Raw genomic sequence first — 72,089 nt, 5'->3', positions numbered from 1 at the left:
GTAGCAAATTATGAAACTACAAATCACAGAATGTAGATAAATGCAAAAGAGGTGCAATAAGCAGAATGAAAGTACCATACAAAGAGTTGAATGCTGTTTTTGGCGTGGGAATGAGGAGGGAGTTGGGGACCAATTTCATCAATATCCCTTTAGTTTAAAGAATGGAGCAGCAATGTGTGAGATTGAAATGGACCGTTTCATCCACAAGTGAACAAGATGTCAAGGAAAACCTTAACATCCTTAAATGGACTTGGAGGCATTTTGCAAGGCTGAAAAGCAGTAGGCTTAATTCACACCTCATCATTCCAAAATTATTGAGAGGCATTGTCTGTATATACGTCTTCACCCACAGGTGTTTCTATGGCGACATGAACTGATTCTTTGGCCTTTGTACTGTTCAAAAGATTTTTTAGAGGACCCAATATGGCGCGCTAGCAGACAGGTCTCCCTTTCAATATTTTTTATTTTTTGGCAACTCTTTTAATATTTTTGTTGTTAGCACATAGCCACATAGGTCAAGTTCTTTTCATCTAATGTCAGTCTCATATCTCCAAAGTAGTAGAAGAGCGCTCAATGGTAGAATCCAACTAGGCAGTCAATGCACTGGTCCATTGGTCCAGACTCCATACCCAAGCCATTCACACCCAACCAAGAGTTAATGAAACTCCATACATTGCCATGTACAATGTTAAAAACCGAAGAGTTGCCTGGGTTTAAACTTATACTTCTCTTTACTTTTTACATTCAGGAGCAGATTAAACACTTTCTTGGGTGTTCTTTGTTTCTCACGTTCTTAGATGAGAATGTGAAATGAGAATTTCACAAATAAGAAGGGGCCATTTGATTTTGCCTCTCATAACCTCTTATAAGAGGTGGACCACTGATTTTGGATTTTTTGTTTGTTTGTTTTTTTTTTTTTTTGTCTCTTATAAAAGAGGCATTCTACTATAAATTTATTATAAGAGACTACAATTCTATAAATCTTATAACTTGAAAAATGACTCAAACAGCCCCACCTATATACCCCTCACACATTTATGATTTAACCTGCACACAAGAGAGAACTCCGGCATAAACCTATAGGTTAGAGAGCTCAGCCAACGCGCGAGCTATCTTATCGTTCTAATCTTCATCAACGTATTTGTTTCTTGCCAATTTTCACACCGCAACGGTTCATCTATCAAAGTCTTTTTTTACCAAACCTGGTGTAAGGTCTTCTTCTTATGTTATCTTAGGTGAGAATCCATATTTGGTTTTTCTCTTTCTTGGGTGAGGATCTTTATCTGATTCTCTTTCTTGGGTGAAAGTCAGCTCCTCTGATTTTCTTTCTTTGCTGAGTTTTTTTTTCTTAGTTTCTCTTTCTTCGAGCTCTTGTTGATTGTTGTTCTTTTTTCTAATCCATTACTATGGGAGAGAAAAAAAAGCTTCGCATCTTTAAGTTCTCTGAATGATTATCTACCTCCGTCTGAGTTTTATAATAATCCTAAGACGGTCGCTCTAAAGCCCCTTCAACCGGATATTTTGGAGGAATGGAAATTTGCGATCATAGGTAAGATATTCCTATCAGACTAGATTGATGACTGGGATATAGCAGGGGAACTGGAGTGAAACTAGAGACTTAATAACAATTTTGAACTCACCTTTATGGCGAGAGGGGTGGTTAGAGTGGATTTTACTTAGCAAGAGGACATGCTCTTCACGCTGGAGAATGGCCCTTGGGACATTTATGACTCGCTTATATCATTCACCGGATGGGTGATAATTAAGTGCTCAAAAAGTGTATTTTAACCCTTGATTATACCACTTATTTAGCCATCTTAGTGGACTAACAGTGCTTGTAAGTCATGTTTTATGATTCTACAGGTGAAAAAGAGAGTTTTGTAGAATATTAGAGAAAAAGGGGCAAAATGGAGCAATTCAGAGCATTAAGGACCATATGGGAAGCCCGTGGATAATCATGGAGAAGGCCAAGGATTTGAAGCCATGAAAGATGCAACTTGGACCTGTTTTAAAACTTATTTGGAAGCCCATGGCAAAAATATTCGTTGCTTGGACCAAAGCCCACAAAAGAGGAAAGAAGGATGGAGCAAAAAAAGGGAAAACTGACTCTTGCGTCTGGGATGCAAGGAATTGCACTAGCCCGTGCATCCAGACACATGAAACCGACACTGTAGCCTACCTCTTTTACAATTTTGGAAACGAAGTTGGAATCAGAAAGAGGTTGATTTGTAATAGGAAACAAGCCACGGTTTGGGATGTTTATAGAACTCAATGTAACCCTTATAAATAGAGGACCTAAGTGCATCATGAAACTCGCCAATTCACTTATATTCTTGTCTCCAAAACTTGAGGCAAAGAGAGATTAATAATAAAAGATTCATTTTTAACTAGTCGAGTCTTGATAGATTAATCTTTCTAGTCTTATGTTCTTCGACTCTTCTTCTTCTCGTTCTTCGTGTTCTTCCTTCTTCATGGAAGGCTAATATTTTTCTTCAAGGGAAGTGATGAAGCCAGTGCTTAGGGTTTGGCGATTCTTTTGGTTCATGGTGTTCTCCAATCAGGTGAGTTCTTTATGTTTGTTTAGTTATTAGTTCCATTGCCTAGACCAGGGGATGAAAGTATAGATTAGAGTTTTTATGCAATTGAATATCATGCTAGTTTAGGGTTTATCTATTTCAATTGAATATTTGCTAGTGACATGCTTTTATTTATTGCAATTGAATATAATGTTAGAATAAAGTTTTATTTATTGTAATTGAATATTATACTACTATTCTTTACTTTTCTTCTAGTTGTGTAGTGTTCTAGAGTAAGGGAAGTATTCCTTGTGTTTGTCTTAGATGGTGGTTCATTGAATAGCTACCCAAGCTCACATAAAAGGAAAGAAGATATTAATAACACATACATATGAATAACATATAAGTAGAAATAATTGTTTAACGATGTTTCACCCAAAAAGGCATAAACACTTACTTGATTGCCTAATTGTAGTTTATTTAGAGAACAACGAACATGAAGCAAATGAATCTCTCTCTCTCTCTCTCTCTCCCACATATTCTCTCCCTATTTCCAATTCTTAGTTTTAGTATTAGTTTTAGTTAGTTAGTAATCTACAATATCTATAAAATAGTTTTTAAACCCTCGACACCCCTTTCCACTCTCATCCTTCATAAGTGATACAAGTCAGTAGCGGATTGATACCCTACTCATCCTTTACTTTAGAGGGATATTAGGTTTTGATCTTGTGTGGTTTTGACCAACGACACCCATCATCCATATCTCATCCCATATACCATTCTCTACCATAAAACCACGCTTGTCAAATGGCGCCGCATCCGTTCCAATTTCATTAATCATGTGTTCTCTTTAAAGATTGAAACTTTGAATCTTGAAGCATATTTTAGCAACATCATCCATATTTTGTGAAAGAAAGAAACAGTGAAGGACATCCAGAAGAAGATATTCACCCATCTAGATTAGTCGAATCTTCATTCTTTTTTATTTTTCATAGATATATAGTTTATTTGCATCTTAGTTAGTTTCATTGCATCATAGTTAGTATAATTGCATAGTAGTTTTAATTATTTCATTTAGGACCATTTTTAACAATTGAAGTTGCAAGCCAAAACAGTCAAAATCAAACTTTTTTGTTTCTCGCCTGAATCTTGACAAACGGACAATACGTCTGTGGGATCGGATAATAGTAAAATTGCTAGTTTTACTAATGAATAAAGCGATGAAACTCTAAACGCAAGTAAAACTAAAACTGAACTATACTCGTGATTATCAAATATTTCTACTATCGATACTATTGAAGTAGAGTTGGAATAGAAGATTCGTTCCACTCTTAGTTCTTTAGCATTCAAGTTTCCTACGACTATCAATCCTACCAAAGTCAATAAGAGTTTTACGAATTATATTACAAAATGCTACGGAATACTAAAGTTTGAATCTAGAATAAGAATTAGGGGGGAATTGAATCCACCTTGAATCCAACTTAAAAAACTAGCATAGATTGTTGTAATCCAATTCTTACGTTCTTATGGTAAGAATTGGTCGTTCTAATCCCTAATTATACATGACATCTCTACCAATTTATAACTAGCATGTGAGGACGTCCACCCATTCTCATGGCGAATCAATGACCTTCTAGAGTGGAATTGACTCTTACAACGATTCTATACTACATAATCAAGTTTTCATAAAACCCCTCTAATGGAGGTTTAGCCCTATTTCATCAAACTATCATTTCCATATGAAATTGAATAAGACATAATATAAAGATTCTAACTTTATTAAATTCAACTAAACAATAATTGAAATCTAAATTAACAACTAAAAAATCATTAATGACTAAGAATTGAAATTAGATCTAAGCAATTTTAAATAACAAAATCGAAATTATCAAGAACTAACTATTTAATTTATCTAATGAATGATAAACAATGATTCAATACTAAAATTAAAACAAGAATAACAACTAATTAATTAACTGAAAAACTAGATCTAGAACTAAGCTTTAATGGCTACTCTAATGGCTACTTTTCTATCCTAACCTAATTTTCTTAAGAGCTAAGTCTTGTGTATGGAAATGGAGGAGACCAGATCCATATTTTTGTGCATGGGCTGAGGGTCCATGTTTTGGGCTGGAAAATCGAGCCCAAAGCCCAATTTCTTCAGTCCATAGGGCCCTTTTCAGCTGGCTTTGACTTCAATAGGCTTTTCATCCACTTCTGCTCCTCTGATTGGGTCATGGTTTAGACCATTGGAAAGCTTTTTATGATCCGGTTGTTTTGAAATAAGGTACGTCAAATTCCAAGGCCTGAGTTCAAAGATACGATCTTCGGAAGTTCTGCTGACTTTTGTGTGCTGTTTCTTCCCGTCTTGGCCTTTAATCCCAGAACTTCTTAGCAACCAACCCTTACTCCTTTATATCGCCAAAGTGGCACATTTCTGCACATAATTGACTTCAATACCTGAAATACATAAAAGCACGTAATTAGCATTACCTTTTATTTATTACTTGCATAATTGGTCTAAAAGTATTATTGTTAAGGGGTTAAAACTACAGTTTTGGGCTCTTATCAAACCACCCCCAAACAGTATTTTGCTTGTCCTCAAGCAAATATGAGAAATTAGTATAAGTGACCAAAAATGGAGTCCTAACTAATCTCATTTCGCCGAGTGCGATTGCATTGACCATATGCAACAAGGCATTAAACTACTAAGAATTCCCTAGTGGACGAGTTGTAGCCTCGTGAGAGTTTTCCAGTGAAGGTACTCACAAACTTTATCTAAACTACAATGATTCAGAAATAAAACTATTGTTTCCTTATCTATGTCTCAATTATCTATACATCTCACTAGCAATGAATACAGAATAATCAAGTCGAAACCTAAGCTAATATATGCATAATAATCAATCATCTACGAATAAACATATATACAATGAGTAATACTATGAGATGTACCAGCAGGTCCGTTTATGAAAACTCGGAATAGCGTCCTTAAGTAGGTCCTCACATAAATGTCAAGACAAAAACCACTCTGAATTTTTCCGCTCAAGTTTATTTACTCCAAAGATGCAAACGTGGGCACACTTTACCTTACAATCTCAATGACACACAAGGAAGTTCGAGTCGATCAAAACACATCCGCTATTTACTATCACACTAACCTATTCCTAATTGAGTTAGAGGTCTTTATTAGGTGTTGCGGGGATTAAGAGATGGTTTAAGAAGGAAAGAAATGGATATTCAAAGAGGATAAGTCTGAGATAATAGAGGTTTCATATTATGCAACTAGAGAAACCCTTGTTCTTTACTTTTGCTTCTACACTTTGTTTCCATCCTTAGCCATATTTTTTTTTCTTTTTCTTTGGCTTTTGACTCCTTGATTCTATTTTTGGAGTTCTAACTCTTTATTTTATTTTATTATTATTATTATTATTATTATTATTATTATTATTTATTTTATTTTATTTTATTTGGATGGAAACTTACTTTTCTCATCTGAAGCGACTAACGAATTCTTGATTTCAAAGGTTTTTCTCTTTTCTATTCTTCATCTCTATTCTCAGACTTATTCAAAGAATTGGGTAGGTTAATTTTTTTAATTTATTTTGTTTTGTAACAGGTAAAGGATTTGTGGTTTATGAAAGGCTCAAGAAAGGCTCAGAGGGGCGACTAGCGGAAAATAATTCATAAGTTTGAATTTCTGGCTATATCGATCCAAAGAGGGCCTAAATTCTCGCTTAGGATATGGTATAGTAATCAAGAAAGTGGACGTGTGATTTCTCTATCCGGATTTTACTTCTCCCTTATGTCATTTCTCAAATGTTCACTCATATAAGGCTTTAGGCTATATTCTCACTGGATTTGTAGAATAAGTACTCTAGCCTAGATTTCAGAAACTTACTGCCAACAATCATAGATACTCATGTAACATATTTATAGATAGATGCAAGGATTATTACCTACATATTAGCCTAAGTTTCTAAAAACTATTCTAATGCAAAAGCTACGTGATACTTCTAGATTATTGAGAGCATAGAGAAAGAAAACAATACCAATATTCCTAAATGTATAACATACATTTTATTTATATTTTTAAAAAATTTGAATTTTTTTTAACTAGAAAACAAGTGCATATTATACATATCTATATCCTAGCAACGTGTTTCTATGCCACCCCCCCAAATAAGAAGCATGCTTTGTCTTCAAAGTATTTAAATAAATAGGGTAGAGAAATATCATTGAAATGCGTGAAATTCTGGAACATCTGCAAAATAAGGTTAAACATACTAATATAGAAAAGAAAAACTGACACAACTCTATAAGAGTTCCACCCATTATGGGGTTAATGAGAAACAAATTGCTTGGGACATAAGCAGACACTAACTGAAAAAATAAAAACTAACCTTAACTCCCGTTTAAGCATTTCCCTCATTTCCCTCTCCAAAGAGAGAAGGTTCCTTCACATCCTGCCATGCCATGATAACTTGCCATGCCCGCCACCGTGTGTCGTCAACTTATGCTAATCTGTCTAGTGTTACTATGTCTGATGGGGTGTAAGGAGCAACCAAATGAGGTTGCACCTGCCATTCCGGCCAAGTCATTACTCGAAATGACCGAACCACCCAATTGGTGGGTCTCATGACTTCAACCCTTTTCCAATCCGTGAACTGGGTACAGAATTCAGGTAGACAACTGAGTATGATGCGACAAACCAAAACAGGCATAAGAAGATACTTATGTCGCATGCTTTGGGCTTTCTTAAGACTAGCCACTAATACTCGGGGAATGTCATACCGTCGACGTCCCTCAGCTAAAGCAAGAAAAATGTCACCAGCGGTACTATTTGTAGAGCTAAACTGCCAATCCCCTAAAATATTCATCAGGATGAATAACATAGTGGTGCCTACATTTAGGGACAGGCTACCAAGGGCTATGTTGTAACGCTCTTGGTCTATTATACGAAATACCCCTCCCCCATAATACTCATGGAAATATGTATAGTCATAGAGGTATGCATTATCGGTCATATATCCCCACGTGTGAATAGGATCAGGTATTGGTATTCCCGAAACTAATGCTACCACATACTTATTGAATTCTAGTGGTGTGTCATCAACCGTGATGGAGAATTCTTCACCTAAGCTTACTAATTTTTTTTACAATAATGTTAAGTTCTATTGTAACCAGGATGGAGAATTCTTATTCTCCATCCTGGTTACAATAGAACTTAACATTATTGTAAAAAAATTTAGTAAGCTTAGGTGAATACGAGTCGTCTTCACTTACCAGAAGATGCCTCCATCCGAACTGCATGATCCTTTCGCGGAACCAATGTCCATAAGTCTCGCTCCCTAACAAGTGTTCGAAAGACTGCTCCGGTATTACTATAGGAGAAGTCATCACAAAACTACTCTTTAGAACAGTTGCAATGATCCTGGAGCAACCCACAAAAATTTGGAATTTTTCTTGCCCACGGGGTTCTGGGCGCGGGGTGCGCTCAACCTATGCCTGGGTAGGGCGCGGGGTATGCCTTGGTGATTTTCGAGTTCCAGGCACTTGGGCGCAGGGCACGCTCACTTTTTGCCTAGGATGGGCGCGGGTCGCGCTCAGGATGAAAACTGGAATTCCAGTGTTGTGGGTCGCAGGTCGGCTCTGGGCTTGGTAGGCGGGTTGCGCTCGATGAAATTCGGATGATGATTGCCTGCCTGCAGCAGGTGGCTTCCATCAGCAAAAGCTCGAGCTGCTTAGTTGCTAAAATAGAGAAGAAAAATGGGAAACATCGGAGTGAAAGGTGAGAGATGAATGTTAGGTGTAGTGTGGGTTGTGAGTGTAGAATGAATGAAGTTTTTATAGGTTTTAAGTTGCTAAAACGAATTGGGAAGTTGCCAAAAAGCTTTAAGGCAATTATCGGAAACAAAAAAAATTTCCAAAACCAAAAACGGAAGCAACTCATATTCTTGATTCTAAAACAACCCTAATATCTTTTAGATTGAATTTAGAATAGTAACTTTGAAATTCTTTTAGATTTCATCCTACCACAACATCTAATCATAGGCATGCCCATATTGGCAACATCCCCAACAATCATCGCAAAATTATCTAATAAATTTTGGATTATATAAAAATCATGCTAGACTAAATAATACAACCCTCCAAACAATTCGGGAAGGTGGGATTAACAATAAAATAAACGCACAATTTGAAAAGAACCAAATTAAATTCAAATACAATTAACTACCGAATTTAAAATTTAACTACTGAATTCAAAAACTTAACATCCGAACTAATAAAAACAATAAAAAACAACATCAACACAACAAACAACAAGAAATCTAGCTACGAGATGAGGAAGGGATAAAATAGGAATTTGAGTGATCAAGAATGGAAAAACCAAACACCCCACCCACAAACAAATATTTGAAAACAGGTTTTTAAAAATTTGTTTTAAAACATGGGTCTTTTAAAGTCAGATTCCCGTAGACTTAATGTGGGGTCATTTTACGTCAGATTCCCCTAGACGGTGCACACCCCCAAACAAACAAGAAACTGGGGTGGCATAAAATAGATGATTACTGGTCAACTATAAACTAGTAGTCGAAAGAGTTTGGGGTCTAGCCATAAAAACATGATACTAAATGCACCCTCAAACAAAATGAAGTTGTATAATTGGAAGCAATCATGTAGAAGAATAAAAGAAAACTTATGCAACCCATCAAATAACATATGCAAACCATCATGTTGTAACTGTGTTAAAAAGTTTGAATGACCCAAAAGATGAATTAGCAATACTTTAGGTGAGAAAGGAATGAAGTCTGGATCCTGATGTCTTTCATGAGGTTCAGATGCGGAAAAATAAGACAAACTAGGTTTCTCACTACACTCAATCAAAGGTTGGCTGTCAACTACAGGAATGGTGTACTCATAGGATTGTGTGCTAGGCAAACACTCTTCACTGTGAGGGTTGAAAAATTTATAGAGGGTCTCTGAGGCAATAGGCTCAAGTGCAAATTCGAGGTTCCTCTGAAATGGTGGGTGAATGGATAGCTTAGTTGTGGTAGATGGTTGAATTTTAGGAGGTGGTAACTCAGGTGGTTGGTGTTTGGTTGGTGGTTCATCAGTTGGTGGATCCTCACATGCTCTTAAGAACTCTTCATCTGTCTTGGTTGAATCCACAAGGTCGTGGTTCGTGGCTTTATCTTTAAGAAAGTCATCTATTCCTTCCATTGTTATTTCCCCAACTACCAAACTAAATTGAGATTCACATTGCTCTAAAGATGTAACTTCCTCTTTTTCTTGCGCATTAACTTGTTCATGCCTTAGATTAGAATTGTTAATCTCTATTTTCTCACCCTCTTCCTCTAAAACATTATAAGTATCCTCAATGGCATCATTTGAATATGTCGAGAAATCATCCAGCCGAGTGCGGTTAGCAAACTGAAAGGCCTAGACATGCTCAACAGGAGGGTCCATATTAAGAGAATGTCAATAGTTATCAAATTCTTTCTCCGTCACATCTTTATAAATATCTTCTAATGTGTCATCCTTATAGTCATCTTCAGATGGATCAATGGGAGGTTCCTCGGTGGCATCTCTCAATTTTGAGTGGTCATCCAACACATATCTTAAAGAGTTGTCTTCAAGAATTTCCTCATCCAGGTGGGGTGTGGAGTCAACATAATGGTTAATGGGAGGGTCATGGGAAGGTAATGATTCATGAAATTCAGGGTAGGTCTTAACTAGGTCGAATGGTGTGGTTATGGGAATAGGTTGTTCTAGTTGTGTGTCAATCTCTGGCAAGGTTGAAAGTTCTTTGTTAGGTGAGGAGATCATGAAAATCATCTGGGCTATGTTCTGAAGCATAGTTAGGTTCTGAAGCATAGTTTGAGAAATTTGGTCTGGGAAGGGTGGCGAACTAGATGGGTGGGTGATTTCTGGCATGGTGGAAGGGTCTGACTGGTATGGTATGTGATAGTCATAGTTATTGGTGTTGGAGTGACTCTGGTTGATCTCGTACTGTGATGGGTTAGGTTGAGGCTGAATAAATATGGGACATGAATGGGTGGTGTGGTCGATATGAACAAATTGTGCACGGAAAAGTGTTTGGTTCGTTGTACACACTCATCACGGAACTAGAAGTAGACGACACTGGTTAACTCCCTGTAGAGACTAGAGAGACAGAACAAAGAATGACGACATAAGCCAAACACCAAAAATAATACTTTTAGTATATATAGTGTACTTTGCAACGAAACACAATGTGTGGTGTGGTACATTCTAACACACAAGCAAGCAAGCAAGCCTCACCTGACCAGACTAACTGTTGTTTTGCTGACTGTGTATTTTGAGTCACTGATTTAGAATGAGTAGATCTCCTTCCCCCTGTTTCTAGTGCTGAAACTGTTAAAATGAACCAACTACTGTAAGGGACTAGAAATGTATATTTGATCGAGAGGTTGTATCAAGCAGTTGAAGAAGACCTTATCTTTAGAGATTAAATCCCGCCATTCATTCAGTTGGGGTAGAGGGATTTTTCCCAACCTTGAGGTTGAGCAGTTTCCCTGATGAAGAAGAAAAGAACTCGACCTCTTATTTGCATTTGATTACATTGCTAATTGTTTGTTTGCATTTGATTACAAAAAGCCCCTGCAACTCAAAGTAATAACAATCCCAGGGATTTATGTCTGAATTTGGGGAAGCACTTTGAAATTTCGGTGAAATTTCTGTGAAACTTCTGTGAAATTTCGGGTTTGAACCACTTTGAAATTTTGATGCCACGTCACCGGTGATTAGGTGTGCACTTCAACGGTGACACATGAGCATTTGGTCAAACACATATATATCCAGCACGCCACATAAGCATGTGAAGTAACGGAATGGTAACATTGGCCCAAACTGATACAAAAAATAAAGGTCATGGCCCAATTTGCTAAAAAAAAAAGTTTTTGGCCCAAATTGATAAAACCAGCAAAGTTCATGGTACTAAACGGTCATTTTTTGTGAAAACTTGCCTACTTTTTGTCACCATTGTGGCTTGATAGGGCATGAACATAAATTGTGCAAATGGCTGGAAGCACAACTTTCGCATCTAAAAGGAAGGGGAATTGATAAAGGAAAGAAGTTTGTCCTTGACCTCTCGAATACTATGCGAGTGCCATCCCTTCATGGACATAACTCTAGGCAAAGGATGAAGTTTATGATGAATCACACAGCTCCGATGAACATGGATCGGAATAAACCCTCTCTACAGGGTGATGATGTGGCTACTGATAGGTGGAGGCCCTCCAGTGTACGGGTTAGTAATAGGCATAGTTTGGCTATTCCTAGGGATGTAACTACACAAGAAGTGAAGGACTCTCCACTGACGAAAAGACGGCCCCTGCATATACTGACAATATGAGGGATTCCTTGTATGTAAAGACAAAGGCTACAAAGCTAGAGAATGTCAAAGTCGAGGATGTTAAGGTTGTCCTTTAGAAAAGGCCTATCTTGGATTCTATGATAATTGACCTCCCTCTGACAGCAGAAGCAACGGTTTTTTAGGAGCAGTGGCACAGTTTTCATTACCAATCACTGACAAGCCCAAACCCTCAACTAACCTATTTTCTTTAGGCTAGGCACATGAGGAAAATATGGCCTCAAGCATATCCAACCAATCTATTTATCCACATCCCACTACCACGTAATAATGCCTCAACCCCACCAAGAGAAACCCATCCCCATATTTCAAATAACAACCCACTCGACATATCTCAACTCAAACCTTCAGATATGGACCTTAACCAAGTGAATCATGTTCTTGTTATACCCAGTTCTATATCGATCTCTAACCAAGCCTTGATAAAAAATTTAACCCCAAGCAAAACTCACCCACCACCACATATTCTCCCACCTGTCCTGAAACATTTTAAGGCTTGTCCTAATAATGTTGATCCCTATAATGTACTATTTCCATCTTGCTCTTTTAAAGAAGATAGGAATTTGGAGCAGGATTTTCTGCCTCCTAACCTCCTCCCTATTGATGATTCACATGTTGGACTTGCTCTGTTACCCATTCCACAACCCTCAAACAACATCAATAATAATTTTGTTGTCTCTTCTATGCCTTTGACCTAGGTTGATGATCTTTCACATGGTCAACTTCTTACCAATGCACATACATGTTAGTCTACTCTACCTATTCCTAATGATCCACAACCACAACAACAAGACTCATCCTTCTCATCTTCTCCCTATTTTTATATCATCTTGGGGGAGAAGAGAAAAGAACCAACTCAAAGTGGAGAGGAGAGTCATACTGATACTGATATGGGAAAACGTATGAAAAAAGAAGTTGATGCACTCTGCTGCCCAAAGCCATTGGCTCCTATTCACCCAAGGAATGTAGATGCTTCGCATGTTGCGACGACAATGTCGTCGTCTCAACAAGGATGTTCAGTATGCTAAACAAACAAGAGTGAGGAAAATGAGGTCTGGTGCCATTGACCTGGTCTCTGACATAGTACAAATGTAGGATACAGATATGCAAGAGGGCGAGAGTGATGGCAGCATCAGCAAACCCTTCCACATGGTGGTGGAGAACATCTCCTCTGAATCCGATGATCTATATGACACAGAAAAAGGGACTTCACCTTTTATAATGGAAGATGGGGAACTATCAAAGACTAACTACACTGGCTTACAAGGTGGTTTCGTCATGCATGTTGATGACTGGATGTGGGCGGATTTTGGAATACAGGACCTTGAGGTGACACGCCAGGCAAAGATCATTGATATAGATTCCAACAGTGTGGGCAATCTACTGGGAATGAACAATGAGGATGAAGAGGACTTCAGGTCAGTTGGTGATATTCCTTCATGGGAAGACTTGGCTAATGACCTTAGTAGCATTCTTTCACCACCAGAGAACATCTTGCAGATCCTGCAGGAGATTGACAATGATCCTATCTTCAGCATGAATATTGAGGAATTGAACCAAATCTAGCACCAGCTGGGGATGAACCATATATGACTCTCTCTCCTTCTTTTGGTCATACTCCTCCTATACTACCTCTAAGTATGATGCAGCAGACTAGTGACAATGTAGGCCTTGAGAAAGAGAGTAGTAGCTTGACAATTACTGAGAAAGTGGATGTGAATGGCACTACTGAGAAATTGATCGATGGCACTCATAACCCAACACAAAATGTTGTTACTTCAAATGGGTTCGCGGCCTTTGTCCCTTCACAGAAGCCTTTGGTACAATGATTATATCATGGAATTGTAGGAGGATGAGCTCTAAGGATATTGTTAATAACCTTAGGAGCATTGTTAAACAATTTAATCCTGATGTGTTGTTTTTAGCTGAAACTAAGTTGTTTTTCAATGAGATTATGTATGTACAGAAGTCTCTTAAGTTCTCTAAGGTGTTTGTTGTTGATCCGATAGGGAGTAGTGGTGGTTTAGCTGTTCTATATAAGGATAATATTGCTTTTCAAGTTGTGGATGGCTATAAACATGCTATCTCGGGTACTTTTGTGAATTATCTTACCAATGTATCTTGGCATGTATCCTTCATCTATGGGGACCCTGTGTGTCACACCCCAAATTTCCAGACAATATTTAAAACAATGATATTCAATCATTTTGAAACCCGGGGTGAAACAAAACCTAATATCCTGTTATCAAACATAATATAAAAAAACTGAAATCAAAAGAAAACTAAAAGGAACAACTCTTCATCATATTATTAAACTACAAAGAAACTAACCAACTCTATTACATCTGTCTTAAAACAAAATCGTACAATTCAGAAAAACTTAAACCGTAAGACTCCAAGAGCAACTCCAAATCACGTGTCCTCATCCACTGCACTCCACCATCTATGTTTCCAAGAACACACCCATATTGCAAAACAAAGCAAACATGGGTCAGCAAATTGAATTTGCTGGTATGAGTAAGACTAAATATAAAATAACAATACGTTCATATCTTTCGAATAAAGAAATATACTATTCAATCATTTCAACTTAGAAAACAAGTTAGTTCCGTATTTTCAAAACGGCATGTAGTTTCTTCCCAAGTAAAATTTCAACCCCCAATATACATTTCCAAGAAATCTCAGATAACAGTATTCATCATTCTCACTTTCCAAAATAACTCACAATATAATTTCCACTTACATTCATTTTATTACATATACATATGATAACTTATTTAAATATGAGTTTGATACACATTACCTTTAAGCCAGTGATAAACGTAAAAAGAATATAATTTTACTAATGAATAAAGCGATGAAACTCTAAACGTAAGTAAAACTAAACGATAGTTTACGTGCCAAATTTATCAAAGATTCTACTCTCAATCCTATGAGATATAATGGAGTAGGAAGTTCGTTCCACTCCTAGTCCTTTCGCATGCTGTGTTTTCTAGTCTAATTACTCTACTTAAGGTCTAATGAGAGATTTACGAAGTGGCAACTAGACTACGATGCAACTACCCACAAGATGCAACTAGTCGATTATCAAAATAACTATGGTTATGCTACGTTGATTCGATGATAAGGAGTTAGAGGGGGATTGATTCCACCTTAACTCCACTTAATCTATTCGATTTAATCGTCGAAATCCGACTTGAGCGCTTGCGAGAACAATTGGTTCTTCCTAATCCCTAATTACACATGACATTTCTACCAATTCATAATTAGCATGTGAACGATTAAACCCATTCTCATGGTGAACTAATCGTTTCTAGAGTGGAAAGGAAATTACGACGACTCTACGATAATCGGAATCAAGCTTTCATCAAGGCTTCTCAACCCCCTCTAATGGAGGTTTAGCCGAGAATCATTACGCAATCATTTCCGATTAAATTAAAACTAAACATGATATAAAGAATTGAAATTTACTAATCTAAATTAAACAATAATTAAAATCGAATTAATAACTAAGAATTGAATACCAAGTAATAAATCAAATCAAATCTAACACAATGTAAATAACAAGAATAGAAATTGACAAAATAACTATTTTATTTATCTAATCAATCAAGAACAATGATTCAAAGACTTAATCTAAAACAAGAATTGAAAATGGAACTAAAACTTAATTAATCTACTAAAAACTAGATCTAGAATTATCTATATTGTTTTAGGTCTAACTAGCTACCATTAACAAAGAGCTAAGCTTTGTTTTTTATACTTTCAGATCCAAAAATCGTGCATGGGCTTGGAGCCATGTTTTGGGCCAGAGAATCAGGCCCAAAACCCAATTCTTTCAGTCCAAAAAGGCCTCTTCAGCTACAGTTGGCTTCAACAGACTTTTCGTCCACTTTTGCTCCTCTGATTGGGTCAAGACTTGGACCATTGGAAAGCTCTTTCCGAGCCGGTCGTTTTGACATAAGGTAGGCCCCATTCTGAGGTCTGAGTCTAAAGATACGGCCTTTGGAAGTTCTGCTGACTTGTGTGTTGTTTATGCCCGTGTCGACTTTTCAGCTTTTGACCGGGCTTTAGGAAGGCTTTGTCTTATTGAATCTTGGCCTTTAATCACGGAACTACTTAGTAACCGACCTTTGCTCCTTTATCTCGCTAAAGTGGCATATTTCTGCACATAATGGACTTTGAAACCTGAAATGTATAGAAACCGTGTCGGTGTTAACTCTTAATTATTACTCACATAATTGGTCTAAAAAAGTATGATTACTGGGGGTTAAAACTACAGTTTTGGGCTCTTATCAAACCACCCCAAACAGCATTTTGCTTGTCCTCAAGCAAAGATGAGAAATTAGAATAAGTGACCAAAATGGAGTTCGATCTACTCTCGTTTATTTGAGTGCGATTGCATTGACCATATGCGACAAGGCGCTTAAACCACTAGGAATTCCCTAGTGGACGAGTTATAGCCTTGTGAGAGTTTTCCAGTGAAGGTACTCACAAACTTCATCTATACTACAACGACTAAGAAATAAAACTATTATCTCCGTATTCATGCTCTAAATTAACTATACCTCTCACTAGCAATGCATATAGAGTAATCAAGTCGAAACCTAAGCTAAGATATGCATAATAATCAATCATCTACAATAAACATATATACAATGAGTAATACTATGAAATGCCTAGCAGGTTCGTTTCTGAAACTCGGAATAGCGTCCTTAAGTAGGTTCTCACAATAATAGTCAAGATACAACACTCTGATTTTTCCGCTCAAGTTTCATTTACTCCGGTGTGCGGTGGGCACACTTTACCTTACAATCTCAATGACAACAAGGAAGCCGGAGTCGATCAAACACATCTGCCACTTACTATCACAGTAACCTATTCCTAATTGAGCTAGAGGTCTTTATTAGGTGTTGCGGGGATTAGGAGATGGTTTAAGAATGAAGGAAATGGATATTCAAAAAGGATAAGTCTGAGATAATAGAGTCTTCAGATTATGTAACTAGAGAAAACCTTGTTATTTACCTTTGCTTCTACACTTTGTTTCCATCCTTAGCCATATTTTTTTTTCCTTTTTCTTTGGCTTTTGACTCCTTTTATTCTATTTTTGGAGTTTTTATTTTATTTCTATTTTTATTTTTCTTTTCTTTGGATGGAAACTTCTTTTCTTTATTTTCTGAAGCCATTAACTAACTTTGTTTACACAAGTTTTTCTTTTCTTCTTTCTTCCTCATTCTATTTTCAGACTTATCTAAATTGGGTAGGTTGAATTTTTTATTTTGTTTTGTTTTGTAATAGGGTAAAGGATTTGTGGTTTATGAAAGGCTAAAGAAAGGCTCAGAGGGGCGACTAGCGGAAAATAATTCATAGGTTTGAATTTCTGGCTATATCGATCCAAAGAGGGCCTAAATTCTCGCTTAGGATATGGCATAGTGATCAAGCAAGATGACGTGTGATTTCTCTATCCGGATTTTACTTCTCCCTTGTGTCATTTCTCAAATGTTTTGCTCATATAAGGCTTTAGGCTATATTCTCACAGGATTTGTAGAATAAGTACTCTAACCTAGGTTTCAGAAACTTACTGCTAACAATCATCGATACTCATGTAATATATTTATAGATAGATGCAAAGATTATTACCTATATATTAACCTAAGTTTTTAAAAATTATTCTAATGCAAAATCTACTTGAGACTTCTAGATTATTATGAGTATAGAGAAGGAAAACAATACCAATATTCCTAAGTGTATAGCATAAACTTATTTATTTATATTTTTGAATTTTTAACTAGAAAACAAATGCATATTATCTCTATCTATATCCTAACAGATGCCTTAATTACACGTGTTTCTATGCCCCCCCCCCCCCCCAAACAAGAAACATGCTTTGTCCTCAAAACATTTTAAATAAAGAGGGTAGGAAAAATACCATTGAATCGCGTGAAATTTAGGAACATCTGCAAAACAAGGTTAGAACGTACTAATATAGGAAATAAAAACTGACTCAACTCTATACGAGTTCTACCCATTATGGGGTTAACAAGAATGAAATTGCTTGGGACATAAGCAGACACTAACTAGAATTAAAACTTACCTTATCTCCCGCTTTACTCATCATCTTCCTCATCCTCTTCTTCTATAAAAAAGTGAGGTTCCTTCACGTCCTGCCATGCCATGCCATGATAATTTGCCAGGCTTCCCGCCATTTATCATCTATTATTGCTAACCTATTAAGAGCCACTTGGTCTGACGAGGTGTAGGGTGCAACCTGATGAGGTTGTATCCTCCACCCTCTGCCAAGTCATTACGAAAGGATGGAATAATACTATTGGTGGGTTAAATGCGATTAATGTCGACCGTAATCCAATTCGTGAAGCGTGTACAAAAAGCGGGGAAAGAAACATAGCATAATATGGGAAACTAGAACGGGGCATAAGAAGGAACTTATGCCTCATGCTATGGGATCGAGCTAAACTAGACATCAAGGTTCGGGAAGGTCATGACACATCGCCCCGTGGCTAAAGCAAAGGAAAACGCTGCAAGTGGCATCATTCACGTAAGAAAACGCCATTCCCTAAAATATTTAGGATGATCCAAAACATAACAGTTCCTATGTTCATGGACCGGGCTACCAAAAGCGGCGTTATAGTCCCCTTGGTCCTCGATCACGGAAAATGCCCGCCCATAACGACTCATGCAAAAACTTCGTAAGTGTAGACATACATATTATCTACCCAATAACACCATGGGTCTTGTATTTCAGTGGCATAGCAAGTCCAAGAACAAATGCTAGCAAGAACACGGTAATTTTCATTGGTTCATTATCAATGTTGATGGAGAACACTTGTTCTCCATCCGGTCTTTCAAAGAAAATGCAGTTATCGTAAAAATAAGATGCTAGTGTTGGAGAATAAAGTGCATCAGGTCTTACCATAAGCGGCTCCCAACCAGCGTATGATGATGATCGCCTACAAAACCAAGCACCATAAGTAGTGCTTTGGAACAAATCTTTGAAAGACTGTTCGGTATCAATGTTGGAGATGTCATCTCAAAATTACGCTCTGGAATAGCTGCGAATGATCCGAAACTACCAGAAAAACTGGAATTTTTCAGGTCCACGGAAGTCGTAGGCGCCGAAAGTCGCTCTCTTAGAAGCCTGAAAGTCGCGCTGAAGAATTGGAATTCCAGTGTTTGAGCGTGGGTCGCGCTCACCTTGGGTGCGAGTGCGCTCTGACAAAAAAATTGAAAAAATTGCAGAGTCGCGAAGGCCTCTGTAGAAGGCCGAGCGCTTCGAATTTCTTGAAACTTCGGAAAATGAGACGAAACGTGGGATTCGTGGGAGTGAATGGTGAGTTATGGAGGTTAGGTGTATTGTGAGCTGTGAGTGTAGAATGTATGAAGTTTATATAGGTTTTAAGTTGCTAAAACGGATCGGGAAGTTGCCAAAAGGTTTTCTGACGGTTCAGGAAATACCAAAATTTCCAAACCGAAAACGGAAACAACTCATTTTCTTGATTCTAAAATAAACCTAGTATCTTTTAGGTTGAATTAATGATAGAATCTACCTATTTAATCGATATTTCATCCTACCATGATACTTATTCATAGATATGCCTAAACGGCCATATTTTCACCTTGACTCGAATAAATTCTAAGGCGAGGGTCATATAAAAATCATCTTTGGAATAGATAAAACCACCCCAAACAATTTGGGAAGGTGGGATCAATATTAAACAACCACGCATAATGAAAATACCCACATTATATTAAAATTTTCATTCGAAGTACATTTCACTACAAAATTCAAATTACGGAAATAAAACTTACATGAAAATAAATGACAATAATGAAACTACAAATAAAAATAGAGCATCAAACTATACTATCCCTAATCACTCCTATACTGGTAGCGGAGGGCACACGCTCAGGAGATGGCTCTTGAGCTCTCGATGGGCCAGCACCATTCGTCCTTCGGCGACGACGCTCGTGCCTCGATGGTGTGTCCTCAGAAGGAGAGTCCCCGTGAGGTGGGAATCATGCGAGCATGTCGGTCCGGAACTGGCGCTGAGCTTCTAGCTCGGCCCTCATCTGTTCCCACCTCTCATCCTCTCTCTGTGTACGGATCTCGAAGTTATGATGCATCGTTGTCTGTCGAGTCCGGAGGTCTTCGCAGATAGTGTTGAGCGAACGCATGCCACGATGAATCACAGCCATGCGTTCTGCATCTGACCAGCACCTCTCCAAGGCATCCGCATCAAAACACGTCAAGTCCTCCTCATCCTCCGAAGCATTCTCATTTCCCCCATCCTCCTCAGCATTCTCGTTTCCCCCATCATACTCCTCGTCCTCTACCCGATCCTCAGGCAACCTCCAAACTCGTTGGACACACTCCTTATAGTTGCGAGGGTTTCGGTGTAGGGTGATGTATGTCCTATCAGATGCCTGAGCTGCTCTCAACTTCAGCATGATCTTGGTTATCAACACAGGGAGAGGTGCAACAGACTTCCCTACTCCCCTAATCATGCTAAGTAAAAACTCCAAGATCTGTAACCGGTACTTACGCTCCGGAGTATCCATAAGATGTGGAGGTAGTTCAGGCCGATGTCGTTGACCTTCTCCTTCCCCAGGATGTTCCGACCAATCCACTGAGCTGCAGCCAGCTGGTTGGTCCTAAGGGATGCCTGGCGAACACAATGTGATCTCGCGATTGTAGTTCCCTTCAGCAATCCGCGTTCATCAATGGCTCTACCCCATTATATTGGGACTCCTGCAGCGTGACATCGGATGGATTCTAGGCGGAATGCCTAGAATCTCGATTAACAACCCCGTCGTCACTTCCTTCCTCCTCTTGCCGCCACCACAACAAAAACCTAGTCCCTTCCAACTCCCTCAGATTGTAGAACCGGCCGGACTAAGTCCTCGTGGTAATAGGCTTCAGTCGAGTACCACAAGCTATTCCAATCTCTACTGATCATTTCGTCACCGTAAAACGGCGCGAAGTGGTCGCCAGTAAAAGCTTGCTCCGGCAAAATTTGAAATTTGTTGAGCCATTTTAGTGTTTGGAATGTAGTGGGGGTTTAAATGGGATGTGGTGGTGGAATTTGTATCGACCGACTGAAGCAAACAGTGGTGGTGGCGCGACGGTGGCGCGACAGCACCAAAATTTTTAATTTAATTTGATTTTCTGGTTTTTTTTGTTGATGTAAATCAGTGTAGGGTGTGGGGCGGTGCGGTTGGAGTCGATTTGGGTTGGGTCTTGATTGTGGGCGTGGGTAAATTTAGTTTTCTTTTTAATTTTATTTTGTTTTAGGTTTTTAGAGCTTTGGTGGCGTTAATGGTGGTTTGGAGAAGATGAACGCGACTGTTGAAGGTAAGGGCGCGGGTGCGCTGTCGATCGGCGCGGGTTGGGCGCGGGTTGGGCCCAAGCCCAATTCGAAATTTGTGAATTTTTCGATTTTTTTTTCGCGAAACTTCAAATCAAAATTGCCGCTTCGTTACCGGTCCGATTTTTGCGAATGAGATATGAAAATGATCAGGAGAGAATTTCCAATCTAATGATCCATAAAACACTCTATTCCGACCGTGGATGACATATAAGATAGTGGAAAATGCCTCGAAGTGCGTGCATGACGTACGTTATGCGAATGACTGAACTCTAAATTCATAGATTATGTCAACCCGAATCGGAATACAATTAAACGGCCTAAGCAATTCTAATGGGACATAAAACATTTTAGGACGAAAAGACGAACACCCCACCCCCAAACAAATTTTTTACAACGAAGCTTAGAAAATTTGTTTTTAGTAGTGGGTCTTTTAAAGTCAGATTCCTGAGACTTCCTAGTTTACTATGTTTATTATTTAATATTTTTTACTTTTCTAAGGAAAAACAATGAGCAAGAAAGACATAATTCACCCCGTAGAGAAACATGACTAAAAAATCTGAGAAAAACATGCAAGAGTGGAAAACGTGAATTATGTTAAACGTGGACTTAGGATCCGGTACTTACAGCCACACACTCCGTAGGGAGGGCCCGGTTACCTTAATGGTGCACTCACCAATATATGGAAATGAAAGGAAATGCACCAAACACAAAAGTTGAGTCGTTTATAGTCAGATACTCGAGACTTTATCTAAACATATGTATAAACATGCAGTTTATCATATATCAACAACCGAAATAGTTGTGGATCATTCCATAAATAAATATCACAGAAAACATATCCAAACACAATCAAGCACCAAGATTTCCTATGACGCAACCTAATAAAATGAAAGCGAAGTCGGATAACCCTATTACTTAACCTAGCATGCACCTTCTTTTTCATTTTTGAACGAGAGGGTGTCCTAGTGAATAAGTGTGTAAGAGTGAATGGTTGTGGAGAATATGGTGGATATGGGTAAGTTGTAGAAGGAAAGCATGGAAAAAATGAGGATGTGGGTTTAGCACAAAACTTCATTCATAGTGTAGGTAGGGGACTGTCTCGGTCTGAAAATGAAGGTGTCAAACGCTTTTTGTCTTACAAGTATTTGTTTACTAGGTGGATTTTAAAACTTATGAAGCTACTGAAGAAACAAAAGGATCGAGTGCAAACTCGAGATTCCTTTGAAAGGGTGGAAGGAGGAAGTCGAGGTGGATGTTGTGGAAAGTAGTTCTTGATAGGGTGAATTATCACCGCTCTAAGAAACTCATCGAATTGCTCATCTAGATTGGTCATATCCTCGTTACTATGATAGTCCTCTACATCTTTGAGAAAGTCATTTATCTCATCCTCATCCGTAATATGTGTATCGACTAGTGTAGGGATGAAAATGTCGAGTCCGAACTTCCAAAGGAAAGAAATTTGGGCATATGATTATCGGGAACGCGTGTTGTTGAAATAATCTCGAGCAAAGCTCTCGATCATGCTAACCTCTCAATCCATAAGGCGAATCGGGTAAGCGTGTCTTTGTTTTTAAAACATTGACTTCAAACAAACAAGATGGCCAAAAGACATGGACATTGAACCATCGCGCAATTAATGGCGCATTGGCGGTTGCTAGGAAAGGGCGCCCTAAGATGATCGGACAGAGTCGTTAATCGACTTTACGTGTCGAGGATGACAAAATCAGCCGGATAGTAAAAATCCTGAATTTTTACCGAGAACATTTCGACGACACCCTTAGGATACTTAATAGACCGATCGCTAATTGCAACGCGTCATTTTAGTGGGTTGCATCTCGCCTCTAGACCTATTTGTCTATACAAATAAAATGAGAGTAAGTTAACGCTTAGCCCCCAAGTCCAATAACGGCGGTCGTCAGATAAGAATCTCCTAAGGTGCATTATCAGACAAGAGGGGCGACCGGGGTCCTTGTACTTAACAATTCTATTATGTTCGGATAAAGTTGGGAATTGTTACGTTAAAAAGGCGTCTTTTGGTATATTGGTCTTACGCCTAGTAGTACACAATTCCTTAAGAAACTTAGCATGGTGTGGTAGCTTTTAATAGCCGAGGAAGGGAAGGTTTTAGTTAGATTCTTGAAAACGCCCCTAATCTCCTTATAATTAGTATCCCTAGTTAACACGGCTAATTTTTGTGGAAATGGTGGTTTCTGTTTATATTTAGTGATGGTATCACCTGGATGTTTAACCGTGGCTTCCTGTTTCTTAGGTTGTGTTGTAACGGGTACCTCTATAGTGGTAGGCTCTTCAGTTTCTATTTCAGTATCTAGTAAAATAGCGGTGTAGGGCTTAATCGGGTGGGGTAACTATAGGCGTAGTTACTTTGTTATCAACCACTCTGCCAGAACGGAGAGTGGTGATGGCCTTTAGCTCACCTACATTTTCATATTCATTACTAGTATTATCGGTTACCTCAAGGGCTGTATTTGTTGTTTTAGGATTAGGTATTTTGTAACTTGGAAACACACCTTTGGGTTGGGCTTTATCTTGAGCCAACTGTTGGGTTAAATTATTAACGGATTGTAGAAGCTGTTGGTTAGATTGAGCCATGGTTTGGAAAAGTTTTTGGCTCACTTGTATGAAGGTGTCAAGACGATCTGGTTGTGTGGGTGTAGTAGTCACGGGTGGTGTGACTGGAACTATTTCGCGTGAATTATTTATGGGTGGATTTTGATAGTTATTATTTACCGGAACGATACCTCTATTAGCATTATAATTATTATAAATTCCTTGACTTTGTGCTTGACCTTGTCGAGGTTGCACTTGGTTGTTATAATTATTAAAATTACCCTGACCCTGTCCTTGTCGTGGTGGAGCTTGGTTAAAACTTTGTGTTGGCCTAACATATTGATTATTGTACCCTGGAGGTGTGACGTGTTGGTTATTTCTCCAACCGAAGTTGGGATTTTGTCTCCAAGGGCCGTTAGGTTCACTATTAATGGAACAAGCTTGTTCATAGGCTATAGGACAGTGGGAGTCGGGATGCTCAGGGCTCTAACAGAAACTACATGGATTTGAATTTACGTTCATGACGGGGATAGGCTTTTGTTAAACAGAAATGACCTCTACCTTTTTAGTGAGTGATTCGATTAGAGTTTTAAGCTCGAGATCGTGTTTAATTTCAAACATACCGGCGGCCTTAACTGTATTAGAAGAACTAGCGGAGCGGTGGATATCATCACTACCCCCGGTTGTTATTTAAGCTTAGTTTGATCCTCTAAAAAATTTATAAGCCTCGAGGCTCCTTTGCTTAAGAAACTACCCCCATTCATTATGTCTAGGACTTCTTTATGGTGGTGTAGAAGTCCTTTGAAAAGGCAATTTAACTAACGTGTCTTTCGCTAAATTATGATGTGGACACTCTATAAGGAGATCGGTGAAACGATTCCAAGCCTCGAAAATGTTTCATGAGGATTTTGTCGAAAAGAAATGAATCTTGGAAAGCATCTCATCCGTCTTTAGGGGTGGGTAAAAATGTTCCATAAATAGTGAACAAGTTTAGCCCACGAGTCCACGAGAATTAGGCGTTTGGGCGGTTAACCAAGATGCCTTTATCGGCTAAGGTGAAAGGGAATACCCGAGTTTAATTTGTTCCGCACCAACCATAGGATGGTGGAATGTTGTTAGGACTTGTTCAATCCTACGCGTGTAGCCGATAAGGTTTTCATGGTCTAATCCATGAAAAACGGGTAACAAATTAAAATATTTGGGGATTCAGAAAAATCCCCATCTGGTCCGCTAGAACGATGCAAGATTTGGGGCTATCGCTCAAGGCTTTGTAGAAGTCAGAGAGAGGAGTCTCTTCTTCGTCGGGCATTGTGTCAGGTGATGTGTGTGAAATAGTAGCTAGAGGTGTAGTGGGTGGTATACTATATAGGCTTGTTTGTTGACGTTGTTGTGTAATTACGTTCGGTGTTTTTGTTCGGCCAGACCTTAATCTCATACAAGGCTAAAACCAAACTTAGCTAAACACATCAACATTCCAAACAATTCGATATACTAGTATAAACCTCTAACGAGGAGATGCGAGGTGTGGAAGAAAGGAATACCCGACAAGCGTCCTTGTTTTCGCTTTATGAATAGCGTCTTGTTTACGCGTGTTGAGGTGTATATAACAAGTTAGAACAACGAAAAACTTGAAAAATCAAAGTTGAATCAAAGCGTAGAATTTCGGAAAAATTAGCAAAGCGTGCAAAGCTCTCATAGAAGGCGTGGTCGCTCCGTGTAATTTTCAAATTACAGTGTTTTAGGGGTCGGTCGCTCCACATGGGGGTCGCGCTTCAAGATGTATAGAGGCTAGGTATAGGCTCTTACGAGCGATGCTTCGGTGTAATTTCTCGCTGAAATTTTCAACGATGAAACAGAAAACCACAGTATGAATCAAACACGGGTGGGTGGGTGAAATGGGACTTTAAGAAAAGTACTTACACTATGAAAACAATGCGAAAGTGCAACTAAGATGGCAGCGGCGCCATTTGATAAACGTAAAAAGAATATAATTTTACTAATGAATAAAGCGATGAAACTCTAAATGTAAGTAAAACTAAACGATAGTTTACGTGCCAAATTTATCAAAGATTCTACTCTCAATCCTATGATATATAATTGAGTAGGAAGTTCGTTCCACTCCTAGTCCTTTCGCATGCTATGTTTTCTAGTCTAATTACTCTACTTAAGGTCTAATGAGAGATTTACGAAGTGGCAACTAGACTACGATGCAACTACCCACAAGATGCAACTAGTCGATTATCAAAATAACTATGGTTATGCTACGTTGATTCGATGATAAGGAGTTAGAGGGGGATTGATTCCACCTTAACTCCACTTAATCCTATTACGACGAATCGTCGAAATTCGACTTGAACTGCTTCGCAGAACAATTGGTTCTTCCTAATCCCTAATTACACATGGCATTTCTACCAATTCATAACTAGCATGTGAACGATTAAACCCATTCTCATGGTGAACTAATCGTTTCTAGAGTGGAAAGGAAATTACGACGACTCTATGATAATTGGAATCAAGCTTTCATCAAGGCTTCTCAACCCCCTCTAATGGAGGTTTAGCCGAGAATCATTACGCAATTATTTCCGATTAAATTAAAACTAAACATGATATAAAGAATTGAAATTTACTAATCTAAATTAAACAATAATTAAAATCGAATTAATAACTAAGAATTGAATACCAAGTAATAAATGAAATCAAATCTAACACAATGTAAATGACAAGAATAGAAATTGACAAAATAACTATTTTATTTATCTAATCAATCAAGAACAATGATTCAAAGACTTAATCTAAAACAAGAATTGAAAATGGAACTAAAACTTAATTAATATACTGAAAACTAGATCTAGAATTATCTATATTGTTTTAGGTCTAACTAGCTACCATTAACAAAGAGCTAAGCTTTGGTTTTTATACTTTCAGATCCAAAAATCGTGCATGGGCTTGGAGCCATGTTTTGGGCCAGAGAATCAGGGCCAAAACCCAATTCTTTCAGTCCAAAAAGGCCTCTTCAGCTGCAGTTGGCTTCAACAGACTTTTCGTCCACTTTTTCTCCTCTGATTAGGTCAAGGCTTGGACCATTGGAAAGCTCTTTCCGAGCTGGTCGTTTTGACATAAGGTAGGCCCCATTCCGAGGTCTTAGTCCAAAGATACGGCCTTCGGAAGTTCTGCTGACTTGTGTGTTATTTCTGCCCATGTCGACTTTTCAGCTTTTGACCGGACTTTAGGAAGGCTTTGTCTTCTTGAATCTTGGCCTTTAATCACGGAACTACTTAGTAACCGACCTTTGCTCCTTTATCTCACTAAAGTGGCACATTTCTGCACATAATGGACTTTGAAACCTGAAATGCATAAAAACACGTAATCAGTGTTAACTCTTAATTATTACTCACATAATTGGTCTAAAAGTATGACTGTTACAGGGTTAAAACTACAGTTTTGGGCTCTTATCAACCAGCACGTCATCTTAGGGTAGGACAACGTCTTTGCATAAAATGTTAATAAGTCCTACCCTCCTGCTACCCTCATGCAAAACAAAGTTAGATTTTCTAAACGTAATCATTTATAGTATACATCTATTTCACTCTCACTGCAACCATCATGGGTATATATTATCTGGCATAATATATTGCCAATATTAACATTCAATTCACACCACCATATCCATTATATCATAATATATCACCAAGATTAACTAACATTCATATCACACCACCATATCCATCATATCATAATATATCACCAATATTAACTAACATTCATATTATACCACCATATCCATCATATCACGGTAACCATATTCACATTCCTTCGTAAGAAATTATATGCATCATATCATAATATATCACCAATCATATCCAACAACTCGCTTATACTTAAAGCCAATACTTTACTTAAAAACCACTTGCCTACTTATGAGAACGAGGAAAAATATCACAACTAGGGAGTACATTCATCCCTCATGAGTATCAACTCACACAAACCACGTATACATTTCCTTGTAAGAAATCATGTACATCATAATACATAAATATTCATATGCAATAACTCAATCACACGTAAAAATCAATATTTTACTTTAATATCACTCGTCTAGTTATGAGAACGAGAAAAAAGTCATAACCAGGGAGTACATTCATCCCTCATGAGTATCAACTCACACAAACCACATAAACATTTCTCATAAGAAATCATATACATCATATGCAATAACTCCATTACACGTAAAATCAATATTTTACTATGCTTATTAATTAGCTCGTTGACTCATTTATTAAAAGACACAGCCCAACCTTTAGTTCCTACTCCACAATTTGCACTTCACACATTTGTCAAATCACACATATTCGTGTGCCTCACTCACACCGAGTACCACTACAAGACATATGTCCCAAGCGGGGATATCACCTCCAGGAAACATATTTTCATCTTGTAAACTCGTAACTTGTGAGTCACAGCCATCTTTGGGCTTTCCATACACATACACAAAGCCTCTTTTGGGCATAACAAAATATCAGGTCATTCATGACACATTTAATGAATACCTTGGGTCATTCCCGCCACATTCAAGGAATACCCATCATAATACTAATAGGTCATTCATGACACATTCAATGAATACCTTGGGTCATTCCCACCACATTCAAGGAATACCCATTATAATACTAACAGGTAATTCATTGCACATTCAATGAATACCTTAGGTCATTCCTGCCACATTCAAGGAATTCAGACCTTCATTCCCGTACACTCAAGGCCGGAATACAGCCCACCCACAAGGCGAATGTCTTAGTTCTTCTCTAAGGCGGCTTTTCACATGACATCATTAGTCATAAGCATTTCTTTTCATCAAAGAGGCGTGGAGAGATCTAAAGATGTGGGCGACACATTAAATTTTCACCGGACACTTTTACACCGGATTTTAACACTCAAGAGTTCTCATTTATTATAATATTTTCATTACAAAACAAACATCGTCTCAAACAATAATTCATTACTAAAGATTCCAAACACAATAACTAATCAACTCACCTCATTATCAATTATATCAATCATAGATATCAAAAGATTCAATAAGGAATAACGCATTAGTTAAATGTCTCGTGAATACATTTTAAACAGCCACAATCACGTACACAATATATATATTAGTTATTAGTTATTATGATAACTATATATATGTAGTGACTGCATTGTACATAAGGCTGCCTACGTATCCAATCCTTAAGATTAGAATCAAGCCTTACATAGCTCTTAACCAATAAATATCAACATCATTGTGTGTACCTTTAAGGAAAACAACAATTTATATTATATAGAATTACATATAATAAGTTTCAAATACTCTCACAATCATATACGTAAAGTTTCATACCCAGAGATACACTATGAACTTTAAATCCAAAAACTCACAAATGGATATTTTTCTACTTTTGATTCTCAAAAAAATTATGAACCATGTCGGTTCCAAATAAAACCACAGTCTAAAAGTAGGCTACAAACACTATATAAAATACCTAAGAAGAGTTTAAAAGAATCTTAGTTCATTACTAGACATATTTTCCAAAACAAGTTCATGCGTATATAGATAACACGGTAGGTTTTATAGCCGACTTGTCAAAGCAATAACTTTTTCTACAATCATCCAAAAGACATGTAATTTAATTATTCAATCAACAGTAGTACATATGGTCCATTATATAAGTGGCTTATTTTGCTCTGTAGCATTAATCCAACAATAGCACTATTTGCACACTTATTGTATTACCCCATACGGAACTTGGTCCCTGCTTAACTAAAATAAGAAACTGGCCTAACTTCAAAAAAAATTTACTTGATCAAGAACCGGCCCAATAACTTAATAGAGTCTCAGACTATACAAACTAAACCTGTTCAAAGAAAGGCCGGTACATTTGTCCTATCAACTAAGTAAAAGGGATCCAAATAAAAAAACATAATCGGCCCATACCACGTACTAACCCAGATAAAACTAAAACTAACCAAAACAAAGGCCTAAGCCCAAAAGTTATCTAAAGCCCACTTGTAACAAATCAAACCAGCCCAAGCTTTATAACACTCAAACCGGCCCAAGCCCAATCTCAACAATAGATCCAACATAGCAATACAAGGATGAGAGCACCAGATCGTGCTCTCGGTCATCCCCCCACAAAGACCAAAGACCAAAGACACACCCAAAGACATTTCGGTTTCCGACCACCACCAACTCCTATCTTTGTCCACCCTCATCCCAGCGGTTTTAATCCTTGTTAAAAACCCTATAACATTAACAAAAGCAAAAACTTAATTCATTAAATCAATAATCCTTCATCAAAACTAGATCTGGATCTCTCCGCCATTAACAACCCATTCAAGCTTCAACACCCCCACTCTACCGTACCCAAACACACACTACACCATATCCCATTCAAACAACAACCGACCGACATAAACCAACAGTTCAATCAATACACAAAACAATTCAATATCAAAATTACTAATCAATTAATGACAGTTTATACAGTAAAACCCAATCAAAGTTAAACAGAAATCAACAACATATAGATGAAGCACAAATCTAGTTTGATCTCATAAATCTATACTTTGAAATCCTTATGAGTTCATTATTTGATTTCTATAGATGCGAAACAACTATTCTTCGTATATTCGTATATATGATAATTTTTCTTTATTTAAACAGTAAAAACTAAAGATAAATTATCGATAATACATATATTTACCAAAAATCTCAAAGGTAATCCATACAGTTTAAATCACGTTTCAATCTGTATATAAAAATATCTACTCACCTCTGTTGTGTTTACGAGCGACGTGAATGAATATAAACTTGAGAACAAAAAACGTCACGCAACAATCGTCAAAAAACAATCATAATAATCTTCGCCATTCTCTCCTTTTTCCACTATGTGTAAAACTTTCACTCTCTCTCTCCCTATTTAAAACTCTCCGTGTAAACTCCTGTGTAAAACATTTTTTTTATTTTATTTTATCTATTCTTATTATTCTTATTCTTATTCTTATTTATTGTACTAGGAAAAAAAAAACGGGGTGTTATACTGTGTCTCATAAATGGAAGCCTGTTTGGGACTACATCAGGGCATATAAGAATGTTTTCTCGGTCCCTTGGATTATTCTTGGGGATTTCAATATTGTTGCCTGTTCTGCAGAAAAGGAGGGTGGCAACCCTGTCTTTATAAGACACATGGAGGATTTTGTTCATTTTATAAATGATCTAAACATGACTTACCTGGGTTTCTCTGGACCATCCTTCACATGGTCGAATAACAGATTGGGTGATGCCAACATCCAAGAAAGATTGGATCGAGTCATTGCTAACTCTGAATGGCTAGATATCTTTCCTTTGGCCTACGTCTCTCATATTGCCACTCCTTGCTCTGATCATGTTGCTCTTGCCGTCTATTTGTCTGGTGTTGTTGATAATGGTCCAAAGCCGTTAAGATTTCATGACATGAAGTGCAAGGGTAGTTCATGCAAAGTGGTTATTAAGGAATGCTGGAGTAACTCATCTCGTGGCTCCCCCTCTTTTATCTTTAACTCCAAACTCAAACTTCTTTGGGCGTCCTTGAGAATTTGGAATAAGGAAGTCTTTGGCAATATTTTTACACAAATAAAAAAACTCAGAGGCTTTGCTAACTTCTCTTCTCTCTGACCAAGCAAATGTTTCAAACCTTTTGAGTATCAAGGATACTAGAGACAAAATTATCGATCTATATCAGAAGGAGAACTTATATTGGAAGCAGATTTCTCATTCTGCCTATGTCCTAGATGTGGATAATAATACAAAGTTCTTCCATTCTTTTGCTAATTTCAGAAGGAGAAGAAATTGTATAGACACTATTGAGTCTAAAGATGGCAATTGGTTAACCTCTTGATCACAAATTGCAAAGGAATTCCTCTCCGCTTTTGAGGAAGTCTTTAGGCCTGGCCATAATCCTGAATCCAACCTCCCTGAACTCCATCCTCAACCTCCCTGAACTCCATCCTCAACCTCTTTGAGCCATGCATTTCTTAGATTGAAAATGTGTCTCTCACCAGATGTCCTTCTATTATAGAAATACGGAAGGTCATCAAGTACACATGGGAGGATATAAAACACCAGGACCTGATGGTTTCCCAACTCTTTTCTACCAAAAATATTGGCGAGTGGTGGGTAGAGATCTTGTTAACATTGTCCAGTTTTTCTTCACTGAGGGTTACTTTCGCAAGTACCTAAACCAAACTTTTATCACTCTCATCCCAAAGATTGATAACCATTCTTTAACTGCACACTACATACCTATAAGTTTGTGTAATGTGTCGTATAAGGTTATCTCTAAGATTCTGGCATATAGGTTAAGAGGACTGCTACACAAGTTCATCTCACCCAACCAAGGTGCTTTTTTGCCTAAGAGGTCCATTGGTGACAATATTGGAGTGGTTCATGAGACCATTCATAAAATCAAGACAACAAAAAGAAACAAGCTCAGTCTTTTTGCTTTGAAGATGGATATATCGAACGCTTATAATCGAGTAGAATGGGAATCTATTCTTGCTATCATGAATAAGCTTGGATTCTCATCAAGACGGGTGAATATGGTTCGTTTCTGCATCTCCACTGTGAAGTATAATTTGTTGTTGAATGGGTCCCCTCTCAAAACTATCACACCCCTCAGGGGACTCTGACAAGGGGACCCTTTGTCCTCTTATCTCTTCATCATGCTCTCTAAAGCCTTGTCAAGACTGCATTTCCAAGCACAAGCTGTGCAAGAGATTTATGGTATTAGAATTTCCAGAAGAGCTCCTAGTATACCACATATGTTGTATGTCGATGATCTGATTGTTTTTGGGAAAACATCGACAACCGAAGTGGAACATATTAACAAGATCATGCGAATTTATTGTGATGTTATTGGCCAACTAGTGAATCGGGATAAATCTTCTATTCTTTTCAATGAGGGGACTTCTCAGGAGGTCCAAGTTAATGTCAGAAGCTTGTTTGATGTCACTACTATGACAGGGAAAGACACATATCTAGGTTCACCGATCATTTTCTCAAGGTCAAAAGCTCGAGACTTTTGTTTCTTTTTGGACAGAGTATGAAGTGTAGTCTCTAACTGGCAAGGAAATCTTCTCTCTCAAGCATGAAGAAATACTATCATTAAAGCAGTTGCTCAAGAAAAGCCTATATATACTATGTCTGCTTTTCACATCCCCATCTCCATGACTACTAAAATGGATAATGCATGCAGAGACTTCTGGTGGCAAAATTTGAATGGTAATGCTATACATATATGCAGGTGGGCGAAGCTCTGTGTTTCTAAGGTAGGAGGCGGATTGGGGAGTGTTGACAGAAAAATCTCTTTGGAGTGATCTTATGGAGGCAAAGTATCAAAAAATTATTACTCTGAATAATTTTGTGGATAAAAGCACTGATGCTTCTCATATCTGTTAGGGTCTGATGAAAGTGAAGAAGTATGTAGAGCAAGGGGCTCTTTGGAGTATTGGTGATGGTGCTTTAGTTAAGTTTTGGACTAATCAATGGGTGACAGTTATCGATAAACTAAGGATTCTTCTGGATTTGGTTACGCCATTACCTCAAGTGGTGGATCTTGATCTTACTGTTGCTGAATTTATTAATCCTGATGGCTCTTGGGATTGTGGGAGATTATCCTCTATGGTTCCTAGTCTTGTTCTTGAAACTATCAAGAGTGTAAGGGCTAGACCATCTATCTCCGATAAGCTTCTGTGGAATCCGACCCCTAATGGTTTCTTCTCTGTTAAGTCTGCCTATGATTTTATCGCCTCTACCCAAGGCTCCCATGGTCAAAGCTCTAACTTCCACCAATTAAAAGATATATGGGGAATCTGGATAATTCCGACTCAGGTAAAATTGTTTCCCTGGAAATTTGCAAATAACCTGCTGCCAATAGAAAATATCTATATTTTCTGTAATGAGCTTTTGGAGGATCATGGGCATCTTTTCTTTGAGTGGTCCCTAGAGCAAAAGTCTTTGGTTCTCTTTATGGTTGGGTCTAAGGGTTGAGAGTGGAACCTTCATGACCCAAAAATGGTTTTCTTTCTTTAAGAGTAGAGATGCATCAACTGATAATGTCTCTACTTATGCTTTTGCGTTGAATTTAACAGAAGGTTCGGGGCACAAGAATTCTTTGCGTTGATACAACCGAAAGCCATACTTACGAAAGGGTATATAAAATTTGAAGTTGAATTCAAGAAACCAAACAGAAGATTTAAAGGGTTTAAGAAAATATATACCGGATGGGATAAATTTCTGTATCGCTTGTGAGGGAATTGGAATCCGACAGAGTTTAAAGTGTCGAACAAATTTCGAGGTAAGCCAAAACATTAGTATTGAAAATTGTACTACGAGTAAATTGTTGACTAATATGAGTTATTTTGTGTCTAATAGAAAATGCGAGTATACTACTAGACATTGAATTGGACAAGAAAGTGGAGAATAACCTTCGTTTCTTCTTTAATGAATGTTCCGATGAAAGATTGGTAGATCTGAGCTACTTTGATGATATTATTGATTTCATAAACTATGGGGGTATCGAATTGATAGGTCAAGGGAGACACATAGTGAAATGGAGAACAGGAGTAAGAGACTCAAAAATGCAATATTTGGTAGCGATATCGATAGTGAAAAAGAAGATGAAACGGAATTAACAAAGCGAAAATTAGTGCTGAGCTTGCCAAGCACAAATAGCGAATTGCACAAAAGAAAATGTTTCACCAGAAACAGGGCGAACGAAGACCAAGAGAGACAAACGAGGTGACAATGTATGATGCCCCGAGGGACGAGACTACAATGCACAAAACAACCCATACGAAATATAAGACGTTCTCAACACAAAGAAGAAAAGGTATGTACCGTAGAAAAACATAGATATGTAAAATGGCCAAGGAGATATAATATATCATTCTACTTTGGTATATGCAGGAAAAGAATAGCTGGGAAGAGAACGAAACAGTAATACTTGCAAAAGATAGTGTAGCGAAGAACACAAAGTTGGTGAGAGAAAACAAACGGCAGAGCAAAATGCAGGAGCAAAGAATCCCACGACCACTTGCAAAGACTGTCAGGGGTAATACTACTCACGGAGGAAAACCACAGAATCTGTTAACAGTAAGTTGACCGTTTGAATTTTATTATTTTGTTTGGACGGTGATAAAATTCGTGTCCAACCCTAATCCAATGAAATTGGTAGATGAAGCAGAGATGCTCAAGTTTGGAAGACGAAGCAAAGGTATCGCTAGGGACCACGCCAATTACCAAGGACACTAGCAGAAACTCAGAAAAAGAAAAAAAAATAACGAAAATAATCTGTCCAAACCAATAAAAAATCAAGAATCGTGGTCAAAAAGAAAGAACGATGAAACGAGCTAGATATTGTGGGAGAATGTGGGGCAGACAAACTAAAGAATATGGGATAAAGACAATGTGACATGTCCAATGGAAGGGCTCGAAAAATATCGAAAATGTGATCAAAACACGGAGAATATGACAGAGCAGTGTCGATGATATTCGACAGTGTGAACTAGGTATGTCAATATTTTTTTATCAATTATTATAAACTTGTGATTAAGTCTGAAAGATGGATGAAAAACTAGATATATTCCTGCCGCAGGTTAAAATGGCGGTAGTACGGGCGAAAGAAATTCACGAAAAGGCCGCGAAGAAAAGTTTCGTTCTGAATGAAGTCAATGCCCTAGAAGAAATAAAGAAAGTGAAGATACTTAACCGAAAATTGGAAGAAGTAAACAAAGCATTAAGCGGAACCAACAGAGAGTTAGAAGACGAAAACAAAGACTTAATAGAGCGGACGGAAGAAGCAGAGCGGAGATCGTACGAAGAATTGGGGAAGGCCTATGAGATAATGGAATAACACAAATACTTAAAAGCAGAGGTGATAGAATTGAAATCACTCGTGGCGACCAAAGATCATGAACTTAAACATGCGCAAAAAGAAGTAGAGAAAATTAACAAGAGGATGATATATGTAAACGAGCGGCTCGGCCAAGATCACGTGCAAATGGCACATTGTGAATCGACCGTAAGACAATTGACAGAGAACCTAACAGAAACGGGAGATGAACTAGAACGTAAAAAGATGAATTACAAAGATTTGTACAAGTTATATAAGCAAAGAACTGGTAAGGAACCATTAGATTTTCCCAAACCAATTATGATGTGATTGTGGAATGTAATAAAAAATTCTATTGATGAAAATAAAAATAAAGTATGTGTTGGCAATTAAATATTGTTGCGATGTCAGATAACATACCTATGGAAAACGGACAATGTTGTTTAGTTATGTAGATGAAACGAAATAGAATGAAACGCCCCCAATGCTAACTTTAACTTTGCAAAATTAGACTAAGCGAGCGTAAAAATGTTCAAACTCAAAACTGACGAAACAAAACGGGGTAATTTCGTCAGATTGTGTCGTAGCGATAGTAACGAACTAAGCAAGCATAAAAACGTTCAAACTTAGACTGACGAAATTAAACGTGATAACTTCGTCATATTTTGTCGTAACGATAGTACCGGACTAAGCGAACGTAAAAGCGTTCAAACTTAGACTGGCGAAGCTAAATGTGGTAATTAACTTCGTCAGATTTTGTCGTAGCGATAGTAACGAACTAAGCGAGCGTAAAAACGTTCAAACTTAGACTGACGAAATTAAATGTGGTAACTTCGTCAGATTTTGTCGTAACGATAGTAACGGACTAAGCGAGCGAAAAAGCGTTCAAACTTAGACTGACGAAATTAAACATGGTAACTTTATCAGATTTTGTCGTAACGATAGTAACGGACTAAGCGAGGGTAAGAACGTTCAACCTTAGACTGACGAAGCTAAACATGGTAACTTCATCAAATTTTGTCGTAACGATAGTAACGAATTAAGCGAGCGTAAAAGCGTTCAAACTTATACTGACAAAATTAAACGTGGTAACTTCGTCAGATTTTGTCGTAGCGATAATAAAGTTCGCTAGAACCTAAAATAATACCATTGGAAGTGAAGTGAAAGAACGACTTCTTTATTGATTACCGAGTCTTAAAAAATATAAAGATAATAACGGAAAATAAATGACTGAACTGGAAACAAACTAAAGATTATACTTTTTTTTTTTTTTTTCCCAGAATAACGAGAAAACAACAACTAAAATCTACTTATAGAACTTGTGCAGATAAAACGCATTCCACGGCCTATCGAGAACAGTCCCATCTAAATCTCAGAGAAAATAAGATCCTTTGGTAGTGGGGCGATCAATGATGTATGGACTTGTCCAGTTTTCTCCAAATTTACCGGAATCTATCAACCTCATTTTTCGACAGAGTACCCAGTCATCTTTCTCAAACACTTTAAGTCAAACTTTCTTATCATATTTTTGTTTCATATCAGCCTGATAACAAATTAACTGTTAAAGACCAACATCTCTCGTCTCATCTATCAAGGCTTTGGCGTGAGCAAGTGCTTGATCATTCGACTCCAAATCCACGGCAGAAGTTCGTGTGGTTGGAGTCATCAACTCTGTAGGCAAGACCGCTTCCGTACCGTAAGCAAGATTAAACAGAGAAAATCCCGTTGAATGCTTAGGTGTGGTTCGATAAGCCCACATAACCGTAGGAAGTTCCTTAACCCAATTTCCTTTGGCCTATTGAAGTCATCGCTTGAGCATTGCAATAATGGATTTGTTTGTAGCTTCAGCTTGTCCATTAGCTTGAGGATAGTACGGTGCCGAGAGATTGTGACTAATCTTCAAGTCATAACAAAATTGTCGAATTTCTTCAGCATCAAATTGTTTGCCATTGTCGGAAGTCAATGATGTAGGAATACCAAAATAACAAACAGTGTCACTCCATAAGAACTTTTTCGCATCTGAAGCATGTATTTAGGCTAAGGGCACAGCTTCATCCCACTTGGTAAAATAATCAATTGCGACTAGTAAGAAACAAACACTACTAGGAGCTTTCGGAAGAGGACCGACAATGTCAAGACCCTACTTCGCAAACGGCCAAGGGATCAAGATTGGATGAAGTTCCATCATTGGAAGATTTCCCATATTAGCATATTTCTGACAAGGAACACACTTCTCAGACAAACGCTTAGCATCCTTTTGTATGTATGGCCACCAGTACCCTTGTGTCATTGCTCTATGAGCGAGACTTCGCCCCTGAGAGTGGTTCCAAAATAGGCCTGAATGAATTTCTGCAAGGACGAGTAAACCTTTAGCTCTGTTGAGACAACGAAGCATAGGGTTAAGACTTGTGCCTTTGTGATAAAGTTGCAAAAGACCGTCCGAAGTCAAGATGAGATAATATTTCCAAGCATCGCATTTGACACGATCACCCACTTTATGATCGGGAGGCAAGATGTGATCATGTAAATATGCTATATAAGGAAGACGCCAATCATCCTCGTCACAAGGCATAAGCGGAAAACTTAGCTCTATCTCAGGAACTTTTGGAGCATTGTCAGCTTCATGATCATCATCGGTATGGACCGAGATAATATCATTGACAAGATTATTGGGGTCATCTGATAGCATAAGTTGTGGATCAAGTGTTTTCTCTATAACGACAGCTTGATTATCAAGATCATGCTTGCGCTTCCGAGTCAGCACAGGAGATATCAAATTGGCATGACGTGATTTGTCAGAAAATGTTTGGACGAAAAAACAACTCTGAGTGATGTACATATTGCGCAAATCCTTGATGGACAGATCGATACTCGACTCTTTTTGAAATTCAATGGTAATCTAGCGAGGCTCATCTGATTTAACCAGCTGCGGATAAATATGCGAGAGAATCAACATGTCGCACATCATGACACAGACGTTGCATAATACTGATAGACTCAAAATTTCGAGCGATCCGATGAATTAAGTCCAAATAAGCCGTCATTCTCTCGTCACGAGCTACATACGATCCTCCAAACTGGCTAGTGACTAACTTAGAATCTGTGAATAATCGTAACTTAGTCGCCCCTAAGTGAAGAGCAGTGTGCAAGCCGCAAATGACAGCTTTGTACTCGGCATCATTATTTGAAGTGTCAAAACCCAAACGCACTGACTTCTTAATTTTTTTCTCCATTCGGCTGCAAGATTACACACCCAATACCGGAGCCAGACTTATTATACGAACCATCAGTGTAAACAATCCAACAACTATAAGTGTGGCAAGTCATCGCCCCCAAGAGGTAATGGCGTGTTGTCGACTACATTTTCTTCGTCCAGTAATGCGTCAGACATATGAATATCATCAATAGAAAAATCAGCCATTAGCGAAGCCAAAGCTTGTCCTTTCTCAGCTGTGCGAGTTTCAAAAACAATGTTATAAGCGCTAAGGTAACTTTCCCATCCTGCGAGGCGACTTGATTCCTGAGCATTTTGAAAAAGCTTTCGCAGTGGATATTTAGTATAAACTTTGACAACTCGACTCTAAGCTGGAAATAAGGCTTAAGACGTCAAGCAGCATGAACCAAGACTAATGCAATTTTTTCCACTCGAGAATACCTTGTTTCAGCCATTGTAAGAGTCTTGCTAACAAAGAATATAAGACGACCATCATCACCGTTGACAAATAAGGCGGTAACTTACTTGCATAATCGAGCGGCTAAATCTGAACCTATAGGCTGCCCCGTTCTTTGGGTAAGAACTGGAGGTTGGATTAAGTATGCTTTTAAGTGACGAAATGCAAGTTCACAGTCCTCCGTCCAAATTGATACGTCTTTTAATGTTTGGAAAAAAGGACGACATCGATCAGAATACCGAGAGATAAAGTGATTTAGGGCAGCCAAACATCCTGTAAGTCGTTGAATCTCTTTCTTTGACGTTGGAGAAGGCATTTCAAGGATAACCCAAATCTAATCTGGATTTGCTTCAATTTCGCGTCTAGTCATCATGTATCATAAGAATTTACTATACGATAAACCAAAAGAACACTTAGCCAAATTCAAACGCATGTTGACATTGTAGAGTCTGTCGAACATAGCTTGCAAATCAGTAAGATGATCAGGTGCTTCAGTAGATTTGACAACCATGTCGTCGATGTACGCTTCGACTGTCTTTCCAAATAGATAAAAAAAAATGGTGTTGACTAGCTTTTGATATGTGGCTCCAGCTTTTTTCAGACTGAAAGGCATTACATGGTAATAGTAAATTCCTTGGTCTGTAATGAATGCAATTAATTCTTGGTCCTCAATGAATAACGGAATTTGATGATAACCAGAATAAACATCCAAAAAAGACAAAAGCTGAAAACCAGATGTGGCATCGACCATTTCAGATATACGAGGCAACGGATACGAGTGAATTGGACATGCTTTATTGAGATTCGTGAAATCAATACAAACACGTAATTTGCCGTTCTTTTTAGGTACTACGACTACATTTGATAGACATGTTGGATAAGTCAAAGGCCTTATAAAATTAACAAACAAGAGACGGTCGATTTCTTCTTTCACTTTCATCTTTCTATCGGGCGCCATCCTTCGGGGCTTTTGTTGAACCGGTTTTACATTGGGATCAATGTCGAGTTTATGACAAGCCACAGAAGGATCAATACTAGCCATTTGCTCTATTCTCCAAGCAAAAACATGACTATTCTTCCTCAATAACAAAATAAGCTCTTGTCTCTCCGCTTCTGGAAGTTCGGCTGAAATAAAAGTTGTCTCTTCAGGGAGTTGGCCAATTTGAACTTTTAAAAGTGGATCGACGGTCGAGGGTCCTTCAACATTTCTATTGGTAGAGTAAACCGAAGGTCCCGGATGCTGTAATTGCTATTTGACGGCGTTGGAACTAAGAATAGTTCGTCCAACAACTTCAAACTTCTTATAATCATCGAGAACATTGTCGTGGCAAATTAGAAATACAAGTTGATCGCTGTGCACTTTACATACTTTTTTATTGAATGGGAACTTGATGGCTTGATGATATGTTGAGACGACAGCTTCCATATAATGAATTCAATCCCAACCAAGGATGACATTGTAAGGGGATTTATAATACATCAATAGGAAATCAATATTGACTTTCTTCTGTATAAGAGTGATAGGAAGAGAAATCTTTCCAACGCAATGAGTAGCGGTACCATCAAAACCAACGATAGGCTCATTTTCAAGAGTGACCAAGTTATCAATAAAAGGAATACTGCGATAACACTCAGAAAACATGACACTTGCTGAACTACCAGTGTCGATCATTATACGTTGTACGCGTGTACAGCTGATATACGCAGTTATCATGATAGCATCATAATGAGGAACATGCACTCCCATTAGATCTTGGTTAGTGAAACACAATGGTTCGTCTTCAATAGTCTCCATGCAAAAACCTTCCACGAAATTGATCCCGTTAACTTCGTAAAAATTAGCAAGATATTTGACTTTAGAACGACGAGCATTTTTCTACTGAGTATTGGACAATGAATCATTGACGGCATGTCCAACCTTAATGATATTGTGATCGATTACAGTTAAAGCTTGAGTTGTCATTTTTTTCTGCACATATTGATCAAGTTTCCCATTTTGCACAAGCTTTTCAATTCTTCCCCGCAAAGATCGACAATTCTCAGTCTCCTGACCATAATCATTATGAAATTTGCACCATAACGATTTATCATGAGTTGTTTTAGTGTTGTCGCGCAGGGGAAACGGTGGAGTGAGCAGACTTTTATCCTTGATTTTGTAGTAAACTATAACATATTTAGTATTAAGCGGAGTTAATTCAAAATCAGTAAAAGGCTTTTCGGTCCTACTCGTGGAGTCTTCTTTCTTATACAGAGGCTTCTGACTGGGTTGCTATTGATCAAAAGTTGGATTCTTCTATTTATTTCGCTGATCATTGAAATCCTTTCCTTTATTATCTTTGTCACGAGAAGTTCGAGTAGCCGTGTCGTCCTCAACATTGATAAATTGTTGAACTCGCTAGTATAATGCACGTCGGGAAGATGGAATGTCCCGAACAAGAGAGTTGTACAACCTGTCTTTATCAAATAAGATAGCTTCTTTAAAAGCGTAGACCACCATTAGATCGGACTGCTCGGAAATCTCATCTGCAGCTTGGCAGAAACGAGTGACAAAACTACGGAGAGTTTCATCACGTTGTTGCTTGATGTTGAAAAGAACCCAGACACCATTTGGACGTTTCAGATTATAATGAAAATGCTTCGCAAAATTTTCAGTTAAGTCTTTGAACCGATGAATAGATCGCGGGGGTAATTCACTAAACCATACCAATGCTTCCCCCTCTAATGTAGAAGGGAAAAGTTTATATTTCAAAGCATCGTCACCACCCGATAAAACCAGTTTGTTGGTGAAATTAATTACATGAAGCATAGGACATCCCTTGACATCATCATATTGATCAAACTCAGGTTGTTTGAAATCTTTGCTGTGAGTAGCACGTTGGATGGCGAGAGAAAATTTGTCCAAAATACCATCTTCAACTGCAAGATTCTCTAATGTCGATTCAAAAGGATCACTATCAAGAAAAGCTTTTTTAATCATTTCTTGGACACGTTGAGGAGTCATCAGATCCATATCGGCTGGCTCATAATCATGATCGCGATGACGCCTATGGGAACAAACGGAACGAGAAGAAAATGATGAAGATTCATCGTGACTGTGTCGAGAGGAATGTGGTTGGTATGTTGGACCTTCATTACGATAATGTTCAGAATGATTAGAACCGCATCGCTGAAATGTTTCGCCATAATGAGGGTTCCGATCATGAGTGCGACAATTATTCTGTTCGCCACCCGAATTCCTCAGGACTTGCCGATAATCTATAGGACTGTGGGGTACAGTCGGACGGTTATTAGCAGTACCTTGCCTACCGAGAACGTGACCAAGTGGTTGGAAGTTTCTCGGCGGAGGTCGGGGAATTCGTCGCCCATTACTTGGAACTCGTTGATGGCTGTTGTGAATATCGTGAATCTCATCCTCACCACTTAAAAGATCCCACACATTATTATGTCGTTCGTGTGTGTTACGTTATGGTGTGACAGATATAACATCATCTGCGAGTGGAGTGGGTCGTTTAAGACGACGCCTGTAGTAGTTGTTCTATTTGCAGACAGTCTTTAACTTTTGAAGAAGTGCTTCGTGAGACATATGACTTACATTATCCGTATCAGATAATGGAGAATCGTCAGAGGCAATAACCTCGCGCTGAATAATTTGGCGCATTGGTGGAACGACAGTATTAGAAGGTATTATTCCGTCATCGCCAAGTTGACCTTGACCATCATGTTCTTGATGATCGTCAGTAATTACATCGGGACCTTGAGCTCTTTGAGTATGCGTCATAACTTTCGTAGAACATGATCGAGGGTGTTGAATAAGAACCGCAGACGGCGCCAATTATGTTTCGACCAAATATTATCAAAATATTAAGTGTTGACGAAAGAAATGAAGAATGTAGAAAAGTAGTGAAAAAGCGATGGTGATCAAATGAATGATGAGCCTGTACATTTCGGTTGCCTATGTACCCAAATTATTGATGGGATCAAGTCTCAAGAACGTAGTTCTAGATGAAAAATAGTTTGGTATTTATGTAGGTAGAGTAGAGACTCCTTGTAGCTCAAGTATTCTTGTAGCTTAAGTAATTATAATTGATTATAACTCTTAACTGATAATTATCTCTTTGATAAGAAATGAATCTGGACATAAATCAATGTACATTAGTGGCAAACCATATGGCTAAGGTTCAGCCTTAGACACATGAGTTAATGGGCTTGTACATTGATCCATGGTATTGCAAATTAGGCTTTAGCCTTGTCGATTAAATGAATAAAATAGAGACCCCTACTAATGGACGTTTACCACGTAGGTGGGGGTCGAAACAGTACCATTTATGGTGGCACAAAAATGATTGTCGGTTTAGGTTTGTGAAACCTAACCATGATGTTGTTCTTGCCAAGGCTTTAACTAACTGGCAAGAATGGACTGTTGTGGATTGCCCTATAACTATCTTATCACATGCATGATAATGAACAAATTGAGAGTGAGGGGGAATGGATTGCCCCTCCTTTTGGTTCGTTTAAAGCAAATTATTGTGGTCTCTTTATGAAATCTAAAGGATCAAGTGTCTCTACAGTGATCATCAGGGATTGGAATGGGGTTTGTGTGGCTGCTGCTACAGAACACACTCGAGCCTTATCTCGCATTGAAGCCTATCTTCTAGTGGCTGAATTTGTAGTGGACCTGGTTAGAACAAAGCAACTAGACAATGCGGTTTTTGAAGGAGCAGATAAACAAGCCACCAAGATGTTATCGGAGTTAAGTGGGAGTTAGTTTAAATCGAGACTACAGGGCTGCATTAGAAGGGATACAGCGGAAATTAAGTGGGAGGACTGTTTTTCCTTTTTCTTTTAGAACCACTTCTGTAACAGGGAATGTGTGGGTTATAAATATGGCAAAGCATGCTAGATCTTATGGTCCACAAAACTTTTATATGTACTGCCCTGAGGCTATTTACATGCTTTAATAAAATGTTTGCAGGTTTTATCCAAAAAAAAAAATCTCTTTTTCCCTTTTCACTATTTTCTTCTCCAAATAACTCCACTATCCTAGCCACCACTACAATCACCACCACTACCGCCACCGCCACCATCACTATCTTCACCATCGTGCTATTAAAACCACCACCGAAAATCAAATGATAAGATATACTTGTTTCAAATTAATCTATTTAAGTTGAATGTGATGTAAAACATGGCTATATTTGTCAATTAACCTTCTATAAGATGTCGTGTGTATGTTTTTTTTTTTTTTTACAAGTACTTATAAGAGGAATTTAAAATGAAAAGCAAACCAGTTTATAAAACCATATTATAAGACACTTCTCTCTTATAACTTAACCCAAAAAAAACAAATATCCCCTAAGACTACCATATGGACACTATCTTCCAAGGGTCATTGTTTATTGAAAGGTTGCATCATTGCATTGAACAGGACAGTGAATGGAACAACTTTGGAACCTGATTAATGTACTAGCTAGTAGGTAAATGGTACAAAAAAAATTGGTCAGCATACAGGCATACACAAATCAATAATTACAAAGATGTAAACTAGAGTGGCAGGTGTGGTGATCAAGGAAGCTTATCACAAGATAACAATGATCAAAGAAGATTGTTACACTATTCGATGAGAAAATGATGATTTGATATGAAAGGAAGTAAAGTTCTTATTCACTAATAATGGTGGTTACACACTCTTCTTTCTCGCTCTAGTTTACAAGATTTTTTATGAGAAGAAGATAATGATCTTCTCTCTCCTGTTCTGGTCTTTATATAGTCATTCAAGTTAGCTCTCCTCCAATCAAGTATTGACATGTGTCCATCCACTTTTCTTCCCGCTCATACCTGCAACATTCAACTTATAGAGAGATATCGACCTTTATGTCGATATCTCGATATTAATCAAAACATATGGGCTGAAATATCAGTTAACGATATTTGCCCACGATAGTAGGTCCGACAAAATAGTTATAGACAAAGCAGAAACAGGTCAAGAAGGATTTGTTGGACATGGCTTCTATTCCAATGTTTCACAGATTGAAGAAGGCATTCAAAGAAATTAGCACCTCCAAATCTGACTGATTATCACCTTGGACAATGAATGAAATTAAGTATGTGATTATATCATTTTTGACAAGAATAAACTATTGCTTTCTGATCTGGATCATTTTAAGCGACGTTATGCAACACTAAACAGTTGATGGCATGTAGCAAACTAGCAACTAGCAACGCATTTAGGTACTCCGGGGAGAAATAGGAGGGTGTGGCTTATTTTAGACATTTCACTCGGTGCTATACAAAGTTAAAACTGGTGATGCATAGCTTATACATCTCTACTACTTATAAGTGGTGCGGGTAAGTGAGCCGATGGAGCTGTCTATCGGTTTTGCAATTCTGCTCTTACATAATTTCGTGACACATGCTGTATATATCTGTTCTAACATTTTTTTTTTTTTTTTTTGCTTTTTTCATTTATGTGTAGGTCCACAAAACAGAAATAGAGTACGGGACAGAGAGCAGGATGAGGGGAGAGAGAAAAAACGTACAAAAAGAAAACAAGTTGTTGCTTTCAATGGGAACATGTAATAAAGTTGTTGGTTATAATAAAACGTGCGTAGCACGTGTACCATTCTAGTTAATTTAATAAAACCTGAAGGAATATATATTGGCTTACTTTCTATACCAATATGGCAATATCCTACCCCAACTTCTCAGTCACAACTCACAACAAATGGTGCATATTAATCTCAACCTCTTAGTCTAACTTCAAATCTTCAACCTCGTAGCCATACTTCTCAGCCACAATGTTCAGCCTTGTTAGGCTTAAGGAACCTGCCCGTTATATGAATTCCACTTATACGAACTCTAAAGAAACTCCATAAAAAACAATGAATTAGAAACTGATTTTTAGTGAAGATGTTCTTCACACATCCCACTATATATATCATCCTTAGAAAAAATCAACACACTTGAAGATGTCTAGTAAGTCTAGACATATCAAAATTTGCTTACAATATTATAAAATTATCTAACGATCCAGATTTTTCAAATTTCAAAATAACTTTTGACAAGGTTAAATATTTTCGTTTGGGCTGATTTTTTGTAGGAAGATTCTCTATTATGAGAAGACTATCTTCACCAAAAATCAACTCTCAATTCGTCTTATAAATCCACTTTTGGTGGTGGAGTTCATATAACTAACGGGCTCGCTTAAGGAATTATTATTTCATTGGGTTTCAAATTATAGAATTGAAAGTTTTAAGCCTTGCAAGAGCGGTCCACAGGCTTCAAAAATTCAAAAATTATGTGATCCAGTTGTTAGAGGCTCCTTTTCTTGTCCTTTATGTTAAACCGTTGGACCCTGAATTTTCTGAGTTTAGAAAGGTCAGGTTGGATACATGAAAGTCGAGGAATTCTTCAATGTACAGAGTATCTATGGCAGATGAAGAAATCTTGTTAAGCGATAAAAGGGGTGTACTCTTCACATTTATCTCTGACTCTGTTGCAGATGGAGAAGCTTCTGTGTACTTCAAGCAACTCCAACAGAGGGCGAAGACTTGAGCAGATTATTACAATGACAAAACAATCAAGAGTAAAGAGCTTAGATATTTGAAAAGTAGCATAGCAAGGTAAGGGCTCAGAGAATCATTTTTAACAAAGTAAAAGATCAAAGGCGAATAGCCAAAACAAAGAATCTGCCTCATCATTTACTTGTTCTTTCACTCTTTCTGTTGTGAGTCTAACTATACTTAAACTATACATTTTTTTGGATATCAACGACAATCCATATTTGTCGCAGCCACTGAATCCAGTAGGAACAAAGAAATCTCGACAATATACAGGTTACACTTTAAAGAACAAAAAGAAAATGCCATACCAACTCACAAGGCGAAGGGACTGATGGGAGGGTGAACAATGGGAACCTTGGACATGGTCACATTCCCCATGAGTACATTAGGAGCCACACTATCCTCCACCAGAACTGGGTCAACCTGCACCACCTTCTCTGGTAATATCTTCTCTCCATCCACCCTAGCCAATACCTCAAAATGCATTCTGATTGATTCCGGCTTTGTCTTCCAGTCAGGGAACCCTTTCCAGTCCGCCAATCCATACCCCTCCTTCAACTCCTTCTCCACTCCAAATACCATCTTGACAAATGTCTGTGCTGATGCCTCTGCCTTCAATAACCGGAATGACCCTTTGTTCTTAGCCTTATCACCAAGAACAGAGTATAGTAATGCCTCAAATCCTCGTAAGTTGGGATTAGATCCATTAATCGACGATAGAGGCCACATTGTAGTAAAATGATTAGGTGCCAAGAATGTCACCCCTTCATCTTCGTCATCAACAGCGGGGACAGGTTCAATTGCTTTACTTTTGGACAGGGAAGAAAGCTCCACAAGACCTGGTGCTAGACGCTTCAGTTTAAGCCTATTACTAGAGGAAGGAGATGCTGAAGCAGGGGAAGTTAAGGAAGTTGGACCCACAATACGAAGAGAGACAAGAGGGCCTCCTTCAGTGTGAGAAGCTAGACGGAGATGTTCGGCAAGAGTTAAAAGCCCAGAAGCTAGACCATTACTGGAGCCGTTCAAGGGGAGTGGAAGGTCGAGTGGGTGACGTAGGCTAACCGATCTTGCACCCTTAACAGTCACCACTGCACCATCAGCTAAGATCACTTTCTTCAGTACACCAGCATCCACATCATGCTGGAAAAACAAAACAACAAACACCAACATTAGCATTAAGTACCAATGCCTAATAGGTAAAAACAAGAAAGGGCGAATTCCTGTCAACACCCACTAATATACCACAGCAAGGTTAAAAGTTTAACGCCAAATGTAAATGAAAAAAAAAAAAAAAAAAAAAAAAAAACAAAACAAAACAAACAAACAAATAATCTTAACGTGTTCCATGTTGCCTGATGTTTTGGCTTCTAAAACCGTATTTCCCCACAAAAATTTCAACTGCCGAGGAATTTTCTTTGGCAAATCAATTTTCATAACAAAAAAAATACCAAAGAAGGAAAACATAAGTCAATTCAAGAGAAAAAAATAGGGCTATAAAATCATTAGCAGAGACAAGCATGTCTATATATATTCTTAAAACAATTTGCCTCCCAAAAAACACACACCCTATATGACTATATGTTATATTTGACACCTTAAAATAAAATTATTTCACCAATATAATAAACAATTATATTTGATAAAGAGATAAACTGCGGAAACTTACAGGCAATGAGACCCTCATATCTTTCCCATCTTGAATCCACAATTCCATAGGTCCAGCCAATTGAAAAGGAGCCAAAACAGGTCCAGCCTCCTTTATTTCTCTCTCCACCAACCCATTCTCCTCACTTATAAATATCGGCAAATCCACATATTCCCATCGACTCACATCTTCTAGAAGCTTCAATGGCATTACTTTATTATCAACCTCAATATCAAATTCATATGCTACTGATCTCCCTACCAATGCATCTCTTATATCAAACCCAGATATTTTCACATCCTCAATTTCAAATCCCAATCCTTTCACAATTGCGTCTTTCAAATCCTGTAAACACAAATAATTAATCATTAATTAGTGACTAATTATAAGAATTAATTAATTAAAATTGAATTACTTACGGAAATTGGCTTGGAATTGGTCAAAGCGTTTGAAGAAGAAGAGAAGATTGTTAGGAAAATGAGAAAGATGGGGAAAATTTTGCGTTGATTTGACATGACAATATATGTGGGTGTGGAAGGAAGGGGAAATATTTGCTGAGAATTATGTTTGGGAAAAAGATTTTGAGGAGACGTCTGTTTTTTTCAGGTTTAAGTTGTGAATGGATTTAGGGAGATGGTGACGTGGAGGGGAAGTGACCAATGAGAAGGGAGATAGTGATGTGTTTGTAAGAGGTGAATCAGATATTCAGATGATTAGTTGAGGTTTGTTGTGCTGAGTTGGGAAGTTGAGCTGACGTGGATACAGACAAATTTAGTTGGTGGGTGGCATGGGCCGTCCGGGCTTCGGGCTTAAAGTATGTGTGTAATAGTGACTGGGCTAAGTTTGAGTTTGATCCAATTGGTGTGAAGTTGAAATTTAAAAAGCAAATTAATCTTTCAATAATAAAAAAAACGGTTTGAATTCGTGTCGCTATATGTAGCATTAGTTGCGGTTGACCGTTGACGACGCCTGGGGAGGATGCGGATGGCCACGTTGTCGCTTGTAAAATTTTAACCTGAGATAATCCATGCCATGCCCACTTTACAGAAAATATATACTTGGTTCATTTAGGAATTTCAAAATAATGCATAAAATTATTACTCGACCTGTAGGTTAAACTATAATGAATATAGTTTATTTCGATTTCCTCCAATTTATCGAAAGTGTTGTTCTTCAATCAAATTATAAGGAAAAAAAATAACCTAGTAGTGGATTTAGACCATGGTGCCTACGCTTGATTTCCCTGATGATATTATAGGCAACTGGCAAGCTGAGATTCTTATTTGATCACTAAAAAATTTAAGGTGAATGTTTGGAAACGCATCTTACCCCATGATTCTCCTCTGCACTTTGGGCTAAGGCAATCTGGGACGAGTGGACCTCACAGAGGGCTAGCCCGGGTTAAAGCCTAGGACAAATTTCAAAAGGGCTTGGACTTTTGTAGAGCCGCAGGAAAATTGGACTTTGAACAATGTTTTTAAAAAACGATAGGGATTAGTCGGGCGGTGGGAGAGCGTTTAGCGCCTAGGTCTTCTAGGCAGTGCCTACCTAGAAGGTGTTTTTTCCTAATATATCTTATAGTATATATATATATATATAGTAATCCACACCCATAGTACAAGAAATGAAGAAATTATTTACTATAACTCAAAAAATAAACAAAAACAAAGATATTTATTACAAAAATACATAATAATTGAAGAAGATTAACTTCATATAAAAACATACTTTTTTTTTTTATAGTAGCATATATTTTACATTGGACTTTAGTCTTTTAAACAAATTCAAATCTTAAGCCTACACAAGTATTTAATTTTCAATATTTAATCATTAAAAAAAAATAGTTGGACCGCCTAGAGACCGATTAGTCCACCTGACCTGCCTAATCAGTTCACCGATTTTTTTAACGACTTGGGCTTAGGCGAGTCGGTTGGGCACCACCCTAGCACTTAGACCGATTTTTAGAACAGTGATTATGAAGAGTCAAATACATATTACAGAGTTGAATACTGTGTGGACCCTCATAAATGGTCTGCATGGAATTATATGATCCTCCTATTCTGGGGCTTCGTTGGACCAATTGTGGGCAATGAGACTTCCAACTCGATGGCATGCTTAGTAGCACATCGTCTCTATGGACTAGCTGGGCATGATCTCTGGACATGACACCTAGACTGGACCCTTCATATCTGCAGGCCTAACCCTAGTTCGTAGCTAGGGCACAACATGGCATGTGGGCCAAGCCTCACTATAAGCTCGTAATCAGTTGAAAACAAGGACCAGCCGGATCTCACAGAATTTGGAGATTTTGACTCTATCCAATGTAACTAAAAACTAGGGATAAGGATCCATATCCAAAGATTCCCTAGTTTTTCGGATGGTTACATATTGAAGAGTTTTCAGCAACAAAACTACAATGAAAGTTATATACTCCGTAGACTTTCAGAGACTTGATCCCTCTGGGGTATGTAGGCAGCCACTGAACTAAAAAGTGGTTCAGTCTCAACATCTCAAACAAACCAATTCATCGTTACTTAAATATTTTGTGCATAATTTTATAGGTAAGAAGGTCAATTTCTCAAGAGTGTTTTGGTAGATCTGTAACTTACAGTTTTTGTCCCAACATCTTTTGGCGCTGTTTGTGGGTAGCAAACCCATGACTACCTTCTTCTCTTTTATTATATTGAATATCACGATCAATGGCTGCTGGTAGACCAAAAGGTGGTTGACACCAGTCAGGCTCCAGAAATTGCACAAAACCTTCCTCCTAATGCTGAAATAGCACAACAAACAATTGCTCATGAGGTTCATGCTCAAGATCGATCGCGATCGATTCCCCGAGAATCCGGACATTTCGATGAAGAAGAAGATTTGGTGGAGAACCTGCGAATTACTATTCCAGCAGGGGAACAAGATACAACTATGGATACTCGAGTCGTCACACACGGAGATGGTTTTGTATCTACTAGGGCAAGACCTTCGATGCTGCATCAGCGTCTACATCAACGCTTTGGGCTTAGGTCGAGTGCTATTTCCACCAGATCTGGACCATCCATACTACCTAGACGTTTGCAAGAGCGCCTTGGACCTGAATCGAGCCCTCAGGATCTGAGCCAAAGTGCTCACCCATCTGATGAAGAAACTCTGACGTCTATACTGCTCAGGTTGACCAGAGAAAATGATATGCTTAGGAGAAATGAAGGCAAAAGGCCTAGGGAAGAAAACTCTCAGCAGGAATCTTCCGTACCAAGGGAAAGCAGGTCTCCTAGAAAGAGGCATCATCCAAGAAGCCACGCTTCCAGCCGCACCCAAAACCACATAACTCCGATTGTGGAACGTTTATGTGGAGCTGACGCTGTACTAGGATGGGTTCGTAGCCCATAGCATCACCGAAGTAGATCAGTATCAAGACGTTCCCGATCTCTCAAAGGAACGATCGATCGTGTCGATTTCGAATATTCCTCTTCGGATCAAATCGATCTAGAGCGTGACATGCAACGCTCTCGCAGTCCAGTAACACAGAGAGGACAATACAAAGAAGCTCGAGATAATTAACAAAAGATTTGATCGTAGTCCTGGAGGTTATGATTCCTCAGAATCCAGATACAATGGTTTGAGGAACACTCGCCGGAGGATTAATGGAGGTTATCAGAGAGCTGGAGATAGAAGAGGTAGACAACAGTGGGCCAGAAGCCACATAATCGGAGCCCTCCATAATTCTATGGGTGGTTACGCTCGAACCAGAGAGCTAAACCCACGTAGGGCTGAAGCAAATTTCAGACAATATAGGCACAACTCTATTGAGCCAGGTTGGAGCCCTAAAAGGAGAAACCGTACCCACCGAGTCAGCACGAACAATGTCGCTCTGCAGGAAAATAGTGACAACTTGAATGAGCAGCGAGTCCAAGAATTCATTAGAAATGCCATGGATTCCAAAGCTACTCAGGAAGATAAGTGACATAAACTGGCAATCAAAGGACCTGAAGAATCTCCTTTTATAGATGAAATCAGAGATTACATTTCACCTAGTTCTTTCAAACAACCTTTAGTTCCAACCTACAATAATGTAGATGGTTGTCCAGATGAGCACTTGATGAAGTACAGATCGTCTATGGCTCTTTTTAACAACAATGATGCGTTGATGTGCATAGTGTTCCAAGCTACCCTTAGCGGAGAAGCTTTGACATGGTTTAACGAGCTTTGTCCTCTTTCAATCCATACATTTCCGCAGCTCGTTGATAAATTTTCAAAACATTATTGCTACAGCAGGAAGATCATCAAAGGTTCTGGAACTCTTTTCAACCTCCACATGGAGAAAGGAGAAAGTATTCGAGACCTTGTCAGAAAACTCAGGGTGCTGCTCAAGGAGGTCAACAATGTCCCAGATGACATTGTTGCGCAAGCTTTCAAAAATGCTCTTCCTTTTGATAAGTCTGGTTTGTACAACTTACTAACTCTTAAGCCTCCAGAAATGGTTAAGGATTTGCTAGTGCGAGCAGATAGGTATGCTACTGTTGAAGAAGATTTAAAATTTTGGAAACTTTAACATCACTGGGGGCGACCTCAACAAAACTCTAAGGCTAGTTAATTGTATATGTCAAAGGTGTCATTCCAGCCAGTACAAGACAATTACTTTACCTTATTCCTCGGAGTCATATGGTGATTGAATTATCTTTAGAGGTTCAAAACAAGAGCGTTTGTTTTGATGGATTTCAATTGTGATCCAATAAATAAATCCATCAAAATGAGTCTACAATTCACAGTTTACTTCGTTCTAGTAGACTGCATCTCTAGCTATAACGAATTACAGGTAGGGATCTAGTCTACAATTCACAGAGTTTTCTCAGATCATCCACAACATACCATCAGGCTGGATATCACACAACATACCGCCGGGCAAGATTTCTCATTAGACTTCTAAATTTCCCATACAGAGGGAACATTTAAGGTTTTATCCAAATCAAGGGTCAATATCTCTTCAGCACCGTATCAATTACAATGTTGTTAGTCCACCGCAATTTTGGGGGCGTCAACAGTGCATTAGTCGCAACAATGCAAATCAATCCATGCAAATGGAGAAGCCAGTTTAAGGCCCCTAATGAAGAGATCAACCTCAGTACAGTTTAATCTGGGGGAGTGCAGGGACATATCGGAACCATAATATTTTTGATATACCATTCCAACATATCAAAACCTATGATGGGGCGTCAAAGCCTCAACACTTGCAACAACTAATTTAGTAAAGTCTGGGCTGATTGATATGGATTCTCAGCCATAGTTGAACTACTATCTGAAGTGTTTATGAGATTTTGAAAATCCACAAGGTTTTCACTGCAACACCGAAGTTTGCAAAGCAAAGCTTAAGCTGAGCTCAGAAAATCATTCTTACATGCTCAGTCTTTGAACCTAAACCCAGGTTCAAGTGCTCATCGCGCCTGGTCAAGTTAGAATCAGTGAACTACCTCCTACTTGCTACTACAAAATTCAGGTTCAAATTAATGCTTAATGCGCCTGGTTAAAATGGGACTGGTGGCTAATCCCCTCCCATTTATTCTGCAATCCAAGTTTTGCCACTCAGTGCGCTTGGTCAGGTTTAATGTGGTAATCAAACTCCCCTTGTAAAAATCCAGGTTCCAATGTTTAGCATGCCTGGTCAAGTAAGGAGCCTCACCTTTCTTGTTATAATCCAAGTTAAAGCACTCAGCGTGTTTGGTTGAGTTTGGTGTTCTTCTAACTCAAATTCTATAATCCAGGTGAATGGCAATGACCCTCTGGCTTGGTACAGACTTGAGTGATCCTCCTGTTTGTGAAAACCCTCTACATCGACTAGGGCCAGTGATAAGGCAAGTACTGCGAGTGCGTCAGGCTTGAAAAATGTCCCGTACGACTAAAGTATCGGGTCCAAGTATATGGCTTTGACCCTCTTGCCTGGCTTCGGCGTGAAACACAAATCCCATAAGTTCAAAAAGCCAAAGTACAGAAGTGCAATGTACCTTGGTCCGAGTAAATGGCGTTGACCCTCTGGCTCAGTCATATTTGTGAATTGGGTAACTCAAAACTTTTAGGACTTTAAAAACCCAAGTGTTTGATGCAATCTATCCCTTGGAGGCGCTGCCAAATTTGGATAGAGAACATTGCATGGTATGGTTGTATGACATTGACCCTCTAAACCGAAGACAATATGTATAGAATCAGACTCTGTGCATTAATGTCATATCTGAGCTTCACAGTAAAAAAACTCAGCCCAGCTACGCTTCATACTAACTGGGATAATCTTTTCCAAAAATGTCTATGATAACTAGGGGTGACTTCGGATCGGATCGGATCGGATTAACCTCCTTCGGAATTTTTTCAAAAAAAATTCGGAACCTAATATGCTAGCCAAATCCGATCCAATTTTTTTTCGGATTCAAAATATATTTCCAATTTCGGAACTTTCGGAAATTTTGGAATAACTCGGAAATTTCGGAATACTTGGTAAATTTTCAAAGATCTCTTTCCTTTCAATTATTTTTGGAATATCATACGCCAATGTTCATTGTAGGAAGAGAAAACCATATCCACAACACCAATGTACCAACAACAATACGCACTTGTTTACTGAGAAAACCTATTTTTATTCAAACAAGTGATCCAAGAAAAAACGAGAAAAATAACCTGCATCCACCAATAGCAAGCATTGCATTCTGTTGAGGTCTGGGTATTTGTAATGTTTCAATCTTTTTTCGTGTGTGGAAATTGAAGCGTGAAGTGTCTGCATAAATAATGGATTATGGTCTTAGACTCAAAGTAGCTTTACATAATATTCTATCTATTGGAATTTGGCTTTTGGATTGGTCTGGAAGTCATTGTATGACTCAATGACATTTTTTTTCATATCATTGTTGTTATGGCAGACGGTGTAATAACAGTAGAGTGGTCCAATTCAAGTGGGGAAGTAGCGGCTAGGTTATGTTTTTGTTTTGTTTTTTGAAGTAAAAAACTAGAAAATGAATGAACGGTCGAGATCTAATCAAGTGGATAGTGAGAGAAGTATATATTTTCAGAATAAATTGGCAATAATATCGGAATTTTCGGAATTTTCGGATCGGATCGGATTTTAGAATTATATCCAAATCCGATCCAATTTTTTTTCGGAATTTTCGGAAATCGGAAAATCGGAAAATCGGCCCATGAAAACTACACCCAGAGCCAGACCAATTTCGGGTTGGATTTCGGAAAAATCGGAAATTCGGCAAAAAGAGACACCCCTAATGATAACACCTTCAAGGGTTCCACTATATAGACTTATTTTATCTGAGCATTCTTACAAAACTGCTCAGTCCGATTACGCTTCAATTAGGTTATTCTTTAGCTATAGTTCACACTGTCATACAATATATATAATCTGAGTATGACAACATGCTCAGCCCGGTTGCATCATTCAACCGAGTTATTCTGCGAACAGAACTTGCTGAACCTCGATTTGTTGTCGATTCTTATTCAACACTACATGCGAATGATATCCACGTGCAGTATTGGGGGGTGGTAATATATTACTTTGCTAATATTCATGTCGTGCATTTTATATATTACTTTGCTAATATACATGCCAATACTCTTGCATAACATGACCTGTATGCTCCTTACTTAGACGACGGTCACACTCCACAATTTGTACAATATTTTGGGACTCACTGAGCCTATCAGTTAAAGTGGTCATCTCTAAATTTTTAGACACTCATCTCATCATGGGTGGCTAATCTCTCTAATTCGCCGGGCTCCCTCCAACAAAGTGACAACTTTGTCCCGTAAGCTCTAAAGCTCTAACTCTACTTCAACACAAGCTTCACGGAAAGGACTGGAATACTTAGCAAAGACCTCCTCAGCATACTGAAATGACAATGAAAATGGTACTTAACTAGAACAATGGTCCCTCCTAACTCTCTTATCATGGTGGTTATTTCTAGAATTGTCTCTCATTTTGTGGCTCCCTGAGTAACCAAAGACATGGTTAAAGCTAGCAAATTGTATATCATATCTACAGCATCAAGAATTGGTTCAGAAGTACCTTATCCTTCCACATTTGCATGAGCATGGTCTTGTTATTTGGGCCACACTACATCGAGCGACTCCCAAAAACTTACTTGTCAGACTCTTCAGTATTCAACACCTCTCATGCTCACTAATCCAGCAGCAACATCACGATCTTCATGGTGAATCATCATAGAAAATGGTACAAAGTCAAAACAAGGGGGCATCAACCCTCAACTCCCACAACATCAGGTGGTACAGAAGACAAAGTGGAACACAACAGTGCGCGCTGAACATATAATTGGGACTGACCTCAGCGTCACAAGGTAGATCTCAATTTTTAAGCATCTCTAAGACTTCTCCAGGTCCAAAACTCTACAGACTAAATAAAAATATTTTCTCTCTACGTTGATGAGCTCAAGATCATACATCCTCAAGCTAGACTATCTATGCTCCATGCTCTCAAGATAGAGAATTAGAGAACATTTATGTGGCATAAGCTTACGAACGTCTTTCCGCAAGACTCACATATGCTGCCAAAACACTGGGGCCTAACTAGAGACACTTGTGTGGACACACATGAGATTTTGCAATATGACTCACTTATGTTCTTAAGCATCAGACTCAGTTTCTATGCATTCAGCGCTCTGAGGAATCAATGATGAAGGATGCTGAAGAGACACCATGACATCTTATGTCTACATAATTAAAATACAAATATTAAGAACATTCTCTTTCTCTTCTCTGCCACATGGCTGCTCCACGTGACAGAGAGGGGGCGATGTGTGGACCCTCATAAATGGTCTGCATGGAATTATCTGATCCTCCTATTCTGGGGCCGTTGGACCAATTGTGGGCAGTGAGACTTCCAACTCGATGGCATGCTCAGCAGCACATCGTCTCTATAGACCAGCTGGGCATGATCTCTGGACATGACACCTAGACTGGACCCTTTATATCTACAGGCCTAACCCTGGTTCGTAGCTAGGGCACAGCATGGCATGTGGACTAAGCCTCACTATAAGCCCGTAATTAACTGAAAACAAGGACTAGCCGGATCTCACAAAATCTAGAGATTTTGACTCTATCCAATGTAATTGAAAACTAGGGATAAGGATCCATATCCAGAGATTCCCTAGTTTTTTGGATGGTTACATATTGAAGAGTTTTCAGCAACAGAACTACATTGAAAGCTATATACTCCGTAGACTTTCAGAGACTTGATCCCTCTGGGGTATGTAGGCAGCCACTGAACTAAAAAGTGGTTCAGTCTCAACATCTCAAATAAACCAATTCATCATTACTTAAATATTTTGTGCATAATTTTATAGGTGGTGATATTCAGAAGGTCAGTTTCTCAAGAGTGTTTTAGTAGATCTGTAGCTTACAGTTTTTGCCCTAACATCTTTTGGCACCGTCCATGGGGAGTGTTTCGATCCCCACCTACGTGGCAAACGTCCATTAGTAAAAGTCTCTATTTTATTCATTTAATCGACAAGGCTAAAGCCCAATTTGTAATACCGTGGATCAATGTACATACCCATTAACTTATGTGTCTAAGGCTGAACCTTAGCCACATAGCTTGCCACTTATGTACATTAATTTATGTCCAGATTTGTTTCTTATCAAAGAGATAATTATCAGTTGAGAGTTATATTCAATTACAATTCCTAGCTTAAGCTACAAGAATACTTGAGCTACAAAGAGTCTCTACTCTACCTATATAAATACCAAACTATTTTTCATACAGAACTACGTTTTGGAGACTTGATCCCATCGATAATTTGGGTACGTAGGCAACCGAAAGATACAGTCTCATCATTTACTCGATCACCATCGCTTTTTCACTACTTTTCTACGTTCTTCATCTCTTTTGTCAACACTTAGTGTTTTGATCATATTTGGTCAAAACATATTGGTGCCGTCTGCGGTTCTTATTTAACACCCTCGATCACGTTCTGCGAAAGTTATGACACATACTCGAAGAGCTCAAGGTCCCGATGTAATTACTGACTATCATCACGAACATGATGGTCAAGGTTAACTTGGCGATGACGGAATAATACCTCCTAATACTGTCGTTCCACCAATACGCCAAATTATTCAGTGCGAGGTTATTGCCTCTGACGATTCTCCATTATCTGATGCGGATAATGTAAATCATATGTCTCGCGAAGCACATCTTCAAAAGTTAAAGACTGTCCGTAAACAGAACAACCACTACAGGTGTCGTTTTAAACGACTCACTCCACTCGCAGACGATGTTATATCTATCACACCACAACGTAACACATGCCAACGACATAATAGTGTGTGGGATCATTTAAGTGGTGAGGATGAGATTTACGATATTCGCAACAGCCATCAACGAGTTCCAAGTAATAGGTGACGAATTCCCCGACCTCCACCAAGAAACTTCCAACCACTTGGTCACGTTCTTGGTAGGCAAGGTACTACTAATAACCATTCGACTGCACCCCACGGTCCTACAGATTATCAGCAAGTCCCGAGGAATTCGGGTGGCAAACAAAATAATGGTCGCACTCATGATCGGAACCATAAGTATGGTGAAACACTTCAGCGACGCGGTTATTATCATTCCGAACATTATCGTACTGAAGGTCCAACGTACCAACCACATTCCTCTCGACACAGTCACGATGAATCTTCATCATTTTTTTCTCGTTCCATTCGTTCCCATAGGCGTCATCGCGATCATGATTATGAGCCAGCCGATATGGATCTGATGACTCCTCGACGTGTCCGAGAAATGATTAAAAAAGTTTTTCTTGATAGTGATTCTTTTGAATCGACATTAGAGAATCTTGCAGTTGAAAATGGTATTTTAGACAAATTTTCTCTCGCCGTCCAACATGCTACTCCCAGCAAAGATTTCAAATAACCTGAGTTTGATCAATATGATGATGTCGAGGGATGTCCTATGCTTCATGTAATTAATTTCACAGACAAACTGGTTTTATCGGGTGGTGACGATGCTTTGGAATGTAAACTTTTCCCTTCTACATTAAAGGGGGAAGCATTGGTATGGTTTAGCAAATTACCTCCGCGATCTAGTCATTGATTCAAGGACTTAACTGAAAAGTTTGCAAAGCATTTTCATCATAATCTGAAACGTCCAAATGGTGTCCGGATTCTTTTCAACATCAAGTAACAACGTGATGAAACTCTCCGTAGTTTTGTCATTGGTTTCCGCCAAGCTGCAGCTGAGATTTCTGAGCAGTCCGATCTAATAGTAGTCTAAGCTTTTAAAGAAGCTATCTTATTGGATAATGACAAGTTATACAACTCTCTTGTTCGGGACATTCCATCTTCCCGACTTGCGTTATACCAACGAGTTCAACAATTTATCAATGTTGAGGACGACACGGCTGCTCGAACTTCTCGTGACAACTATAAGAAAGGAAAAGATTTCAATGATCAATAAAATAAACAGAAGAATCCGACTTTTGATTAACACAACCCAGTCAGAAGCCTCCGTATAAGAAAGAAGAATCCACGAGCAGGATCGGAAAGCTTTTTACTGATTTTGAATTAACTCCGCTTAATATTAAATATGCGGTAGTTTACGACAAAATCAAGGATAAAAGTCTGCTCACTCCGCCGTTTTCCCTGCACGGCTGCGTGACGACACTAAAACAACTCGCGATAAATCGTTATGGTGCAAATTTCATAATGATTATGGTCATGAGACTGAGAAGTCGGTCTTTGCGGGAAAGAATTGAAAAGCTTGTGCAGAATGTAAAACTTGATCAATATGTGTAGAAAAAAGTGACAACTCAGGTTTTAACTGTAACCGGTCACAATGTCATTAAGGTTAGACATGCCATTATTAATTCATTGTCCAATACTTAGCAGAAAAATGATCGTCGTTCTAAAATCAAATATCTTTCTAATTTTTACGAAGTTAACGGGATCAATTTCGTGGAAGGTTTTCACACAGAGACTATTAAGATGAACCATTGTGTTTCACTAACCAAGATCTAATGGGAGTGCATGTTCCTCGTTATGATGCTGTCGTGATAACTGCGTATATCAACTGTATGAGCATACAACGTATAATGATCGACACTGGTAGTTTAGCTAGCGTCATGTTTTCTAGGTGTTATCGCAGTATTTCTTTTATTGATAACTTGGTCACTCCTGAAAATGCGCCTATCGTTGGTTTTGATGGTACCGCTACTCATTGCGTTAGAAATGTTTCTCTCCTGGTCACTCTTATACAGAAGGAAGTCAATATTGATTTCCTATTGATGGATTGTAAATCCCATTACAATGTCATCCTTGGTCGCGATTGGATTTATTATATGGAAACTGTCGTCTTAACATATCATCAAGTCATTAAGTTCTCATTCAATAAAAAAGTCTGTAAAGTGCGCAGCGATCGATCAACTTGCATCTCTAATTTGCCACGACAATGTTCTCGATGATTATAAGAAGTCTGAAGTTGTTGGACGAACTATTTTTAGTTCAAATGCCATTAAATAGCAATTATAGCATTCGGGACGTTCAGTTTACTCTGCCAATAAAAATGTTGAAGGACCCCCGACCGTCGATCCACTTTTAGAAGTTCAAATTGGCCAACTCCCTGAAGAGACAACTTTTATTTCAGTCGAACTTCCAGAAGCGGAGAGACAATAACTTATTTTGTTATTGAGGAAGATTAGTCATGTTTTTGCTTGGTCAGTTTTTTAAATATTCTCAAACAAACCAATTCATCGTTACTTAAATATTATGTCCATAATTTTATGGGTGGTGATATTCAGAAAGTCATTGTCTCAAGAGTGTTTTGGTAGATCTGTAGCTTATAATTTTTGCCCCGACAAATACACAAAGCCCAAAAAAGACGAGTAACAGCACCTTCCATCAGTGAAGAATATTAGAAGATCTGATTGGTATTATATTATTTTATTTTTTCACTTCATCCACTATGAAAGATGCAATCAATCAATTCCCTGTTTTCAAATTACCCAACAATCATCAGTTCTAAGTCACTTCGAACCAACCTCCCTTTTAGAATTTATGGTACGTGAGTTCCAAATGTCAAGGATTTTGACAATAACCTTCAATCGAGCTGTTTATAGATGGCTTAACTTCATAGTCATCAGGAGTCACTACTCACTATAAGGTCTGCCTTTGGGTGGCAAACTGGCAATGATTTAGATCTCATTCAGATAGTCAGTACTCAAAATCCTGTAGGATATTCATTCAAGCTTCTTTTTGGATTTTTGTCCGTTCATTTTTCAGTTGTTTCACTATTTCTTGGAGGTTAATATCATAGGTGGACACCGGCCACACTGCCACAGTGATAGGTTGGACTTCTTCGGAACAAACGGGTATAAGATGCCCGACCAGTCATTGTACGTGTCCATGTGTGAATTTGACATTGGACTTTGATGAACAGTTTGTTTGGAAAATAAGGGTTGCCTAAATCTCGATTATATATGTCCTCTTCTTAGCTGTCCTCCAATTAAGGCGGTCATTGGTTTCCATAATCCGATAACCGACCCTAACCAAATTGATATTGCGGTTTTGGAAATTTAGTTAGTCCTCCACTGAACCAATAAGACATCGGTTTGGTTTCAGGTTTGTTCTCCACCGAAATCGATATGAACCTGAACCGATAAGATGACATTTTAGTAATATTTATAATTAATTTTGTGTAGATTTTATCAATTGTGTGTCTAAAAATAATTGATTTGATTTAGAATTTAATTGATTTTATAGTTTTTCATTTGGGTCAGATTCGGTTTCGGTTTGTAATATATTTTATCGGTTCAGTTTAGTTCCGGATATCCAATCTTATCGGTTCGGTTTCGGATTTTTCAAAATCTGACCCAAACCGATCCATTAACAAGACCTACCTCCATTGGTCATTTGTATTACTTATTACTTACAAACAAGATGACTAAAGAAATGACTCGCTATTATTTACGTTAATTGATACGATGTTTTGCTCAAGTTTTCTTTGATTTTACCTGTATTTGATTGCTTCCGTCAATTTTCTCAATTGAAAAACTGGAGAATGTATGTACAGTTCAACTGTTTTCTCTGAGAAACTGTTTTGCACTGAAATTGAGCAACAATCAGGAAACTCTTAATTATCTCCTAATTGCATATCAGTAGCTTGTAGGGAAATCTGGAAACCTTACAAAATTGAGTACATAAGTTTGAACCGAACCTAAATATTTGGTAAAGGCCTTGAAACTCTCACACAACTTAACACGAACGAAATACCGCCAAACATAACTGAAGGACAAAGTTCGTTGGCCACATCTCCTACACCAGAACGAGTCCGGGGTAGCCCGACCCGGATTTGTAGTGGCAAACAAAATCCAGAGGTAGGATGATGCATAATGCATTGCAATATATTGTCTAGTTTCGCACTATCGATAAAATTTAAGTGTGTTCTATTTTAGAACCAATGTAGAAATTGTATGGTCTGAACCTAATGAATATGATTTAAGGACCATCCTACGAATTTGGTTCGGTAGCACGAGCTATTTCTACGCGTATATTCCATGGGAGAATGGAATAAGCCAAATTCCAGCTGACATGCTACAAATTGTTGGTCACACCCAAGCACCCTCTATAACAGCAGGCATCGATCAGGGATCCTCATGCATTGGTCGTACCGTCATAGTGATATAGATGTTAAATTCGTTATATGGTAGTCAGGGATAAAATAATAAGTAAAATCAAGTGACAATAAGAAAAGAACTAGAATATGATAATTACCATAACTTAGCATATCTTGACTTATATACAATATATAACATTAATACTTTTTGTTAAGATTGTTACAATCACTTTTGTAAAGTATCTAAAGAAAGCAATAGGTTAAGTCAGTGTTCTAGAAGCTTATATACGGTAACATATAAAAATAAACCAACAAAATAAAATATAGGCTAGATATGCCGAGCTAACTTCGAGGGTGAAAATTCAAAATTCAACATCTATCTACACTATATAATAGTCGGATCTCTTTATTTATTTAATTTAGAAACACTTCCCTCACTAAATTTAGAATAAACTCCACTTTTATTAATATAATTTGAAGAATATTTTTTTTTATTAATAATTTAGAAACACCTCTCTAACATCACTTAAATTAAATAATTACTCCCATTTTCCACATTGAAATTAAAACAAGTCCTATTTTATTATTGATAATTAAAAAAACAGATTTTGGGTTTAATCTCCCTGGTTGATACATAACTAGCATAAAAACCCCCTCATTACGTACTAACCCATAAAACCCCCCTATTTTTTTAAAATACCCAAACAGACCAAAATACCCCTGTAAAAACCGGGCTGACGTCATCAATCTTTACTTATAATTTCGGCTTAAAGACAAACCGGGCTGACGTCATCCTATGTAAATTTGTATTTACATACGACAATATAAAATTACACAGTCTTCTTAACCTATTTAAATTTAAATTTTCATATGAAATTTAAAATAAACCTGTCAGATGTCAGAAAAAACGTCTATGAAATTTCATATTTGCATATGTAAATTCATATTTCCATAACCCGCGTCACCTGGTTAGAACTCAAATGTCAAAAAATCGTCTATAAAAATTCAGTGACGGTAAATATAATTTTACAAAATGTATCTATATAACATCAAAATGAGCAATCAAATATATTATGCATTGCTTCTTGAACGAGCCCAGCACTAAAATAGAGATTTGCTATGCACCAATAGTGGGCAAACTTGGGCTTCAAATTATACACAGATAACAATATCTGGAGGGGTCTTCTTAATGAATCACTTAACAGAACGGAGAATCTTCTCATTTTGGCGTTGATCCGACCAGCATGGTAAAAGGCCAGGTGTATCAATCACCCGTACCTTAATCCCTTGAACTGTTCCCACCACATCCTGGACCTTCTTTGTACCCATCTGAAATGCATCTGTCTTTGAACTTGTTTTCATCAAATATGGAATTAATAGTAGCACTTTTATTAACTCCCGATTTTCCAGCACTAAAATTGTGCAAGAAAAATCAATGGGATCCTGGCCAGCTGACTCTAGCTGCTCAGCCATGGCACTAGCTCGGTCAAAACTAAAGGCACCTATACGACTAGCATTCCTCCTACGCAGCTGCTCAGCTAGACCAAGCCTGTACAAGACCTGAGCTACTACAACATTATATAGTTTTACAAAATCTCCCATTCGACTCTATTTCAGCACTAACCAATGTTTCTCCATCAACAATCAAAACAGAAGCTTCATTCTCCTCTCCTTCCAAATTACATACCACGCCATCCGGTGACTCCTCCTCATCAAGCCAGACTTCATTTCTATCGTCGTCATCCACAACCCCAACCTCAATCCCATTTCCAGACTCTCCATAAACATCACCAATCCCGCTTGACTCTATTTCATCATCAGTAACCGACTTTGTCTCCCCATTCCCAATATTACTAACTTCGTCACTAGCCTCCTCAAAAACATCATCTACTTCTGAATCCTTCTTCTCATGAAACACTTTACCAACATCATCCACTAATTTCAACTTCAAATCTTCTTCTAAAGAAAAAGAAACAGTTCCCTCCTCTTTCTTATCATCATCAACATCATGAAACACTTGAACAATGTTATCTACTAATTTAACCTCCGAAACAACCGCACTATCTGCTGTTTTCGTTTCGAAATTCTCCACCCCATTTTCCATCACTCTTCAAAACCCATAACATAAGAATTAGCCCAATTAACAATAGTCAATTAACAACTTTCACTTAATTTCAATAACAATAAAACATTACATAGATCTAAATAAATCACATTTTTTAAATCACAATTAAAGCTAAACAATTAACTAATGGAAATGGATATTAAAATTGAGACAAAGTTCACTAACCTGCTGTGGTATGTGAGAGAGAGAAAGAGAGAGTTAAATGAATGAGAGAGTTGAAAAAGGAGGTGTTTACTGTTTATTTATTTTTTCCTCCATAATCTCTTCAGCGTCTAATTTTCTTGAGAAACAAAGGAAGTCAAATCGTGTTATCCAAGCAGATGAATCGGTGTTCTTCTGGGTAGAACTTATGATGAATATGGAAGAAGGGTAAAAAAGGTAATAAAATAAAATAGGAAATAGAAATCGGACTGGAATTTCGCTGATATTGGAAAGCAGGGAGTTTTTGTGATATGAGCCGATAAATAGGGAGGTTATGTGGTATGGGCCGATATGAAGGGGTTTACACTCATCCGGATTCAACCCAAGGGGCTGAGCCCCATTTCTTGATTAAAAAAAAACCTCCATAATATCACTTAAATAACATAATTATATTTCATTTTGTTTAAAAATAAACAAATAGATGAGTCTCTCCTATATAATTACAATTGGAATCCAAAGAAACCATGTTATCTATCGACTTAAAAAAACCGATGCATAGCACAATTTGCATACTTGTAGGTTATCTATGTTGTTAGTTCATAGTCAAATATTATATTTGTGAAACAACAATATGTATCTTTATGACTTTACAAAAATAAAAATGTGAAACAACAATTATGCACTTCATTACAACAAAAAAATCTGACTCACTAAGATGGCAAAAACTTAATGTGTATTGAACTATCCCCCCGCGAGATCATAGTCCAGGATTTTGGAATTATCGGAATTCTGAAAATATTAAAAGCCGAAACTCACAATATTTCGACCCATATCATATTTTGATTTCAACTAATTTCGGAATCATCAATATTTAGTCACTATGTTGTTTTTTTCCGTTTTTTTGAAAAACTGAAATATCCAATAGAATTTCAACATTCCGTTTGGAATTGTAAACATTGCGAAAGTTGGAAGGTACAAAGTACAAACTGACAGTAAATGAATCTCCATGACCATCAATATATACAGTTGATTCATTGAAGATTTAGTTTCAATCCATAAGAAATTAAGAACTGTCTTTCTTAACCAAAAAGTAAGAATCATCTCTACTAAAAAGTCTGATAACGCAGGTGCCAACTAGTAAAGTTGGCAAAACTTTTAGGTGATAATATCATAGGTCTGGAGCTCAAATCCTGCGGTAAATATGTAATCTTTTATTTTGGTAATTAATATCAACGATAATGATGTCTAATCAACTAACTAATTAACTACGATTATGAGCAAATAACATATTATTTTTTAAATAATTACATTAAAGCATAAAAAACATGAATCCCACTTGAAAATACGTTTCCAATAATAGTATCTTTTTATTTCAACATGAACTAAGCTATTACATCATAGGAAACAAAAGCGGACTTATGAAACAAGTAAATGGGCCTAAAAAAATAAGAAAGAAAGAAAATCTGAAACAGAGGCTGTCATTCTCTCCAAAAAGACAAGGGGAAAGACCATTTTCATTAGACAGAGGATGGTAAAAAGTCAACCTTCCACAAATTTGGAATAAGACAAGGAGGATTTCTTTACAACAAGTGGGTAATTAACATGGTCAACAAATCAACCACGAAAAAACAGGTATAAAAAACCCACTAGCAAAACTAACCTCACATGGCCAAACAATATATGGAGATGAATAATTCGGTAAGAATGGGGAGGAGAAGATTGTAGGCTTGGTTTTTCACAGAGACACTAGAGACCAAGGCACTTGTCAAAGACTGTATGCAAAGCTCCTGTAGATGTAGAAGCCAAAAAACTATGCTTTCCTAGAAAAACTATGGCTGTAGAAACATTCATTCACATGAACTGAACAAAAGCTGAACGCAAATTTTTCGCCAAATCCTTCACTGTCATGTTGAACTCCTCATCCATCTGCGTGAAACAGAGGCGGGTTTTAATGGTTTGAAGCGAAAATGAGGATATTCCTTAACTGGTCATAATCTGCGAAGAGAAAAAAGTATACAACGTCCTACTAATGCGCCGTTAGATGAAAACATAAAAACACGAGATTTTACACTCTTTGGCAGTTAACTTGCCTACTTCAAGGATGGCAATGTGGCCCCCTTCTAGCTCCACAAATATACCAAGCTTTCAGAATTTGCTAAGTAAAACTAGGGTGAAATGTTCATTGTACACCCAATTGGTTACTACGTACTTCCTACTCTTTTAGGCTTTAGCATAGACAAAAAAGGACAAATTTAGATTTAAGACTGCGTGCGTGTGTGTGTTTGTTTTGGGATTTAATTCATGAAGAGTATGATGTTCAACTTGTCCTTTCACATTAGAAAGAAAAGAAATTACCTGAGCCATTACAGTAATGTCAAGAGTAGAAGTCCCAAATGGTATGACGCTCGAATTAACCACATTTAGATTGAGTTTCTCAATTTCTGCAAGTGTTTTCACAAGAAGTCCTTTGCGTTTCTCACAGTGGATTCTTATCAGAACATTTTTATCTGAGACTCTTGCCTCGATTTCAGGGAGCGGCTCATCCGAGCAGTTAGTGAAATTCTCATCAGTTGAAGAGGAATCATCTTCAGAAAGGATCTGAAATTTCTTCACAAGTACCACGGATTCCATTGGCTTCTTCGAATTATGTTCCTCAAGTGTTTTCACTCTCTCTTGGAGTTGTTTTAAGTACTTTATAGAGTCTCCAAGAACAGAAGCTTTGTCCATCTGTAATAGGAAGATAGTTGTTTAAACGGGACAACGTTGAAAACATAAAACTCTTCGTTAAAGATTTTTGTAAGAGCTCGAGTGCATACAAATGCTTAAGATTGTTATTACATATATGCAATAATTAAATAATTTGCGTAAATGGCATGACTAGTTATCTCTATATGGTCTACTAGCAGCAGATACCTTTTGATATATACTAATAGTAGTATTACATTTAGTAGACGATTTACAAACCGATCATGGACTGGTTAAGTTGAAATATTAAGGTTTACCTTCTTCAGGCCTGGAACAATGGCTGACAAAGCTATAAATCGCTGGCTAAGCTTTTCACGCCTCCTCCTCTCAGCTAAAATATGATCTTGAGTATAAGAAGGTGGCTTAGTAGTTGGGGTGCTGGCCCTCTTATTCCCCTGGTATTTTTGTGCATAATTCTGGTTGACATGGGTACCTTGAGAAATACTAATATCAGAAGAGAAGCTCTTGCTTTGTGGAGATACCACTTCATTTTTAGGCTTAGCAGCACCAACTGAGCTCCCATAGGACTGGTGATGAGTTTCTGGTGAATTCGAATTGCCAAAAGAAAGCATGTTGGGAGAAGAGGAAGCTTCAGGTGTCGATATGCGCTCAGTGGTACAAGAATCCCAACTATCAGACTTAAGTTGCTTTTTGGGTCTCTCAAAACATGTCCGAGATGCCTCTAGTTCTAATGAAGATGAATGGCCAATGGTATTCGTGTTGATGAGTGGATTGAAGGTTGGGTGAGAGGAGAAGGTCTCACAAGAGTAAGGGTGATGGAAGTCTTCCCCAAATGCAGCTCCTAATTGTTGTGGAGTGAAGTCACAAAGTGAGTTCATTTGGTATTGATGGATGAAGGTAGGGTCTTCCATTCCCTGTAAATTACACCAAATACAATCAACATCTAAAGTAGTCCCAAAAATGCCCATAACATAGGACCTAATTGTATGTAAACCTACCATTTCGGATAGCCAACTAACTGTCGACATATCCATTAGTACAGCTATGAATTATCTCCTTTTTGGAAGACTTTTCCACGTTCCTGCAAAGAAGACCACAAGAGTTGAGAGATACACCACTGGAATTTTACAACCAATATCAGCTGAAATAACCAAAACTTTGCACATTCTTTCAAATAAAAAGGTATCACAAACAAAATAATCTGTCATATACAAGGTGACAAGAAAAAGATCCTTCTTAATGTTTTTTTTTCAAGACTAATAACTAGTTTGAACTTCAAAACTGTATAATTCAAGAAACTCAAGAATTCAAAAGATCGACTTCTCTTTCACAGAACTTAAACCAGAACAGTAAAGAATATCAAAACTTTCAGGTCCCGTAAGTAAGCTCAAGAACAGAAACACATTGTTCTTCTGCAAGACAAGAGCAAAGAGACTGACCTATACAAGAGAAAGGCCCAAGTTTCTTTTCCTGAAATCCTAAAGCACTAAAAGAAGGACTTCTTCTTCTTTTATAGTTGGAAAATAAACATTTCTACACGTGTGAATACCCCTACCTCTTTTCTTGACTGTTACAATGGAGGCTTTCAAAATGTTCTCTCTTCTAATTAGTTTTTTCTTACACGCCTTGCTGATGTAAGATGGGTTTTTGGCAGAAATGTTCCTCTAAAATATCAACTTAAGATTGGTGGGAATTAGTTATTCATAGATTACTAAGATTATATCAATCTCTCATCTGTCAGCAGTCAACTCAGTGCTTGGATTTGAACTAACTAATCCATTAACTTATTCAACTAGTAAAATCTGAAACTACAATGGTCCAGTAAATAATGATCTGTGACTTTCCAAAAGTTTGAAGCTATGGAGTCTAAACCCTCTTGATCTAATTGTCCAATGTTTATAGCAAAATAGCAACTCGTCTGAGTTACCTACAACATACTATAGTGCGGTGTTCCTGAATCATTTAGAGTGTAACTATCGAATTTGGTTGAGACTAGAGGCAGAGTTGCAATATCATGCTCATCATAGATTCATAGCCAAATACTCACTGTTCCAGGCTGTTTGGACATTGGAGTTCGAAGAACCCAATTGACGACATTACAATTTTATGGCTGAACTCTTTACAGCAATTTTGACTTTCTCTGTGAACCGTGTGTACATGACATGTAGATAAAAAATCTGTCTATAAAATATGTCTACTCTCATGTACTGGCCACTGGGTGCTTTATTCTAATGGAAAGTATCATTCAAATCCAATGATCACATTCGTACGGTAACCGGTCACAGTCATTCTATTCATCTTTAAGCCCTCCCATTGGTGCGATGGTATACAATACCCTTTAATTCACACATGTCATTCTCTAGAGCTTAAATAAATAATCTAGCTAGTTGTCATTGTTTGATATATAGTTCATTCAGGTAATTATGAAAAAGCAATGGTATAAATATATAACATGGTTATGTTTAGCTTATTATTTCTTACAAGGGATACAGAGTGGCTAAAACACAAGAACACAACATTATTTTAGCTTCGAAGAATCAGTAGATGCAGCTGTTATTTATAATATATAGAGACCAGTTTTCCATAAATCAACCAACCCCACAACTGTAAAGCGTATCTCTAATTTCTGTATAGTTCAGTAAACAATTGTCTCATCTCTTTTTCTTCCCACTATCTAAAGCATATGCTTCATGTGATATAGAGATCAGCCAGAAAACAATTCCAATCACTAAACAATTCACAGTTTCCATCTTATCAACGTGCCAATACATTTAACAAGAAAGGATCCTCCATGATCATAGCGAACTGCTACAATTTCTAATACGATTCCGTGTGTATAGAGCCATATACTCTGACCCATTTCTACATTGATCAGTTAGGTCTAAACTTCTCATCAAAGTTGACTGATTACTCTATGTTGGTCAATATCGACGCGTATTATGACTATTTCGGCTGTGAAACACAAATCATTACAACTACTCCGGCTGTGAAAAACAAATCAACCATTCCCATTGTGATCTCTGTTTCATGTCTGAATACACTGAAGGAGCACAGACATATCATACATCTCAAGGACCCATATAACAACTATTTTCATTTAATGGTTTTGTGAAATGTGAACTTGTAGAAGCTTCATTGTGATAAATGTATTTAATTGACAAACAAATGTGATCAATCTGAACAGGTGGTTGGTCACTTGGTTCACTATGTGTCTATGTTCCTCTGATCAAGTCATACATAAATAATAATATATACACAACATATGTACATTTTAATTTTCCATAAAGGCCAAGTTGTTAAGAAAGATATAGGCTTTTAAATCCCACGATTGCAGCACTAGGCTTTTCGCCAACCTGGCAAGTTTCCCATAAAGAAATTCAGAACTTGAGGGAATCAAAAGTTTCCCCTATGGGATGCCAAAATTTGCATAAGGATTGAATTGAAATGAAAGAATGTGTTACATCAAGAAGGTTCTGCATTGCTAAAATAGACTCAACAGAATCTAAAATAGGTTCTAGAAGGACACTCAAGCCTAAAAACAAATTGTGGTCTACTGTCACTCCATATAGCATGTCCACCTGCCAATGCAGGAGCCTTCAGATCCTTACAACGGCATCTGCTCCAAAATTGGCTTCACGATAGGTGTGTGTCAATCTCCAACTTGTAAGCAAAGAGATTGCTCGTGTCCATCGTGCTCTTATCATCCATGGAATATGTTAGAATAGTTGTATAAACACTACAACTAGAGTAGAACAGAAGGAACAGTAGACAAACAGTGAACAACCAAGACGCGGATTAGGCTGCCCTTAAGGAAAGATTTCGCCCCTTTCAGTGGTGCAG

The 72,089-nt window shown here is 38.0% G+C and overlaps 4 protein-coding genes across 4 annotated transcripts; 2 read left to right on the top strand and 2 right to left on the bottom strand.

The window, feature by feature from the left end:
• The first annotated feature begins 13,520 nt into the window (after window positions 1-13,520).
• LOC147502183 (uncharacterized) lies at window positions 13,521-31,798 on the top strand. The gene is made up of 4 exons (XM_086604465.1): window positions 13,521-13,751; window positions 13,898-14,055; window positions 30,939-31,387; window positions 31,548-31,798. Exons 1-4 carry the CDS (start codon window positions 13,521-13,523, stop codon window positions 31,796-31,798), a joined length of 1,089 nt encoding a protein of 362 aa, XP_086460591.1.
• Window positions 31,799-47,119: 15,321 nt separating this feature from the next.
• On the bottom strand, window positions 47,120-49,321 carry TIN1 (tunicamycin induced protein). Its single transcript, XM_086607124.1, has 3 exons — window positions 49,086-49,321; window positions 48,688-49,011; window positions 47,120-48,161 (listed from the first exon to the last, which is right to left on the bottom strand). Exons 1-3 carry the CDS (start codon window positions 49,179-49,181, stop codon window positions 47,334-47,336), a joined length of 1,248 nt encoding a protein of 415 aa, XP_086463250.1. The 5' UTR covers window positions 49,182-49,321; the 3' UTR covers window positions 47,120-47,333.
• Window positions 49,322-52,777: 3,456 nt separating this feature from the next.
• LOC147502181 (uncharacterized) lies at window positions 52,778-53,212 on the top strand. The gene has a single exon (XM_086604464.1). It carries the CDS (start codon window positions 52,778-52,780, stop codon window positions 53,210-53,212), a length of 435 nt encoding a protein of 144 aa, XP_086460590.1.
• A 13,678-nt stretch (window positions 53,213-66,890) lies between these two features.
• Window positions 66,891-69,751, bottom strand: LOC147502180 (transcription factor bHLH18-like). Its single transcript, XM_086607123.1, has 5 exons — window positions 69,689-69,751; window positions 69,248-69,330; window positions 68,546-69,163; window positions 67,899-68,270; window positions 66,891-67,469 (listed from the first exon to the last, which is right to left on the bottom strand). Exons 2-5 carry the CDS (start codon window positions 69,281-69,283, stop codon window positions 67,395-67,397), a joined length of 1,101 nt encoding a protein of 366 aa, XP_086463249.1. The 5' UTR covers window positions 69,284-69,330; window positions 69,689-69,751; the 3' UTR covers window positions 66,891-67,394.
• Between the last annotated feature and the right edge of the window lie 2,338 nt (window positions 69,752-72,089).

This window comes from Coptis chinensis, chromosome 4 (genome assembly GCF_015680905.1).
Source record: "Coptis chinensis isolate HL-2020 chromosome 4, ASM1568090v1, whole genome shotgun sequence".
NCBI lineage: Eukaryota > Viridiplantae > Streptophyta > Magnoliopsida > Ranunculales > Ranunculaceae > Coptis > Coptis chinensis.
The sequence above is the reverse complement of the archived record's forward strand: the minus strand, read 5'-3'. Positions and strand labels throughout refer to the sequence as shown.

Coding starts and splice junctions, on each gene's coding strand:
- LOC147502181 (XM_086604464.1), top strand. CDS start 52,778: ATGGCTCTTTTTAACAACAATGATGCGTTGATGTGCATAGTGTTCCAA.
- TIN1 (XM_086607124.1), bottom strand. CDS start 49,181: ATGTCAAATCAACGCAAAATTTTCCCCATCTTTCTCATTTTCCTAACA. Junction 49,012..49,085: donor CCAATTCCAAGCCAATTTCC/GTAAGTAATTCA, acceptor TTGTGTTTACAG/GATTTGAAAGACGCAATTGT. Junction 48,162..48,687: donor ATATGAGGGTCTCATTGCCT/GTAAGTTTCCGC, acceptor TTGTTTTTCCAG/CATGATGTGGATGCTGGTGT.
- LOC147502183 (XM_086604465.1), top strand. CDS start 13,521: ATGACTCTCTCTCCTTCTTTTGGTCATACTCCTCCTATACTACCTCTA. Junction 13,752..13,897: donor TCCCTTCACAGAAGCCTTTG/GTACAATGATTA, acceptor ATGTATGTACAG/AAGTCTCTTAAGTTCTCTAA. Junction 14,056..30,938: donor TATCTTACCAATGTATCTTG/GCATGTATCCTT, acceptor TTATTGTACTAG/GAAAAAAAAAACGGGGTGTT.
- LOC147502180 (XM_086607123.1), bottom strand. CDS start 69,283: ATGGATATGTCGACAGTTAGTTGGCTATCCGAAATG. Junction 69,164..69,247: donor TTAGTTGGCTATCCGAAATG/GTAGGTTTACAT, acceptor TGTAATTTACAG/GGAATGGAAGACCCTACCTT. Junction 67,470..67,898: donor ACATTACTGTAATGGCTCAG/GTAATTTCTTTT, acceptor TGTTTCACGCAG/ATGGATGAGGAGTTCAACAT.